This window comes from Solanum lycopersicum, chromosome 4 (assembly GCF_036512215.1).
Source record: "Solanum lycopersicum chromosome 4, SLM_r2.1".
NCBI classification, from domain to species: domain Eukaryota; kingdom Viridiplantae; phylum Streptophyta; class Magnoliopsida; order Solanales; family Solanaceae; genus Solanum; species Solanum lycopersicum.
The window spans coordinates 55,285,881-55,357,969 of record NC_090803.1 but is presented as its reverse complement, the minus strand read 5'-3'; the positions used below and the strand labels follow the sequence as shown (position 1 = coordinate 55,357,969).

The 72,089-nt window shown below is 33.7% G+C and overlaps 2 protein-coding genes across 4 annotated transcripts; one reads left to right on the top strand and one right to left on the bottom strand.

The window, feature by feature from the left end:
- The first annotated feature begins 42,252 nt into the window (after positions 1-42,252).
- LOC101257760 (ubiquitin carboxyl-terminal hydrolase 4) lies at positions 42,253-55,130 on the top strand. The gene is made up of 6 exons (XM_004237338.5): positions 42,253-42,560; positions 46,566-46,682; positions 48,520-48,618; positions 49,473-49,661; positions 54,121-54,302; positions 54,463-55,130. Exons 1-6 carry the CDS (start codon positions 42,444-42,446, stop codon positions 54,866-54,868), a joined length of 1,110 nt encoding a protein of 369 aa, XP_004237386.1. The 5' UTR covers positions 42,253-42,443; the 3' UTR covers positions 54,869-55,130.
- A 675-nt stretch (positions 55,131-55,805) lies between these two features.
- CDKC (cyclin dependent kinase C) lies at positions 55,806-68,187 on the bottom strand. 3 transcript variants are annotated; one of them, XM_026030432.2, is made up of 13 exons: positions 67,852-68,146; positions 63,826-63,982; positions 63,621-63,702; positions 63,393-63,483; positions 63,269-63,298; positions 63,060-63,175; positions 62,892-62,964; positions 62,672-62,792; positions 62,452-62,569; positions 61,797-61,936; positions 61,651-61,708; positions 56,799-56,869; positions 55,806-56,585 (listed from the first exon to the last, which is right to left on the bottom strand). In XM_026030432.2, exons 3-13 carry the CDS (start codon positions 63,690-63,692, stop codon positions 56,057-56,059), a joined length of 1,419 nt encoding a protein of 472 aa, XP_025886217.1. In that variant the 5' UTR covers positions 63,693-63,702; positions 63,826-63,982; positions 67,852-68,146; the 3' UTR covers positions 55,806-56,056. The 3 variants fall into 3 exon arrangements, with proteins under 3 accessions (XP_025886217.1, XP_010319695.1, NP_001234799.1); NM_001247870.1 differs by lacking the exon at positions 63,826-63,982 and having other exon boundaries at positions 55,856-56,585; positions 67,852-68,032; XM_010321393.4 differs by lacking the exon at positions 63,826-63,982 and having other exon boundaries at positions 63,060-63,298; positions 67,852-68,187.
- Positions 68,188-72,089: the final 3,902 nt, after the last annotated feature.

Sequence of the window (72,089 nt, the reverse complement as noted above, 5' to 3'; positions counted from 1 at the left end):
TAAAATCATAGAAAATAAATTCAATTACAAATAAAATATGTAGAAACTTAATTTTATTGATAAATGTTGCAGGTACAACTCGGTTCCTCCCTTGATTCTGCTCTCATAAGATTTATCCATAATTTAAGGGCTATTAGTGCCGTAGTTTCCAAACTTGGATGATTTGAACTTGATTTTGATATTTGAGGGTCATTAGTGGCGAATTTCTCATACTATGATGATTTAGACTTTATTTTCATAATTCGAAGGTCGTTAGTGACATATTTTTTGAATTAAGATGATTTTAATTTGATCTTTTTCTAAATAGTTGAGGAAAGGCTCAAAATAGTCCCTCATCTTTGGGTTAAGATTCAAAGTGATCCTTAAATTTTCACATGAAGCACTAATAGTCCCTCATGTTTGCAATATTGGTGCGCTTTTGGTCCTCTCCTAAAATTTTGCCTATTTTTTATCATTAATTTTGTCCAAAATTTTATACAAGGAATGTCCAATCGTCTTTTAATATATTTAATAGAAATAATAACTATATTTGAGAGAAAATGATAAGAAAAATACTTTTTTCTATTCACGAGAAATATTACTGCAGTGAAACTAAGAACGTTTTAACATATGAATTTGCAGGAAAAGAAAAAATTGAACTATTTCACGTGAAATTATTGTGAGGAACCTCTCGACTTTACCTGCAATACGATTTCTACTAAACAAAACAAAGTGTTTTTCTTCTCACATTCTTTGATATGGAGTTGTTATTTCTACTAAATATATAAAATGACTATTGAACATCCCATACATAGGTTATGGATGAAATCAATGCAAAAAAATACATAAAATTTTGAAGGGGGACCAAAAATGTACCAGTATTGCAAACAAGAGAGATTATTAGTGCTCTATGTGAAAACTCAAGTATCACTTTGAGCGTTAGCCCAAAGAAGAGGGACTCTTTTGATTCTTTCCCCCTAAATATTTCATAAATTTTAGGAATATTTAAGATGTCTTTTCAATGGAAAATAGTACCCTTTATATAGACATGAACTAGGATTTGGGGTTAACTAGTCTCTAAGAATTCTAATGGAAATGAACACACTTTTTAGAGTCCAACTAAAATTAAAGACGTCTTGTAGAGTCCCATAAAATTTAAATGTCTACCGACATATTCAAACAAAACTTGGATTATATGATACAATTAACATTTTGGATGAAGAGTTAAAAAAGCAAGAGCACTGGGGTGCTCTTCCAAAATTGTGATGTTCATCATATTCAACTAACCAAATGAGTTCATGTACTATAACTATGTCAATTCTAAGGGTGGTCAATATAATTAGAAAAATCTAATTAGAATTTTGGATTTTGGAATAAGGGAACCTAAGCCCTTTAATTAAGTATCCAATGCACCTTCCCCTCATCTAATCTTTCCTTAATTTAATTAATAGGTAAGATATGAATTACTAATACTTCTAGTTGATTTTTAAAAAAAGAATACACTGTGTAGTTGGCTTAGAATATATATCATACCAAATCAGATGACACATATGTAAGATGTTCTCCATTTCATACTAAAAAGAAACTCAATTTCGATTATTCATCAGTATTAGTTAAATGATTCGAGAAGATGATAAAAGTAGATCATGAATAATAATATAATATAAACAACAAATTATTTATAAAGGGGTAAAATTTATTTCTTAAGTAAAGTAGAGTGATTAGTCAAATCAACACCTTCTAATAACTTAGAATATACTTAACTTGAATTAGATATCTAGGGAAAATTAAAATCATAAATGGATTAGTCAAACCAAGGTGTTTGTGAGCTTTAAAACCACAAGTTATGAGTGATGCAACTATGACTTTTGATTGATTTTAGCTTATAAACATTTTTTAGGTTTACAAATGTTTAGATAATTAGTCAAAAAGTGTTTATAAGCTGTATTGACAAGTTTATAAGCTTAGCCAAATACATCCTCTAATTTGTTAGTTGTTATAAAAACTAGCTAATTACACTAACAAATATATTTTAGCGATAATTAATAGCTTAATCGTTACTAATATTTTTTTAGAGGCAATTACCTGTGACAATTCTATTTTAGCACTCTTAGTAAACGTCGCTAAAGTTTATAATGATATTAAATCTAATAACAATTAACTAATATCAGTAAAAATATAATATTTTTTATCATTATGTTTATTTATTAACGCTAATAATTTTCAGTGCAATTTCTTTTTAGTGGTCCATTATTCAATAGTAGCATGCAAATTTTCCTCAAAGTAGAAGAAAGACGATTCAAGTCCTATAAAAATAGTTATATACACATCCAACTATATGATGGGCTTTACAAAATATAGTACTAACTAATGGTAAAGGGGATAAAAGTCGTAGTAGAAATAAACTTTTGGAGATAATTGGTTAGTTCTTGTTTGACTTTTTTTGACAAGTTTGCCAACTACGTTGCCTATAGGCTCTCCAATTACATATTTTCTACCATCAGGAATAAAACTTGAAATACATATTATTGTTTTATGTCTTAGTTCTAGATACATATAATAAGGTAATGGTATAGGTATTATTGGACTCATTAAATTTTAATAAATAACCCTATTGAGAGGAAAAGGTCTGTATAATAGGCTTATTTATCTAACCCCTCTCCCAAAAGGACCTATATGATCTAAGGAAGTACAATTATAGTATGCAATATATGTAGGAGACAAATAACTATGTTAACTTAAGAATTTTACATGTGCTTTTTCATATAAAATGTATCACATAGTATGCCTGATCGACGTATTTTTTATGTTTTATTCTCCGTAACTCTTCTCCAATCCTGAGTAGAATAGCAGAGCAAGTATAAGTAGCATAACAAAAAAGTCTTCCTCGTCATTAGCTAATTTTAAATAGTCCTAGGACAATGGAACAAAGAAAGACCGAACCTACGTTTGTGACACGATATGGGGATGACTTGTGTCTAGCGGGTGAAAGGACAAGTATGATTGGACATAGCTGATTTTCCGTCTAATCAATTCTAGTAGAGCATATGATGTCCATGGCTAAAGGTAGGCACTCAATGGGCTTGGATTGCCTCATTTCGCCTTATCAACCTGGCCGGTGTAAATGAATAAATTAGTATTTTCTCTTTTAGTTATTATTTAGAGGAAAAAAGTCTAAATTGTTTTGATGCTCTCTTACTTATTATAAATAAAAAGAATTTTATAAGTGGGTTGAAAAGGACGCTCGAACGAAATGAAAGATATCTACAAGGAGTGAAATTTTTTGTTATTGGATTTTTGGCGTTAACAACAGCCATTCACCACATGTGTCGCGTTATTGAAGACACCCCTCTCTTTTATTGAGATTCGTGACATGTCAAGCCCTTATAAAATTCTCTACTTCGCATCAAATTAAATCACATGTTACATCGGTTTTGTGGAGCCCAATCAACTTCTTTGAATTTCATTTTTATGCGCATACTCTCAAATATTACTTTACGGTGTCATAGATTACCTTTCTATCTTTCTCAAACATGTCAGTGGATCAGCCAATATCCAAGATTTTGGATCATGACATTCTTCCATATATAGTATCCAAAACATCATGGTTAATAGTAAGATGCATCAAACATAAGGTTATTAACCTCGACATTAATGCAAAGGCTTTAATGCTAGGAATTGCAATGGGTTGTGCACGCCAAAATTTTCTATTGAGTTTAACTTTCATATTAGAATTGAACATATTTTTTGTACTATCGAATCACCTAAAAAACAATAATATGAAATAGTAGCTTGAAAATTAGATTGCTATACATATTTATTAAAATATATAGACAAGAAAATTTCTTTGCATAATTAATATCAGTGTATATATATCTATTAGTTAAATCCATTTTCTATAACCTTTTTCTTGATATTTGTTATAACCATAGATTGCTCAAGGAGGAAAGAAAAAAGTTATGCATATAGCGTTTAATTATGTTTCATAAAAGTGAAATAGACAAAAATTAAAGTAAATATTATATTTTTTAAAAAAAAGATATTTGAAAATTGTCCGAAGTTCAACTTTAAGAAAAACGAAATTTTTTTATGATCAAACACTCTTTCAAGTCGCTATAGAGTTGATAAATAAATGTAATTAACTAATTAAGGAACTAAACAAAGCTGAAAATGAGGAGGAAGAGACACGTATAAAATTTTACATAATTATATATGGTTTGTCTAGCAGTAAAATTAGTTGATAATCAAACCTACATATCGTTGATCCAAATTAATTCTAAGATATGTTCCCTAATTGAACAACACTATTTTCGATTTCTTCGTTATGATCAAGGGAAATATTAAAGAAAATTAAATTTAAGAACTAATTTTTAAGATAGTGACATATATATATATATATATATATATATATATATATGAAGCTGATGTTACTTATTTGACCTTAACTAAAAGGATCATGTTAGAGAGAAGTTGTTGTAGCAAACTCTTTGAAGAGAACATTTCTTTCACCTTAAGATAAAGTCTAATTCTTTTATGTTTTTTTATCCCATTTTTAATTCATTATTGTCTTGCATTGCATATACAAGAAAGAAAAATTAGGATTAGGATGTAGTACGGTAGATGACATTGTGTTTCTTTTAATTAACTAGAGATTTTAATTTCAAAATTCTGTGTATGAAATAATTTTTGATAGAAAATATTACCTCCAAATTAGACCCTACTCCAATATGGATACGAATACCGAACAGGAAACTAACCAAAAAAAGAAAGACATTCCCAATCCCTCGCTAGCTGGAAGATCTAGATTAATCTAGACAAACAATACTTTTTTTTAATATGCAGAATTATAACTTAAAAGACAAATCATTGTAAAGGAACCTAGCTACATGTTAATTATAAGGAAAAATGCTTAAATATGCCATTGAATTTTCAGAAAAAACTTATTAATGTTATTAGTTAAAAGTTTGGTTCATTTATGTCATTACTGTTAAAGAAAAAACCCATTCATGTAATTATTTTTTAACAGTGATTTTGCAAATCTATTTCTGATACGTGGCCAATTGTAATTCGACCACGTCATGAATTTTTTAATAAAAAAATAATAATTCTGAAAAAAATTGAATTTAATTTTTTTGACTTTTTTTAATTAAAAAAATTGATGACGTAGACGAATTATAATTGGCCACATCATCAATTTTTTTAATTAAAAAATTAAAATTCTGAATAAAATTGAATTAATTTTATTTTTTATTTTTTTAATTAAAAAGTTAATGACGCGCATTCTCGATAAACTTCGTTGAACATTAAAAAAATAACCCAAAATTTTGCTTGGCCAAGAGGGATGAAACAAAAATTGTGGGATATTTTCTTTAAAAGCTTAAACAATTAAAGAGAACGTTTTGAATTTTTTAAATTTGTCCGCATTGACACTGTTTGCTCACTTATTAGCCTAACTTATTTACTTTTTTGTACCCATAATGGTTGAAAGGGGTCAATACACTTCTCTTGAGAAAAATACATAATAATAATTTTTTATAATAATAAGTGATGGTAAATCTCAAACCTAAAACTTATATCAGCTCTGGTACCATAAAAGAATTTCAACAAAATAATTCATGTACATAAATAATTTGTATATAGCCATAAAATTATGTATAGTACTATAGTATAAAATTCTACATTCTAATCATTAAGTATATCAAACTAATCTACTACAAATATATAAATATTAGAAATCTAAATCTTAATCCTAAATTATATATGTTACTCTCTATCACCTATTAAATACATTCATAAACTTGTAGGCACAATAACTAATGTTATGAATATAGTACCTTAGCTTCCCCTGCTCCCAAAATCTAATTAAGTAACACTCGTACATATTGCGCCTAAGATCTATTTTATTTACATCGGTAAAAGAGTCAAACCAGTCCCAATATAATGTTCTCTATTGCTTCCTACTTGCCATAAAACCTTATAATATTGTTCACATTTGATATACTCAGTCCAAGATACGCGGGGGGGGGGGGGGGGGTTGGAGTCCCACGTCAAAGCATAGGTTAAAGATTATTTGGTCTTCTTATATTTTCTTCTTATAAACTAGTTTTTGAAATTAAGTTTGTAACACCTCGCAACTCTATTCTTAGAATTAGAAAATTTTCATCGTAAGCATATGAGCTTGAATTGGGTGATGTCCTACTTTTTTCTTATGTGTTAAGGGTCATTCCTTTGTGTGAGAAGTGTATTGGGTCAAAACAGACCTTTAGTACTTAGTCGAGCTTAAAACCTTATTATCGGCTAAATTTTTCACATTAGTTCATGCAAGAGTCAATTTATAATGATTACATCTATCACCACATAATTATAAGTGTCTATGACCTATACAATTAGAGGTCTATGATTTTCTTTCCAACTCTATAAAGTTTGCTTCATTTAGAGTTAGGTGAAAAAAGTTATGACTATTTTACCAAAGATGCCACAACAGTATGAACCTCATCTGTGGTCTATGGATCATATATTGAAGTACAACCTATACTATTCACTCATGGGAAAACTCTTGAAGTCATTTTTGGGTTCAATTTCGACCGACCCAGTTACGAGTCTTATAAGTATCTATGGGTCGTAGTTTGAATTTGTAGAATGAAGTTCTTAAATCTCAAAAAAATTTAGTCTAACATATATGTATGGGATCTACGGTCTATTGATCTAACCTTGGACTGTAGATGACCTCATGGAAGGTTTCTGATAGTTTTTTTAATGTGGTTTCTTTTTTCTTTATTCACTTCTTATCAGTATAAGGCACGACCTATCCTGAAAGGACTTTCACGCTCAAGACTTATTTCCTACACTCTTTGATTCCTCAAACTCATAAACCATTGTAAGCGAGGCAAAAGCTAGGGTTTTCAAGCATCTTCTTCAAGTTTATTTAAGAACTTTGTTCTTCCCAGTGTTTTGGACGGCGAAAGGCGCAAAAGGTGACAATGGTCTGCCTCGCCACTCGCCTTTTTGAAAAAAGGCATCAATTAAATACCAAAAATTAAAATTATTTAATTGCATATATAAATATCCAAAATCTCAATAGCAATAACATATATTAACAAATATTCAATTCAAAAACTAATAGTAGATAGTAAAAAGTCTAAAACTTAACGACCCAATAACTCAAAAGACAGTACTAGAACTCTAAAAGTCTATTCTTCTTCAAAATTATCCAACTCTTGAAGATCAACATCATCTACACCATTATATTTTCCCTCATATTCTTCCTCCTTGTATTCTTCATCAATAAGTGTTCGAGTCCTACTTGAAGTTGAACTTGTAGATGTAGTTTCTATTTCTTTGCCCTTGTCAAGTGCTCTTAATCTAGAAGAAATTCCTCTAAAATGATTGATACTCTCATCAGATCCATTTGTCATAGAAATACTATCTCAAGTAAGATCATCATCCTCATATACTAGCTCATCTTCTTAATCTTTAAGGCGTTCAACTAACCATTCATTTGAATCATCAATGTTATTCAAGCAAATTGGATCAATGAGATCATAGCATCATAACGACGTTTCAATGTTCTATTGTACTCAATGTACACTAAATCATTGAGACACGATAGTGCAAGTCTATTCATCTTTTTGGAACGAATTTGACATAATTTATTCATATTAACTAACAGATATTTATAATAATATAATATGGAAATTAGGATATAATTTTCTTACTTACGTATTTAAACACACTCTAATTTCGCTCACATCCGGATGACATAGAAGTTAGGCTTAATATTTTCATGACAAACTTTTGCAAGTTTGGTGTTTCACAATAGTGACCACCATGCAACTATAATAAAATAAATTAAAAGGTTAATAAGTGTAAATAAGTCAAATAATTTACGTTAGGGCTAAATCAACTCACTTACCCAGTGACCTTGTGTCTCTAGCTCTTTTAGTTGGATCACAATCAAATAGTTCATCCGCCATTTTATACTTAGAAAGTTGAGCGACTAGTAAATCTTGTATTGTTGTATCGGGGATCATCCTCATAAAAGATTCATAAAACTCAATCCACAGAGACTTTAGTAAAGTTCCTTCTTCTTGAGCTTTATAATACAATCCTGGGTTCAAAATACGGCTTGTAGCATGCAAAGGTCGATGGAGTTGGTCTGACCACCTTGCATCAATAATTTCAAATACTTTGTCATATTGCTTCTTAATTCAACGAAAACCCCATGCAATAGCTTCTTTGACTTTATCCATTGTTTCATAAATATAACCCATTTGTGGGTTTTTCTTTCCATCCTCCAAAAGAAGCATTTTTGTCAAAGGGCCACAAATTGTAAGATCGAACAACATCATCCCAAAAGTGGGCAGAAATAATAAGATTGACAACTTCTTTCCCCAAAGTTTCCTTTGCAAATCTACTTAAAGTCCATTCGGTTGAGAGGACTAAAGTTCTCAAGTTTTTTCTTTGATTGTGCATAGTTCTCAAAGTTAAGAAGGCCGTTGCAAATCTTGTTTTGGTCGGTTTCACCAAATTTCTTTCCTTGGTGAATTTTCTCATCAAGTTTAACAACAATGGACTTTGACTAATATAAGAATGCATTTTGATGGCCTTCTTAAAAACTGTTAAAGTAAGATTACAGTAATTAGTAGCTAATAAGTATTAAATATTGAATATAAAGAAAATTATAGGATAGGAGAGTGATATTATCGAAAGTATATGGCTTATCTTGAATATGTCACCAAACATCAGGTTGATGCAATGAGAAGCACATGGAGTCCAACAAATGTGTGGATACGCACCCATCATCATGTTTCCCATTTTAACATTCTCACTAGCATTATCAGTGACAATTTTAACAACATTTTCCAGTCCAATTCTTTTAATAGTGCTTTCAAACAACTTGTACATTTTGGTGGAATCGGTAGATTCATTATTAGCATCAACAGAACCAAGAAATACACTATCCGTTGGATAATTCACCAAAATATTTATGATCATTTTACCATTTCATGCCGTCCATTTGTCCACCATAATGGAACATCCAAACTTTGTCCATTGCACTTTATGCTCATCAACAATTTTATCCACTTTCTCCACCTCTATTTTTAGGTAAGTAACTCTAACTTCATGGAATGTAGGAGGCTTTATTCCGGGTTATGTTGTCCTACTGTCTCAATAAATTTATCAAATGATTTGTGATTGACACAATTAAAAAGGAGCCCGCATCATACATCTATGTGGCAAAAACACTTAGCGCACGTTCTCTTAGAATTTTCTTTGTTTCATCAATTCCTCCTTTTTACAAGCCTCCTTTTCCTGTTGAATTATACAGAAAATAGAGATTCATAGGGCCTTTCGTCCGCGCGGTGAATGATACATATCCATTAGAAGATATCTTTGGAGTTTTAGAGGGAGACATCATTTCCGCATATTCACTTATTACATCAATATCATCAATATTAATATATTCTTCTAGCTATCTCACTTGAAATTTGGGATTATTAGCGATTTTAGTTTGCATATAAACCCATACTTCTTCTCTAATCTCCTACGGACAAGCGGTAAATTGTTTAACATTTTTGAAACCACCCACTAAATGTTGCTTGTATCAAGTTATTTCACTATTAAAGTACTCCCACAAAAGTTACAATTAACCGAATCTTTTGTTGCTCCTTGAGTACCATAATTTCATCCAATATCCCTCTTTTTTCTAGCATCCACCATTGATTATTGAATTCAATCAATTCACTGTTTATGGACAAATGAATAAATAATTATGGAAGAATTATTTTTTAAAAAATTATAGATAAGAGCAATAAGCAGTGAACAGAGAAAAAAATTAGACTAGTGAAGGATCCTCTAGCAGTAAGCAAGAAAACAAACAGAGCAGTCAGCAGGCAGGACTGAAGGAAAAAAATAGAGCAGTTCCCGTATGGTGTATCTCAAGAAGAAGAAAAAAATCTGAAAAGATCAAAAAACGAACAAAAAAAAGTATACCTTAGTGCAGCTCGAAGATGATGGAGGAATCGACTGTCTAGGAGAAGAGACGCGATGCGAGGGAAGATGAGTCGGGGAGAAGAGATCGCGACTGGAGAAGCTAATTTTGAAAATAGAAAAAAAGGCGCCATCATTTTTGTCGCAATTAGCTCGTCATGGCTCTCCTCACCTCGCCTCGTCTCGCCTCTCACCTTTGGCGATTAGGCGCTCGACATTCACAAAAACGTTCCAGCCTTATGGTATGTAAGGTTATTGATAGTGATGGACTAAGTTCGTCCTTACACCCTACATCTAAATTCAGTCAACAAAGAGTTAAATCTATAGTTCTACCCACAGTCTCATTAAATTTTGAATTTGATTTGTAATCTTATTCTGAGTTCTTATTTTCTTAATTTTGAGATTATAATACTTTATGGATTGAGATCCTTGAGTTATTTTTCTTGCTTATATTATCACGTGAGCCCTAGTTGATGAGATTTAGTTAAAGCTTTTGTGTAATTATTTTCATTTGCTAATTCTAAAATTTAGTCCAAACATATTTATAAAGCATTATTGGGGAAGAGTTTAAAGAGACCATTAATGGTCCCAAATATATTATTTTGCATTAAGAAAGAAAGCACTATTCCAAAAAAGACTTTATATAGTTTTGAAAAGCATTTCAGTAAATTAAAGTTAAATCATTTATCCCTTAAAGAAGGTCTTTTGAGTATTAACTCAACCAATAACTATTATTTAATGAGCATTATTTCATATATTTTGGGAGTACTATTTAGCACCAATTAGGATAAGAGTTGAGACAACTCAAACCCATAACCTACGTCGTCAACGTAGATAGAATTGTGTCGAAATTCGGACGACTCCTCACCTACCTCAAGAAGGTTTTTAAGTAGATCCATAAATTGAGTTGTGTTCTATATATACCGCAGAAAAGCATAGGACGATTCTGGCAACATCGGCGAGACGTTGTATCATCACGAGGTTCATAAAGATGATTGTCGGTTAAGGAAACTCACACAAAAAGTGAAGTATATTATTTCATGTATTTGCTATCATCGCACGTTTATTCTAAAGTTTTTTTGTTGATTTTATTTATATTCACGGTTTACTTCAGTTAAGTTATCTTTAGTCTTTCATTCAATTTAATATTTGTATCCTTCAGCTTTATTACATACCGTACATTCCATGTGCTGACTTCATTTGATGTTGCATCATTTTATGATACAGATACATGAATTCAAGATCATCAACATGTGCTTCGTTGAGATTGCATCATCCACTCGTCAACTTCTAGTGAGGCACCTGTAAGAGCCCGAAAATGACTTAGGTGAACTAGATCCTAACATGTTGGTCTTGATGGTTTAAGGTCCCAAAAAAGGTCTACGGTGTGTTATTCAGTCAGTGTATAAGAGTTTAGGTGCACTGGAAGTCAAACGTCAAGGGATGACTAAGACGTTCGATGACTAAGTCATTTATGTGCCTCATATGTGATTTTATGTGTTTATGCGTGATTCATGAGGTTTTAAGGTCTTTAAATGATTTATTATTGCATATATAGGAATTTTTTCGAGTTTCGTGGAGTTTGCAGATCAAACGTCTAAGAACGTCCATGACGTTCGAAAGATGTGACTTGAAATGACCTTGTGTGTCTAAGCATGTTTCGTCGAGTCTTATGTGTTCGTTTTGGATGAAATTCATGTGAGGGGTGATAAACTCATATATTATCATGTTTGGGTTTTAAATGTCCGGGAAAACATCCCCAAGGACCATTCAAGGGTCCTTGATGAAGGACCCAAGTTAGTGGGAAAAACTGCCCAAGGTAGTCCCACCTACGTATGGCAAATGATGGCCAGTGGCCTGGTCGATGCCCCGTAGGTGGTGGGCGGCAATTGGTACTTATCCTTAGGAGATAATCTACCAATTACAACTCTCTGAACCAATCGACAAAGGACAAGACGGCCCGTCGATGGGCAAACCATCGATGGATCTGTGTTTTCCTGCGCAAGATACTGTTAAGTGAAGGGTGAAATGAGAATTTCACCCCACTTACAAATAAGAGTATTGGTGATTACTTAAGTGTCTTTTGGGTATTTTAAATGTGTATATAAGTCTTTAACACTTTGAATATTTCATTCTTCTAAATCAAAACCCCAAAATCCGTTAGAAATTCCTTAAGACTCCATTGAAGTCCAAAGTCAAGAAAGAGCTTGGTGTGACGAATTGAGTGGAGATTCTTCATCAAAGTGAAGAATTATCTTCATCAAGGTATGAATTTTCATCCTTGAAACTCTCTTCATCAAGGAGTCCAACTCTCAAGAAGTTTTCTCAAGTTTTCAAGTTGAATTGTCCAAATTTCATAATTCTACCATGGGTTCTTGCATTAATGATTTCTAAACATTCGATAGTGATTTAATTGATATTGTATTCATGATTTTAACCTAAATTACCTATGAACCCATGAATTGGATGAACCCTGGATTTTGACTATGTTGTGGGTTACTTGATATTGGCTTAATAATTATGAATTCTAGTGTAGATTTCTGTGGGTTATCTAATGATGTAAGAATTGTTAAATTGATATCTAGGTGGTATTAGATTGATGAATCTTTATTCAATTGAACTAGTTTCATTGATTTTCATAGTTTCTATATTGAATTATTGTTCATGGCCATTGGTAAGGGCATTATGGTATTAAATTGGAAGATTTAGCATCGAATTGAGGTGTTGAGGATGTTGTGGTGGTAAGATTCCCTATTTCCTTTATTTTGATGTTAATTAGACTTCAATGGTATTGTGATTAGTATGGTCCACTTATGGTAGCGGTGTTATGTGCTTTACTTGCAATTGATGTGGCCTTGTCGGCGTTACTTTATGTATTACGATGATCATGGCCTTGTCGGCAAACTAATTGAAGTAATGTGGCTATTTGTGTAGTTGATTATGCTAAGTATGATCATATCTACCTATATGTTAGTAATGTGAAAGTTTGATGTATATTAGGAGATCATGTTAGACTATGACTATGTGTTTATATGTGTAGTCTTAGAGTTGATACATGATTGTTCCTACTTGACTATATGAGTCTATCATGGTTATATTGATGATGTTGTAATAATGTATAGGGTGACATAAATATGATAAGGGTCATCCTAAGTGCTTTAAAGAATGATATGTTATATGTGATTAGGTAAAAGAATATTGTGTCTTGTTTGATAGACTTGTGTCCCTTACTTGATTATATGTATGAATTTTATGAGATTATGATACTTCTTGACTAGGTAGGCTTAGTGTATCCTTTTCATGTATGAATGAAAGATATGTGAGACCATAGAGTATGTTGAGAAGGTTGTGTACGTGGTAAAGGTTATGTTATGAATATTGAAGTCGAGATGTCGTAACGATATCCTTCATGTAAAGGAATGATGGACTTAAGTTTAATTGGATGGAATGACATCATATTAATCCTTAGGAAAGTCATAATAAGCTATCTTAGTCGCCATTGAAAGGTATCCCTAGTGGACCTCTTTGTTAGGGTGAATGTGATTGGGTTCTGAACTAGATACGGAACCTCTTCATGTGATCCTTTAATGTCAATTACTCTATGGAGACCCAAGCCTAGCACCGAGTGATTATGTTAATGGAAGTGGCTCTACTTGAAAATGAGACTAGAGTACAATGTACCTCTACTTGAGAATGAGACTAGAGTGCATAAAAGTCCATATTCCTTAACCATGTGCCTACATGGGATGTGTCCTAGTTCTACCCTTGACAAGTAGAACACCCTCATCGGAGTAGGTTAGAACTCCGGATTCCATGTCTAGCTATCATGGTATATGTCAGTTATTGCCTATTCTCATCATATGGAATACCTATTAGCATTTAAGAAGTTCTATGAAGTTTAGGTGGTGGTATGGGATGCTATCTAGACATTGCACAATAGGCTTTGAAGGTGTTATTGGGAGTTCCTATGTCTTGTCCAAAACCACTATTTGAATGTCCTTTATGTGATGTATGAGTCACAATGAACTAATGACTTATGTTATGAAGTATGTAAATGGAATAAGTACTTATTTAGAGTAGTTAAGGGTTTTCTAGTTAAGGTGTGAAGGGGGCATAGGAATGGTCACTTTGTATCTTACCTAGATGAGTCTTAAGAATGACTCTAGTTAGGGAAGATGTTGATTATGTGGACATGATCCAAACTTAGGAAGTCTTAATGATTATTTAGGTAGTCTTGAAGAAGTCAATCATGGACTACTTAAGTAAGTCTTTTGATTGCCTTTGATCAATCATGGACTACTTAAGTAAGTCTTTTGATTGCCTTTGATGAGAAAATGTCATATTATCTATTTGTTGATATGTTTGATGTTTTGAAGTGTATATGTGACTCATTATAAGTAGTCTTGAGTATCATTTAGGCATGCTTAGGGAGGTTGTATGGGTGGTCTCTCTTGGTGTTACTTAAGTGAGTCATAGGATAGCTTTAAGTGGGAAGATTACATACTAAGGGATGTCTAAGGTGAAGATAACCAACTTCACTGTACAGTACAGTGAAGGGAGTTAATGTAACATTACTCTAAAATTATGATGCTTGGTTTAAATATTAACTTATGTGTTTTTAAATTTTTAAATGTTGTTCTTGTGATTATAATATGATTTTTAAATGAAAAGATGCATATTTCAACTAAATGTTCGTTTTCATGATTTTTATGCATTATGTCATACTTAGTACATGTGGTTGTACTAATCCATGCTTTTATCTATCTCTAAGTTGTTGGTAGGTGAGGAGCTTTTGGGAAGTGAAGACTTGGACCATAGCATCGTTCAAGAGAAATCGAAGTATGTCCTCATTTGATTCGATATAGATGTCTTTTATGTTTCTATTTGAAGTATTGTAATAGACTAAGTATTTCTATATTCGCATTGTGTAGGGGCCGTGTCCCAAGTATCCTCGTGCCTTAAGTTTGATGAGATTGAGACTTAGTATTTCCCATGACTTTGTATGAAAGAGATTTTTAAAGACTGTGATATGTTTTGTGAAAAATTTTAATTCCACACTACTTTTTATTATGTACATGCGATGAATGATATGTAAAGGCTTGTACAAGACCTCCGAGAGGTCAAGTACGCCGGTTGCAATCCGAAATTGCCCCTAACTTCTAGGGTGTGATTTTTGGGATGTGACAGCACCATTGCTTTTGGAGGACTCCAATTTTATTGTTTAGTAGTTGTAGTACTTTGGGGTTGTCATGAGTCTTGACCCAATACCTATCTTTAGATAGTAGAGACTTCATAGATAAATAGAGTTAATTAGAGAGTCATTCGGCTTTGGTTTCCAAACGTTTGAATAAACTTTATTATCTATACTTATTAGTACTTTCAAACAATTATGAATTTCAATTCACTTCGTTAAATGCTCATCAGTTTTAAGCTCATGTATGTTTGTATAAGTCTTCCTCTAGGTAGTCATCTAGGTCAAGAATTCGCTTGGGGTCCAACAATGATTATTGAATGTCGGTCACGTCTAGGGTGTAGGCTTAGGGTGTGACGAAGTTAAACCCAATTATTCATTTCTTCATAAACGTACAATTGATCCATGCATGTATATCATTTGATGTTGATCTTTAATTTATTCATGAAAAATACTCAAATGAGGGATCTATCTTGTAAATATAGAAAATTCCAACATCTTACTTCATTAGCCCCATCTTTCAAACCTAAACTCAACTTATTAATTAAAGTATCACCATCAATCACCATCCCACATAGAGTCAAACTACTAACGACACCACCATTAACTTGTCAAAACAATCCATATATTTTTCTTTAATTTCCTTTTGCTGTCGGCACAAGTTTTACTCTTAAAAGAAACAAGAAGAATTTTTACCATAGCTTAACAAGAAAGTTAGTTAATAATTTTTTTTAATTTTCATCCACATAGAGATCTTGCTTCTTCAACAAAGGTTCCTTGTCTGGTGGACCACCTTAATAATGGAAAACCTATATATAAAAACAAAGAAAGAATAGTAATATGATGACATGAGGAGAATTTAGTAGTTGTTTATTCTCTCCGTCTTAATTGAAGTGTCTTAGTTTGATCGGATATGAAATTTATTAAAACAAAGGTAGATTTTCTAATCTTGTGATTTCGCTTCTATAAACAAACTAAGACTTTTTCTGCCGCGAATGAGTGAAAAAAATTTGTGCTACAAAACGTGATTTAATAAATAAAAAATTGCCATCGAAATAGTTTGAAGCATCCTAATTTATCCATGTGAAACAATTACTCCCTATTTCTCACTTTATATGACTTTATTTTTCTTTTTAGTTAGTCCAAAAAGAATGATATGTCTCTAAATTAAGTAAAGATTTGACTTTAAAATGTTCATTTTACCTTAATGAAATAATTTATAGTTACACAAATATTTTTTTTTCATTTTAGACTACAAGTTTCAAAAGTCTTTCATTTTTTCTTAAATTTCAAACCTAGTCAAACTAACTCATATAAAATGAGACCGAGAAAGTACTGTTTTTTTCTTCTTTACATTGATTCAATCAAAATATATGTAGTAATAACCATTAAATATTTTGCAATAGAAAACTCAATGGAAAAATAATGATTTTTAGTAGTGTTTTAATTAAGAACATTTATGTATGTAATTTTAAAAATCTTGTGATTGTTATAAGAAAAAAAGATATTTTTTTTAGGAAAAAAAGAAGTAAGAAACTTAAATGGTGTTTAAATATTGTTCAAGTAATCAGCTAAACAACTGGTTTGCTTGTTGGGTTGGGATTCCCACCCAACACTGCATCTAAACTATGACTTGCCATATGTTTATTATACCATGAAGATTCTATTTGGAGAACTTGAATAATATACAAAATTGTATTTATACAAATAGTATATACCACAATTGTTAGGCTAAGGTTCGAGAAGCATCTTATAATATGATGAGATTTTTTTGTAAAATATTAATGTCAAACTTTGTTATAGTAACAGTGTTTGTCTAGAAATTTTATGATTATCATTATAAGGTGTTATTATATATGTATATTACATTTAACTTTTCGATCAAATCTCTCTATAATGACTCAACTTTCAGCAAAATTTAACTAATTCACACTTTTCAAACACCCTAATAAATCATTTAATATGTACAATTCAATATCAATCAAAATTACTTTTCTCAAAATGCTTAATTCAAAAGGAATGCAACCAGTGAGATATTTCTTTAAGAACAAAATTTTCAACAATTTCAGAAGCATGTCATGTCATTTCCTTTGATTTTCTTCAGACTTTTCAATTTCGTGGCATTGTTTTGTGTTTTCTTTTTTGGATTATAGAGATAAATTTTTAAGTATCTAATTTGCTTAATTTCTCTTTTTATGTGTAATCTCAAAACTTCACATAACATATGTCATTATATAATTTATTGAAAAAACATGTATTTATTTATTACTATTATTTTATCATAGGTAAAATCATTTTAATCAGGTTATAAAATTATTATATTAACTACCTCATGTTAAATTACTTCAGTATATATTATATCAATTGTTGCTGACATTTTTAAATCCTCTCTCTTTGATTTAAATCATTAATCCATCATGTTTATTAATTACTTTGAAAAAAATTCTTTCTTTATTATACAAAATTGTTCTTCAAACTTTAAAAAATATTAAGATCAAAATCAAAAAAAAAATCATCCTTTTATTACTTTATAAAGAATGAGATGATTCATTATAATTTTCATCAGGCATATCCATATTTTTAATAAATATTATATTTTATTGTTATTTCCTGTCATGTTTATTTGAAATATCATAATAAATTTTCTTTTAAAAATCAATCAAATTTCTATTATAAGATTGTAATATTGGGATTGTAAACGGGCCTTTTATTATCTAGTATATACTAGATATCAAGTGCTCGCGCCAGCGCAGACCCAACGTATGTTAGTTTTTTTCTTTCAATTTATGTGACACAAATGAAATTTGAAAAAGTGAACTAAGTTTTTTATGTGTTTTTTTAAAGAATAATTGTTAATTTATATACCTTTTATATATGTCATTTTCGAATAATATATGTTACTCTATTTGTTTCATTTTATGTGATCAAGTGATTTTAGGAAAATCAACGAAATTTCGTATATAGTTCTCACATATTTTTATTGTCATTATACTATGATTCATAGTAGTTTTTTGTTCTTGCGTTTTTCAAATAATATATGCCATTTTTTTCGATAAAAAAAAGGGAGTCAATCAAATTTCATTATGTTAACTATGTTTTTTTCTAGAAATAGATAAAAGACATAAAATGACACTTGAAGTTGTCCTGAATTTTCAGCAAGACACCTAAACTATGCAAGCGCCCTATTACCCCCCTAAATAATTCTAAACTGATATTATTACATCATTTATTGTCCATCTGGCATGGAGAGCACTCTCTTAAAAAGCGTGAACAAACAAAAAAACAAATATAATTTTATTTTTGTAATTATTTTGCTATAAAATACATTTTCTTGTTTTTTTATTATTTTAATTTTTTCTCCTTATTATTTTTTTTATTTTTCTTTCTTCCTTTTTCTTCAAAAAATCATTTTCATCTTAATTGAAGATCCTCACTTTAAATGTCACTTTTTATCACAATATCATCTCCCTTTTTTACTACTATTAGTTTTACTAGCTCTTTAATTTAAAACTATACGTAAACAATATATTACATTCGAACAATTTGATAAGCACATTAGATTTCAAGATGATTAGTAGGTGTTATTTAGTTTTTTTAATCCAAATTTCAATTAAACTTTTTAAAATTTCGGAGAATTATGATTATTTCAAAATTATCATTTCTAGTTTTGAAATTATATGAAAATGAACTAAATTAATGAGATGTTTAGAGAATATCATATAGTTTTTGTTTTATCCGATTTCAATTAAGTTCTTTCAGTTTTGGAAATTAATTTATTCTTTTAAAATTATGATTCTATTTGGATTTATATGAAAATGAGTAGTTGATGATACTTCAAAATTTTAAATTATTTGGAAAAATAATTAATTTTATTATCAATAATTTAGTAAAGTATAATATTATGAATAGAATTTGACCGGAGAAGAAGAAGAAAAAGAAAAGAAAAGAAAAAAAATGGGAGTGAGATTCAAGTTGACATGGGGGGTGAGAGATGAAAAAAAATGAAGAAAGGTGGAAGATGAAATGAAATTTAAAATAAATCAAAATTAAAATCCAAAAGTAAGAGAGAGAGAAACAAAAAAAAAGATAAAGGAAAAACTTAAAATGAAAAAAAAATACATTTTTAATTTAAATTAACACGTGTCATGTATTGATTAGTGTGTGAAGACACTTGCTTCTTAAAATTTGGGGCTGATCGAGAAATGGTATAATAATACTGGTTCATAATTGTTTAGTAGGGTAATAGGTTAGTTACAAAGTTAAAAAGTCTTTTTAAAAATTCGAGACAACTTCAATGGTTATTTTACTTCTTTTCTCCTAGAAATATCTTAAGTTGTTACATTGTGTTTTTAAGCTTCTATTTTATGCAATTTTCAAATATGTAACAAATTAGAAATTAAAACGAAGAATTAAAGTTTTCAAATCATTATACTTCATTTTTAATATATGACTCCCTCCTTTTCGATTTATATGAAACTTATTTTTTAATTTCATTTCAAAAAGAAAATTAAGATCACAAATTAAAAAATATTTCAATACACAAATTTAAATATACATATAAATTTTAATTTTAATTTTGATTGATTTTACCTAATATTATACTTGATATATAATTAGTAAGACCTCAGTGTAATCATAGTTTATTTACTTTTATATTATAAATAGAGATCACAATAACTCATAAAAAATGAAGAAATAACAACATTGAGGTAATACTAATAAGAATATTTAAAGATGATTCTAGAACTATTTAATTTTCTTGTTATCATTCTTGGTAGATTTTTGTTTGCATGAAGTTACATTTTTACCTTTGATCATCATTCACTTCATATATAGAAAGATGTTTCTAGAATTATTTATTCTTTATAGATCTTTATTAGAATGAAATTACATTTTTATTTTTGGTCATCTTTAACACAAATATATCATCCTATTCATTTTTATTTGTAAAGTTACCTTTTAACATTTTTATTCTTTAATTTCAATTCAATATATATTATTAATTTTATCACACTTATTTATTTTCAAATATATTAATTAGAACAAAAATAAAGATGAAATTAATTAATTCGTGATAAGTTTTTATATAAAAAGTAAACATCTTTTATAAGCATAATAAATTGAAAAAAATATTAAGAATTAAATTAAAGTAATAGCAAAATAGAGTAATAATAAAATAGATATTACAATAACTCACAAAAGAAAAGAAAGTGAAGTAATAACAAAATAAGTTAATGGTAATAACAATAACTTAATATGTTTCTAGAACTATTTAATTTTCTTGTTATCATTCTTGATAGATTTTAATTAGTGTGAAATTACATTTTTATCTTTGAATATTATTCACTTTATATATGAAATGATATTTCTAAAATTATTTAATATTTTTCTTAATAGATTTTTATTATCATCGAATTACATTTTTATGCTTGATCGTACTCCACCTCACTCTTCTCTCTAATAAAAATATAATAAAGTTAATATATGTCAGATAATGAGACTTACATATACTAGTCTGGTCTAGAGGTTGTTTAGATATCTAATGTAGCGACCTGTTTAGTCGTTTTGAGCAGTAGATTTTATTTCTGGAAAAACAGACTGAGACGACGGAACCCACGACGGAACGTCATGGGCACGACGGACCGTCGAGGGTGTCTCGTCCCAAAACACTTAGAAATTCTGAAATTTGGGTGCTGAAATCGACTCTCTGAACTTTGTAACGAAATGGCAGGACGGACCGTCACAGGCCCTTGGTGGAAATTTGGGTCTCTGAACTTTGCGATGACTTGTAGGACGGACCGTCGCAGGCACGACGGCCTGTCACAGGTTGCGTAATCCCAGTCTGGGTCGGATTTCTTGATACGTTTTAAAGGACGTTTTTGACTATTCTTGCCTTAATTATAAAGTTAGTGGGTTAGTGTTAATAAGTCTAATTACTTGAGGGATAAAAGAGGTAACCTTAAGTTAATTAGTGGGGCATTATTGCCATCTTTTATTCTTAATTATATACTAATTAGGGTAAAAGAAAGAGGGTTGGAATAAGAAAAATAAGAAAGGACAAAGAGAGACAGAAAAAGAAAGAGAACGAGTAGAGAGAGAGAGAAACGAAGGGGATAGCAAGGATTTTGAGAAGATACCTTGTTGATCGCAATTCTTCGGTGGAGGTAGGTTATGGTTTTCATGCTTTCATAGTAAACTCTTAATAGAGAATGATATGTATTGGTAGTATTGTAAAACCCTGCTATGTGCTTCATTGTATGCATGCATGAACGTGATTATATAATTGTGATTATATTAAGCATGATAAAGTTATTGAATCCCAAATCTTGATAAAAATCTAATCTCTTTTTAATGATGATGCCTTGGTAAGGGAGAAGGCTTGATGAACTAAAGTAATGAGATGGACGATACCTTGGTAAGAAAGAAGACTTGATGAATTGATGGAAGGAGATTTAGGGGATCGGGGTGTCACGAACCGACACGTAGATTTAGGGGATCGGGTGTCACGAACCGACACATAGAATTAGGGGATCGGGTGTCACGAACCGACACGTAGAATTAGGGGATCGGGTGTCACGAACCGACACGTAGAATTAGGGGATCGGGTGTCACGAACCGACACGTAGAATTAGGGGATCCGGTGTCACGAACCGACACGTAGATTTAGGGGATCGGGTGTCACGAACCGACACGTAGACTTAGGGGATCGAAGTATCACGTACCGACACAAGAGGATTAATGAATATGAGGGATCGGAGTGTCACGTACCGACACAAGAGGATTAATGAATATGAGGGAGCGGAGTGTCACGTACCAACACAAGAGAAATAAAGATAATGAATCTTGAAAGATGTTAATATACTCAATCTAATGAACATAATTCCCAAAATGAGTATGGTATTGAGGCTTGAGTCCTCATGAGTGAACTTGACGGTAATTGTTAATGATATAGTACTTGTTGTTGCTACATGTTGTGTATCATGGCTGATTTTATGATATTACTTGGTATATATTGATTTCTATTTTGAGTTGGCCGATGATATCTACTTAGTACCCGTGTTTTGTACTGACCCCTACTTTTATGTTCTCTTCTTGTTTATTTGTGGAGTGCAGCAAACGTGCCATCGTCTTCAACTCAACAGTAATTCAAGCCAGTCTTACTACATCGGAAATTCAGGGTGAGCTAATGCTTCTAGCTTGGACTGGATCTTCTTCTTCAAGTCTTGATGTCTTGAACTTCCGGCATGGACTAGCTTCTTATGTATTTTTAGCTTTTAGAATACTCTTAGTTTAGTCGTTTGATCGTAGATGTTCTTGTGATGATAACTTCTAGGTTTTGGGGAATAATAGATGTTGAATTTTAGAAGTTAACGAATTGGTCTTTATTTAATGAGTTTAAGTCTTCCGCATTACTTTCTATTGATATTATATTGAAATGTTAAGGTTAGATTGGTTGGTTCGCTCACATAGGCCCGGATTTGGGTCGTGACAAACTTGGTATCAGAGCATTAGGTTCGTTGGTCTCATCACACAAGAACGAGTCTAGTAGAGTCTTAAGGAACGGTAGGGGGACGCCTATACTTTTCTTTGAGAGACTATAAGACTTTAGGAAAATTCCATTCTTTCTTTCTTTCTTTCGTGCTACTACTTGAATCCAATTGGTATCTAGGTGATACAAATTGGTATCTGACCATCTTCACTCTCTTTCGCAGATGGTTAGAACTAGAGCAACGACTACGCCAACACCAACACCAGCACCAGCAGGACAGGGTGCATCTGAGCCAGCCACTGGGGCTGTGGCTCGAGGAAGAGCAACGGCAAGAGGTCGTGGTAGGGATCGTGGGAGGACGTCCTCTAGAGGAAGAGGACGAGCACCTAACCCATCTGATACTAGGGCGGTGACTCCTCCACCGACTGAAGAAGTAGTAAGAGAAGGGGATGATGGGGAGAATGAACAAGTGCAGAATGAGGGATTGCCACCCCAACCTACCCCAGAGATGATCAATCAGGTTCTCACCTATCTCAGTGGGTTGTCTGATCAAGGTCAGGCACCTCTAGTGTTTTCTGCGCCAACACCTCTGGTTTCAAAAGTACAACATGCAGCCACTATGGCTCTTCGTATGGATGCCTCATTGGACATAGGCACATTTCCACGTCTGACTACTGGGCCTATAATGATAAATGATCAGCATGAACTTTTCAGTAAGTTCTTGAAATTGAAACCTCCGGTCTTCAAGGGTACTGAATCGGAGGATGCTTATGATTTTCTGGTTGACTGTCACGAGCTACTACACAAGATAGGTATAGTAGAACGGTTTGGTGTGGAGTTTGTGACTTATCAGTTTCAAGAGAACGCCAAAATGTGGTGGCGGTCACATATTGAGTGTCAACCAACAGAGGCACCACCTATGACTTGGGCCTCATTCTCTAGCTTGTTTATGGAGAAGTATATCCCCCGAACTTTGAGGGATAGGAAAAGGGATGAGTTCTTGAGCCTAGAGCAAGGTAGGATGTCGGTCAATGCATATGAGGCTAAGTTTCGTGCATTATCCCGGTATGCCACCCAACTATGTTTCAGTCCACAAGAGCGGATTCGCCGTTTTGTGAAGGGGTTGAGGTCAGAGTTGCGGATTTCAGCCTTACAGGTAGCGGCTACGGCAAAATCCTTCCAAGAGGTGGTAGACTTCGTGATAGAGGTGGAAGGAGTGAAGCCAGATGACTTCACCACGACATCGACATCAAAAAGGTTTCGAAAGGGAGGCGAGTTTAATGGTTCTTACTCTAGAGGACAAGGTTCCGGAGGTTACTCAGTTCGACCCATTCAGTCTTCACTACAGACTGTAGTTGGGGGTCCACCTTAGACCGTTCAACACTTCTCTGAGAGACCTATGCTTGACTCCAGAGAGTGTTATGGATGTGGGGAGACTGGACATATTAGGAGGAATTGTCCAAAACAGAGTTATAGACCCCCAATGGCTAGAGGTAGAGGTGGTCATGGTAGAGGCCGTCATTTTGGAGGACGTGGTGGTCGAGGTTATGGTGGTCACCAAAACGGCCGAGGTGATGGGCAAACTGGAGCCACTACATCACAACATGGTAGGGGCAACGGACAGATGAACGATAGGGCCCATTGTTACGCTTTCCCTGGGCGGTCTGAAGCGGAGGCATCTGATGCCGTCATCACAGGTAATCTTCTGGTTTGTGATTGCATGGCTGTTTGATCCTGGATCCACATTTTCTTATGTATCTTCCTCATTTGCTAATGGTATAAATTTACATTGTGAATTACTTGATATGCCTATTCGTGTTTCTACTCCGGTGGGTGAGTCTGTTGTAGTTGAAAAGGTATATAGGTCTTGTTTGGTGAAATTTGTGGGGAGAAACACTTATGTAGATTTGGTTATCTTAGAAATGGATGATTTTGATGTAATTTTGGGTATGACTTGGCTTTCTCCGCAATTTGCGATTTTGGATTCTAATGCTAAAATGGTGACGTTAGCCAAGCCTGGGACAGATCCGTTAGTTTGGGAGGGTGACTACACTTCCAATCCGGTGCGTATCATCTCCTTTCTTTGTGCTAAGAAAATAGTTAGTAAAGGGTGTTTAGCTTTCTTGGCACATCTCAAGGATGACACTACCCAAGTACCCTCGATTGAGTCGGTTTCGGTGGTCCGTGAGTTTCTGGATGTGTTCCCTGCAGATCTTCCTGGTATGCCACCAGATAGGGATATTGATTTTTGTATTGACCTTGAACCGGGTACTCGCCCCATTTCGATACCCCCTTATAGAATGGCCCCGCGGAGTTAAGAGAGTTAAAAGCCCAACTTCAAGAGTTGTTAAACAAAGGCTTTATTAGACCAAGTGCAACTCCTTGGGGTGCTCCGGTTTTGTTTGTAAAGAAGAAGGATAGGAGTTTTCGAATGTGTATAGACTACAGACAACTAAGCAAGGTAACCATAAAGAACAAGTATCCTCTTCCCCGCATTGATGACTTGTTCGATCAGTTACAAGGTGCTTGTGTCTTCTCTAAGATTGACTTGAGATCCGGTTATCATCAATTGAAAATACGGGCAACGGATGTGCCAAAGACTGCTTTTCGAACGAGGTATGGGCATTACGAATTTGTAGTGATGTCTTTTGGTCTAACGAATGCCCCTACTGCGTTCATAACCTTGATGAACGGGATTTTTAAGCCATATTTGGACCTCTTTGTGATCGTATTTATTGATGATATATTGGTATACTCAAAGAGCAAGAAGGAACATGAGGAGCATTTGAGAATGGTATTGGAAATGTTGAGGGAGAAAAAGCTTTATGCCAAGTTCTCTAAGTGTGAGTTTTGGCTAGATGCAGTATCCTTCTTGGGGCACGTGGTTTCTAAGGATGGAGTGATGGTGGATCCTTCTAAGATTGAGACAGTGAAGAATTGGGTAAGACCTACTAATGTGTCAGAAATAAGGAGCTTTGTTGGGTTAGCTAGCTACTACCGTCGATTTGTCAAGGGATTCTCTTCTATTGCTTCCCAATTGACGAACTTGACTAAGCAGAATGTTCCATTTGTATGGTCGGACGAATGTGAGGAAAGCTTTCAGAAGCTCAAGACTTTGTTGACTACCGCACCTATCCTTACCTTGCCAGTAGAGGGTAAGAACTTCATTGTTTATTGTGATGCATCCTATTCTTGTTTGGGTGCAGTACTAATGCAAGAGAAGAGTGTGATTGCTTATGCTTCAAGGCAACTAAAGGTGCATGAACGTAACTATCCAACCCACGATTTGGAATTGGCTGCGGTGGTGTTTGCATTAAAGCAATGGAGACACTATTTATATGGGGTTAAGTGTGAGATCTATACGGATCATCGTAGCCTACAGTATGTCTTTACTCAGAAAGATTTGAACTTGAGACAGAGGAGATGGATGGAACTACTGAAGGACTACGACATCACTATTTTGTATCATCCGGGGAAGGCGAATGTTGTAGCGGATGCTTTAAGTAGAAAGGTGGGAAGCATGGGAAGTCTAGCTCACTTGCAAGCTTCTTGACGCCCATTGGCTAGAGAGGTTCAGACTCTAGCTAATAACTTGATGAGATTAGAAGTAAATGAGAAGGGAGGATTGTTGGCTAGTGTGGAGTCAAGATCTTCTTTTCTTGACAAGATTAAGGGAAAACAGTTTGATGATGAGAAGCTAAGAAGAATCCAAGATAAGGTATTGCGAGGAGAGGCTAAGGAAGCACAAATCGATGAGGAAGGTGTTTTGAGAATCAAGGGAAGGGTATGTGTACCCCGCGTCAATGATTTGATCAACACTATTCTGACAGAGGCTCATAGTTCAAGGTATTCTATACATCCGGGTGCAACCAAGATGTATCGTGACCTAAAACAACACTTTTGGTGGAGTAGAATGAAGCGTGATATTGTTGACTTTATTGCCAAGTGTCCAAACTGTCAACAAGTAAAGTATGAACACCAAAGGCCCGGAGGAACACTTCAGAGAATGCTCATTCCGGAATGGAAGTGGAAAAGAATTGCAATGGACTTTGTGGTTGGTCTTCCAAGGACAATGGGTAAGTATGACTCCATTTGGGTGATTGTTGATAGGTTAACTAAATCTGCTCATTTCATTCCGGTAAAGGTGACTTACAATGCAGAGAAGTTAGCCAAGATCTATATCTCAGAAATCGTTCGATTGCATGGGGTTCCACTATCCATCATATCAGATAGAGGTACGCAGTTTACTTCTAAGTTTTGGAAAACATTGCATGCGGAATTGGGTACTAGGTTGGACCTTAGTACTGCGTTCCATCCTCAGATCGATGGCCAGTCTGAAAGGACGATTCAAGTGTTGGAGGATATGCTTCGTGCATGTGTGATAGAGTTTGGTGGCCATTGGGATAGCTTCCTACCCTTAGCGGAGTTTTCATACAATAATAGCTATCACTCAAGTATTGATATGGCCCCATTTGAAGCATTGTATGGGAGGAGATGTAGGTCTCCCATTGGTTGGTTTGATGCATTCGAGGTTAGACCTTGGGGTACTGACCTTTTGAGGGATTCGATAGAAAAAGTGAAGTCTATTCAAGAAAAACTTCTAGCGGCGCAAAGTACACAAAAAGAATATGCAGATCGAAAGGTTAGAGACTTAGAGTTCATGGAAGGTGAACAAGTCTTGTTGAAGGTTTCGCCAATGAAAGGGGTGATGCGATTTGGTAAGCGAGGTAAACTTAGCCCAAGGTATATTGGTCCATTTGAAGTATTAAGCGAGTAGGGGAGGTGGCTTATGAGTTAGCCTTGCCTCCAGGGCTGTCCGGAGTGCATCCGGTATTCCATGTGTCTATGTTGAAAAGATATCATGGGGATGGAAATTACATTATCCGTTGGGATTCAGTTTTGCTTGATGAGAATTTGTCTTATGAGGAGGAGCCTGTTGCTATTTTAGATAGAGAAATTCGCAAGTTGAGGTCAAGAGAAATTGCATCCATCAAGGTGCAATGGAAGAATCGACCGGTTGAAGAAGCCACTTGGGAGAAGGAGGCGGATATGCGAGAAAAATACCCACATTTGTTTACAGATTCAGGTACTCCTTTTCGCCCTTGTTTTCCTTCTTGTGATCGTTCGGGGACGAACGATGGGTAAATTGGTATCTAATGTAACGACCTTTTTAGTCGTTTTGAACAGCAGATTTTATTTCTGGAAAAATAGGCTGAGACGACGGAACCCACGACGGAACGCCATGGGCACGACGGACCGTCGAGGGTGTCTCGTCCCAAAACACTTAGAAATTCTGAAATTTGGGTGCTGAAATCGACTCTCTGAACTTTGTAACGAAATGGCAGGACGGACCGTCACAGGTGTGACGGACCGTCACAGGCCCTTGGTGGAAATTTGGGTCTCTGAACTTTGCGACGACCTGTAGGACGGACCGTCGCAGGCACGACGGCCCGTCACAGGTTGCGTAATCCCAGTCTGGGTCGGATTTCTTGATACGTTTTAAGGGACGTTTTTGACTATTCTTGCCTTAATTATAAAGTTAGTGGGTTAATGTTAATAAGTCTAATTACTTGAGGGATAAAAGAGGTAACCTTAAGTTAATTAGTGGGGCATTATTGCCATCTTTTATTCTTAATTATATACTAATTAGGGTAAAAGAAAGAGGGTTGGAATAAGAAAAATAAGAAAGGACAAAGAGAGACAGAAAAAGAAAGAGAACGAGTAGAGAGAGAGAGAAACGAAGGGGATAGCAAGGATTTTGAGAAGATAGCTTGTTGATCGCAATTCTTCGGTGGAGGTAGGTTATGGTTTTCATTCTTTCATAGTAAACTCTTAATAGAGAATGATATTTATTGGTAGTATTGTAAAACCCTGCTATGTGCTTAATTGTATGCATGCATGAACGTGATTATATAATTGTGATTATATTAAGCATGATGAAGTTATTGAATCCCAAATCTTGATAAAAATCTAATCTCTTTTTAATGATGATGCCTTGGTAAGGGAGAAGGCTTGATGAACTAAAGTAATGAGATTGACGATGCCTTGGTAAGAAAGAAGGCTTGATGAATTGATGGAAGGAGATTTAGGGGATCGGGTGTCACGAACCGACACGTAGATTTAGGGGATCGGGTGTCACGAACCGACACGTAGAATTAGGAGATCGGGTGTCACGAACCGACACGTAGAATTAGGGGATCGGGTGTCACGAACCGACACGTAGAATTAGGGGATCGGGTGTCACGAACCGACACGTAGAATTAGGGGATCCGGTGTCACGAACCGACACGTAGATTTAGGGGATCGGGTGTCACAAACCGACACGTAGACTTAGGGGATCGAAGTGTCACGTACCGACACAAGAGAATTAATGAATATGAGGGATCGGAGTGTCACGTACCGACACAAGAGGATTAATGAATATGAGTGAGCGGAGTGTCACGTACCAACACAAGAGAAATAAAGATAATGAATCTTGAAAGATGTTAATATACTCAATCTAATGAACATAATTCCCAAAATGAGTATGGTATTGAGGCTTGAGTCCTCATGCGTGAACTTGACGGTAATTGTTAATGATATAGTACTTGTTGTTGCTACATGTTGAGTATCATGGCTGACTTTATGATATTACTTGGTATATATTGATTTCTATTTTGAGTTGGCCGATGATATCTACTCAGTACCCGTGTTTTGTACTGACCCCTACTTTTATGTTCTCTTCTTGTTTATTTGTGGAGTGCAGCAAACGTGCCATCGTCTTCAACTCAACAGTAATTCAAGTCAGTCTTACTACATCGGAAATTCAGGGTGAGCTAATGCTTCTAGCTTGGACTGGATCTTCTTCTTCAAGTCTTGATGCCTTGAACTTCCGGCATGGACTAGCTTCTTATGTATTTTTAGCTTTTAGAATACTCTTAGTTTAGTCGTTTAATCGTAGATGTTCTTGTGATGATGACTTCCAGGTTTTGGGGAATAATAGATGTTGAATTTTAGAAGTTAACGAATTGGTCTTTATTTAATGAGTTTAAGTCTTCCGCATTACTTTCTATTGATATTATATTGAAATGTTAAGGTTAGATTGGTTGGTTCGCTCACATAGGAGGGTAAGTGTGGGTGGCAGTCGTGACCCGAATTTGGGTCGTGACACTAGAATATACATTTAACGTAATATGCATTAATTAATGAATGCAGACAGCAAATCTGAAATAATATATAGGTACAATATGTTGGCAATTATAAAGATACAAGTACGTATAATACAAGTGAAATGTTTATTTCGAAGAACAAATTATTAATTTTATTAAGTGAGGTCAAATAAAATCTATGCTAATTTCTATCATATCTTTACCATTTCATCAATAAAATAAGTGTAAAGAAAAGGAACATTCTCCCTTATAGAACTAAACTTTGGCACTTGTTTGCTAGCTGGTTAGGAGAAATATTATATTTTTCATAATTATGTTTAGTAGCTGGTTAGGATTATATATAAAATTAATATGGTATTTGATGTGTAATTTAATAATCTGTATAATTAATATATAAATAAATATATTTTTGTATATGTACGAAACAAATAATATATGAATAACTAAAAGCTGCGTAAAATAATATAGAAATTTCTTCCTAGTTAATTCATATATTATTAATATTAATTTTAATCCGTTGTCGAACAACTCATAATTGGTCTTTTCAAATTAATCATGACCTCATTGTTATTAACACAAAGGAGACATCTGCACTTAATTAACTCTTATTTATTAATTATTGTGGTATGACAAGACAATGCAGTCAATAATAAAATTTTTGACAAAAGAACTAATTAATACTCAAATCTTGTACGTTACTTTTCATTTCATATTAAAATACAACTCTTAATCTTGTTTTCCCAACCGTTATGTCCAGCATATATGGAGTAGAAATATTTTAGAAGCAAAATGTACTAATATTAATTGATGCATAGTTAATTAGAATATAGTTTGTGAATATTTATTTATGTTTTAGCATAATTAAAAAAAGGGATAATGTTCAAGTACCTCCTCAATCTATGCCCGAAATCTCAGAGACACACTTATACTATACTAAGGTCCTATTACCCCTTAACTTATTTTATTAATAATTTTTTACCCCTTTTTAATTTATGTGGCACTATCTTGTGGGCCCAATGATGGTTGACTTTTTTCCCGAACTAGTGCCACATAGGCTAAAAAGGGGTAGAAAATTACATATAAAATAAGTTCAGGGATAATAGAACCTTAGTATAGTATAAGTGTGTCTGGAATTTCGGGCATAAGTTGAGGGGGTACTTGGGTATTTTCCCCAAAAAAAATGTAATCTACATTGGCTGAATTTCTTTAAGCAGTGACATCATAATAATAGCTAATTGACATTGAAATATGGTGACTTTGACAGTCAATTAATTAATCACTACCTATATATTTTTATTTTTAAAGAGGACACGCAAACTTAATTACTATCAATTTAGTGGTTCTCATAAATATTTATATGGATATAAGTTCACGTCGTAATAGTTTAAATTTGGGCAAACAATTCAACTCTCACTGATTTATGAGTAATTATTTTCCTTTACATGAGCTTTCAATATACAAATCATATCAGAATTTAAAATTTCGAATATATATGCAATATAATAAAATTAATTTTTAATTTAGCGGTAATAAATATTGACATCAATAAAAATTGCTAAAGTCTTTATCGGCATTAGTTAAGTGTCATTAGAATCAGTATCGCTAAAAGTTTTAGGGACATGTACAAAGAGTGTTAGTTGTCGTTAATAATCATTTTTGATGTAGTGATGTTATTGGCGCGTCTAGGTACATGTATCTTAGATGCATAAGTTAAAATTAATTTGTTTGAGATACACTGAATCCAACTGGATTTGTATGTATTTTACTCTCTAGTTATTTTAAAAGGGAAAATGCACAAGTATCCCTTCAACCTATGTTCGAAATGCCAGAGACACGCTTATACTATACTAAGGTCCTATTACCCCCTAAACTTATTTTATAAGAAATTTTCCACTCCTTTTTGGCGTGGCACTAGCTTGAAAAAAAAAAGTCAACCAACGTTGGATCCATAAGATAGTGTCACGTAGGCCGAAAAGGTGTAGATTATTATTAATAAAATGACCTTAGTATAGTATAAGTGTGTCTCTGATATTTCTGGCATAGGTTGAGGGAATACTTGTGCATTATCCCATTTTAAAATATATTTTGAATGTATCTGATATCCCAGATACGTACATATATCTAGTGTAATTCGCATGTATCATGTTTACATAGACTATCTTGCTCGTCGGCCTCCTATTTTGCTTGCCTCTCTCTCCTTATCACACTTCTCTTTTATCGCACTCGTCTCCCTCGTATTTCACTTGTCACTCTTCTTATTGCACTCGTCTCTCTCCCTATTTCAGTTTATCTTGTAGCAAAATAAATTTATCTAGATGTATTTTATATAAAATTATTAATTAACGAGACAATATGTAATTATTTTAAACTATACACAAAAAAATTATTAAAAATATTAGGGATGTTTGTATGATTAGGTAACTTTTCCTTTCATCCTTACAATAGTTTATGGACACTTTAAATTATTCTATTTTCAGTGGAATATAAAATAAATATGGAGTAATTATATTTATTAAAAAAAATAAAACATAGAGGAAAAATGCAAAAGTATCCTTTTAATTTATGCCCGAAATCTCAGAGACACATTTATACTATATTAAGGTCCGATTACCTCCCCTGAACTTATTTTATGAGTAATTTTTGACCCCTTTTTGGTCTACGTGACACTAATTTGAAAAAAAAGTCAATCAGCGTTGGACCCACAAGATAGTGCCACGTAGACCAAAAAGGGGTAGAAAATTATTAATAAAATTAGTTCATGGGGTAATAGGGCCTTAATATAGTATAAATGTGTCTCTGAGATTTCGAATATAGATTGAGGAGGTACTTGTGTATTATCCCAAAACAAAAAAATATTACCTAATGCATTTGGTCTCTCTTGAGATTTCAAACTCTTGTTTTTCATAAATTTCATATATGTCATTGATCACAAGCTACACATAAAATGATAAAATTATACATGGGATATGATTATGTGACTATAATTTTATCACTAAATTACATAAATATTTTCTATAGAAATTGATAAAACTTTCATCTTACTAAAATAAATTGTTCAAAAGTTTAACCTTTCGTCGAGTTTTACATAATAGGGTTATGAAAAATTCACGAGAAGCGATTGGACATATTGTATGTGTCAATTGTCATTTAGATAATAAGTCCATAGAGATTGAGGTTCCACAAGTGGTTGTTCTGAAAAATTGTTTTTGAGGTAGTTGTTTAAATTTTTTAGGGAAAATGCACAAGTACCATATCAACCTATGTTCGAAATTTCAGAGACACACTTATATTATACTAAGGTCCTATTACCTCCCTGAACTTATTTTATAAGTAATTTTCTACCCCTTTTCAGCTTACTTGACACTAATTTGAAAAAAAAGTCAACCAGCGTTGGACCCACAAGATAGTGCCACGTAGGTCGAAATGAGATAGAAAATTATTAATAAAATAAGTTCAGGTGGTAATAGGATCATAGTATAATATAAGTGTGTCTATGAGATTTCGGACATAGGTTGATAGTGTACTTGTGCATTATCCCAATTTTTTATAATATGTGCAACTGAACATGGGAGCTTGTTTGTATTTTACCAGAGGGAGTTGAATTAACTCCTCCCAATCGTATCCCTCCCGAGAAGAAAGAAAAAATTGTCAATTTTTCTTTTAAGAGTTATCACCCCAATTAAAAAAAAGATCTTTTTACTCCATATTTCATCTTTTTTGCTTTTTATCTTAAAAGGACCAACTAGACTCGATCCAACATTTAAAAAGTGTAGATAATAAATATCAAAAAGACATTATAATGCGTGGGATAATCAGAAATTAGTAAAATTATTAGGAATTGAGTTTGTATTAGATTAAAATTTCATTTATATATATATATATATATATATATATATATATATATACACACACACACATACTATCACTCAACAAAATTTTCAGAAAATTATGATTTTTGTATTAATAGGTTATAATTTTGTTATTTTAAAACTTAATTATGAGATCTTAATTTGTTTATACGAAGAAAAAAAAAACTAAAATGAGATTTAGTTTGAACTTATTGGATTTCTTATTTAAACTTCTAGATTGTGGATTGATTTAAAATTGTTTTATTAAAAATTGAATTTCAAATTGAATATGAAACTTCATATTTCCAAGCGACTTGTAAAACGATCCACCCAAAATTGATTTCCTAATATTTTTTCAGTTTGAAAATAAGGTATTTATGTCTACCCATTAGACTAAGCTCCTATATAACTATATTTTACCATCATATTAGATCAACCAATATATTTTACAATATTAGGACTAGTCTCAAATATATACAATAAAATAATTAGTTTATAATAAATATTGTTATATCTTTATTTATATAAAAAAAATCAAAAATCCAGTAAATATGCAATGGTTATACAATATAGTTTGTCAAAAGGCATAAAAAGTATACACTTATTATACACCTCAACTTATCTATACATGATTAATACACTGATAATATAGGCATAATACATATGTTGGACTCTAAACTTAGCTTCAAATTTTAACTTTGACCTCTAACTTTCATAATGCACAAACAGACACTTTAACTATCCAACTTTTAAATAAATAAACATATGAGTCCTACATGGTAAAATACACGTAGGACACCACATAAAACAAAAAATGACATGTAGGACATGTGTGTCTATTTCTTCAATTTTATAAAAGTTTAAGTGTCTACTTGTGCACACTCAAAGTTGAAGGGCATAAGTGTGATTTGAAGTCAAATTAAAGGGCATATTTATGTATTATGCCGATAATATTTTATGATACATTCAAAAGGCTGAACGTAGACTATACATAATGTACACGTTGATTATACATGAAGTATACAATAGCGAGTTTAATCTTAATTAACTCTAAATTTAGATATGAAATCTTTTCGATATCTTGAGTCATTTGATATATAATTCGACTAAAAATAATTCACATTTTTAGTATGATAAGAATTAGATTAGTCTATTAGTTAAGTTTAGTATGCACTGTTCATTCACAGAATTAGTTAGTCACTGCCACTATTCATTCACAAAGTTAGTTAGTTAGTTAGTTAGTTGAAACACCAAGCTACTTAAAAAATTACACTTATTTACTACCCAAATTGCATTCTTCACCACCTATAACTGATGTTTTTGATCCACAACATTCCCTGACATCATTCATATCTTACCTTGATCATGTATGTTTCACTACACTATGTCTTGATAGCCAGTAGTTGATCAATAATGTTTCATATGAATTGAACCTTCCTCTTATGAAGGGGGCAATTTTAAATCCTGCTTGGCAAATGACAGTGACACAGGAATTTGATGCCTTGTATGCAAATGATACTTGGGAACTAGTTAGCTTGCCTAAAGGAAAGAATGTTGTTGGGTGCAAATGAGTGTACAAGGTTAAAGACATGACATATGGTAGTATAGAAAGATTCAAAGCTAGACTAGTGGTGAAAAGGTATATCAACAAACTGGAATAGATTACAATGAAACATTCTCACTTGTGGTAAAGATGACCACAGTCAAGACTCTGATTTCTTTAACAGTAAAAAAAGGTTGGAACTTGTACTACTTGGATGTCAATAATGCATTCCTCCATGGTGATTTAAATAAGGAGGTATACATAACATTACCACCAGGCCTGACAGCGGACAATAATAACATAGTTTGCAGACTAAAGAAGTCATTATATGGTTTAAAGTTAGCCAGCAGACAATGATATGATAAGCAGGACAATAACCTTTGCTCAAAAGGATACACTCATTCAGAAAGTGATTATTCACTGTCTTGTAAGAGAAATGACAACTCTCTAGTGTTGGTGGTTGTATATGTTGATGATATTATCTTAATTGGTACTGATATGAAAGAGATTGGTTTTTTGAAAGCTTTCCTACATGAGAAATTCAGGATAAAAGACTTAGGCAGGTTGTATTACTTCTATGGCCTGGAAATATGTACAAACAAAATAATGTACTCATCTCAGGAAGAAAATTCACTCTTGATCTCTTGAAGGAATTGACTCTATGCATTATAAATCCACCACTTCACCATTGGATTCCACTGAGAAACTGAAGCTCATAGAAGGCACATTATTGTCAGATCCTACTCACTACATAAAGCTAGTAAGCAAGCTTAATTTTCTTACTAACACAAGGATGGACATAGCTCACAATATCCAACACCTTAGTCAGTTTATGCGATCTCCTAGAGAACCTCATTTGAGGGCAGCCTATCATGTGCTCAGATATCTGTAACAGGACCTTACATTGAGAGCTTTTATCTCTAACAAATCTGATCTCACCATCAATGCTTATTGTGACTCAGATTGGGCCTCTTATCTTGATTCAAGGAAGTTTGTAAGTGGTTATTTGGTGCTCATGAGTGATAGTCCTATCAGTTGGAAATATAAGACACAAGTTATAGTCTCACTATCCTCAGCATAAGAAGCAGAGTACATGGCTGTGAGACATGTAGTGGGTGAAATAGTATGGCTGGAAAGATTACTTGATGAGCTCTGTGTGAAGTGCTCCTCACCTATACATGTCTTTTGTGATAGTCAAGCAGCAGTGCACATTGCAAAGAATCCATTTTTTTATGAGAGAACTAAGCATATAGAGGTAGATTGTCACTTTGTCAAAAGCAAACTACAGCAACGATAGATCACACTTCAATACATCCCCACAGATTCATAATTGATTGATGTTTATACTAAAGCTTTAACTGGAGTCAGACATACTAACTTTAGGGGGGGGGGGAGATAAAAATTAGATTAGTCCGTAATTAAGTTTAGTGTGCAATGTTCATTCACAAAATTAGTTAGTCACTGTTACTATTCATTCACAAAGTTAGTTAAGAGTCACATGTTTGTAATTTTAGCAAATAGTTAGTTGAGTTTGTTAGGTATCAGTGTGTATGTATACACATACATTGTATTGATTATAGTTTAGTTTTCATATTCTCAATAATATCTTTTCTCTCCTTCTTCTCCGAATGTTAATGAAAGCTCAACCTTCATTAATGGAGGCAGAACATTGTTTCACAGCTTGTGCTGTTGTTTTTATGATGGTACATTGAATCATTTTTAAAAAATAACAAAAAAGACGAAGAAGAATGAAGAAACAATCATTAATAACGAAATTGAAAGGAGTAAAAAGCAAATTGAAATAAAGTACAACAGTTAGGCCAAGTGGTATTCCTATTTTATTTCATATCTTTATTAGGAAAATTATAGTTGTTAAAGTAAGTATATACAATTTAATTAACTAACATAGTTTGTATTAATTACATTTCGAAACTTACATCTAGATATAATTACACTCTTCTCTTTTGTCTCTCGCCTCTCCCCCCCCCCCTCTCCTCTCTCTCTGGAATCTTACTCGCCTCTTTTCGCTTTTCAATCATCTCTCCCTCGCCTCTCCCAATCTCTCTCGTGAATTCTCTTCTGTCAATCTCTCTCTCTTTTTATATACAATACACAAATTATGCAAATGCAAATGTATAAATTGTGTTTGCATAAAGTGAGAAGAATGGATATAAAAATACATATTTTTTATCCTATACACTTATAGTTATACAAAAAAATCTTTCCCTGTCTAGTTCCTTTGTATTTTATATATATATATATATATATATATATATATATATATATATATCGCGCTTTACACAAACACAAATTATACAAATGCATTGTATAATTTGTGTTTATATAAAACAAAAGAGATTGGATACAAGTACAAATGTTTTAACTCGATTCAATTGTATGCGAATTTAAATTGTATGTAGATATAATAATACAGTCATTGATGCGTATACATAGCAGTTTCATATATACAGTTATATAACTGATATACATATACAATTATCCTCTCTCCTCCCTCTCTCGCTTGCCTCTCTCCTCCCTCTTCAATCTCTCTTGTCACTATCCTCCCTGTAACATGTACCTACGAATCGTAGTTAGCAATCTATAGCTATAAAGCATAATTAAACTATTTTTGAATGGTCATATGAAAAAAAATTCTTTTTTATTAGGCTATGTGCAGGGTCAGCTGAAGGCCCAAACCAGTCAACCATAGGCTTTAGGCCTTTTAACATTGAGGCCTCATTTTTCTTAACAAGATGGTTATAGTATAATGCAAAAATTAGAATGTATAAACAATTGAGGAAATCAGATCATGAATGTTTTCTTTATTATAATTAACTAAAGTATAAAAGTAAATGAACGATACAAGAACAATCAACTAGATTTTTTTCAAAAAAGAAAAGAAAAAGAAGAATATTCAAGTAAGCAAAGTAGTGGTATTGACTCTCCACCCAAAAAATAGTTAAAATTATGAGCTTGTATACTATCGATATTAAGCTAGCGTTTGGCCATAGATATTCAAATATTTTTGGCAAATATTATTTGGATGAAAATTTGGGTGAAATTTTACCATGTGTTTGGCCATAGAATTTGAGAAACATATTTCATTTTTTTAAGAAATATGATTTATACCCATAAGTTTTTAAAACTATCAAACTAACCATAAATTTGTATTACATAGCACAATAGAGATCTCACGTAACAAGATTTATGACTTCCGCAACAAATCAATAAGAATCATTACAGTAAATATTCGTATAGTGAAAAGGTCTTGGTACAAATCATGATAATGAAAATACAACTAATATAAATTCGGAAAAAAAAAAGAGAAGAAAACAAAAGGAAATAAATATTGCAATAACTAAAGAACCTATACTTTCTCATCTGAAAGAGTTCAACCTATTCTTTAATAAAATCTTCCCACATTTTATGAACAATCTCTTCTCGATGAGCTTGCATTTTCGAATCAGACGATCGAGAAGATAAAGGGATGTTGTTACCCTGAGCCAGTAGTTCGTCACTTTCATCAACAACCATATCATCATTTTCATATTCATTGAATTTTCCATCACTACTTTAGTGTTCACGTAAAAAATTATGCAATATAGCGCAAGCAATTACTATTTTCACTTACATGCCACATTCATAGTTGTTCATGCTTTGTCTTAGTATTCTGAATCTACTTTTCCACGCACCAAAAGTTCTTTCAATTACATTGCACAGAGAAGCATGTCTATAGTTAAATAGCTCTTTTCCATTCTTAGGCTCTCTTTCACTTCCTCGATAGTCCTGCAAATGATAGCGCATTCCAATGAATGAAGCTAAAAATCCTCTTGTGTTCCGTAGACCAACATCAACAACGTAATATTTATATACCAAAATAAAATAAATGCAATTCATGTTTTATTTAGTAGCTAGTTCATTAAGACTAACTGTAACAAAGGAATATAAGAAATCAAAAGAATGCATGTAGAAGGGAGCTAATTGAATTGGTTGGTGTCAATAAATATATAATTTTTGTAAAATAAAAAGTTAAGGGTAAAAATTGAATTTCTAAAACTTTCCAAATAATGAAATTTGGCCCAAATACTAGTTTTTTCTAGTATTTGGAAATTTGGAAAATTTAACTAAAAAATTTGCCAAATAATAAAATAATGTATGGACAAACAAAACTTGCCAAATTTTTCCCTTAGAATTTAGAAATGAACTTGTCGTCTCAAAATATTATTAAATGCTTCTCAAAATATTATTAAATGCTTCTACTTTTTTTTTCTTCTTACAAGTAGAATAACTTTTTTTTTAAGTATACTATAAACAATGTAAGGTGACATGAAAGACTTTATTCGTAGAACTATAAACGAAGCATTAAAATATCAAAGCAGCATGAAAATAATAATGTAATTTGGACATACTATGTCAATGTCCATTTTAAGCAATCATATTTTCTAAATGTATGGTGTTAATATAAAGATAAAAATATTAACGGTGATGCACTCAAGGATATTGCCTATTTAATAAAGTTTGTCTAGAATTATAAGATTTTAAGTTTAAATTCAATAGAAACAAAAATATTAACATGTTGTTTGGATGATTGTTGGTTTAAATGTTTTTTTAATTCTTATTTAAATTTTATTGTATGATATCGTTTTAATCTATGTAAGGTAACAACGAAAAGTTTTATTTTGTATAGCGATCGATTTGTTAAGATTACGTTGTTAATTTAATATTATTTTGATCATTTTTTCTTTACTTATTATTTAATAATTTAATTTTATCCTTCACTAACATTTTCATAATAGCTCTACCACTTATCCTAATTTTTTTTTTGAAAATAAATTTATCATTCAAATTGTTGATATGCGTCATTGTGTAACAACGAAATTCAAATAATATATACACTAAAATAATACAGTATGATATAATATGTAACAACCATCCAAATAAGATGTGTAATTTCTTCTACCTGAAAAGTTATCCAGACACCACAATAATTATATAAAAAAAAGTGGAGTTAATACCTCAGATGATCACTCAACTATGCACTCTTCTCTCAGAAAGTCACTTAACTTTCAATTTTCACTTAAAAGTCACTCAATTATTGCTTTCTTTCTCAGAAAGTCACCCAACTTTAAATTTTAACTCAAAAGTCACTCAACTATCCACACTTTCCTCAAAAAGTCACTCAATCTATTAAATTATTTTTTAATTAAATTTTTTTAATATTAATCATTTATATAACAAACCAAAAATTTTAAAAAATAAATTAAACCATTTAGTTATTCATCCACCTAACCAGACCCATTAAAAAATATGATATGACCCATTTTATTTTATTTTTAATCCTAAATTAATTCCTCTCTTTAAACCTTGAATTAGGATTAAGGACAAAATAAAATGGGTCATATCATATTTTTTAATGGGTCAGGTTAGGTGAGTGGATCACTAAATGGTTTAAATGGTATTTTTATTTTTTAAAAATTTTGATTTGATATATAAATAATTAATATGAATAAATTTTAATTAAAAAACAATTTAATAGATTGAGTGACTTTTTGAGGAAAGAGTGAATAGTTAAGCGATTTTTGAATTAAAATTCAAAGTTGAGTGATTTTCTGAGAAAGAAGTGCATAGTTGAGTAACTTTTGAGTGAAAATTGAAAGTTGAGTGATGAGAGAAGAGAGCATAGTTGAGTGACCATCTGAGATATTAACTCAAAAAAATGATAATAAATGTTCGAATTTTATTTTTGAAGATATTAAAGTATACTTCATGCATCACATCTTCTTGTCCATAAATGGAATTAATTGAAAACCATATTTACAGCTTGGCATCAACCATCAAGTAGTGGACCATAACTTTATTTTATTTTTATCCTTTTTCATTTCATTTAAATATAACAAAAGTAAATAAAAATAATTTATTTTAGGCTTAAGTCATCGATAGCCCCTTAAAGTTGTCCGCATAATTCATTTAGACACCTCAACTGAGACTCTTACCTATTAGACACTTTAATATTAATAAATATTTATCTATTGAACATAAAATAACAACTATCTTTACAAATATTGTGCGTGTAATGCACACTCTTTATCTTGACAAAAAGTACGAATAAAACTACGATACGTGGCACATGGATCCATTAATTTAATTTTAAAAAATAAAGAATATTTTCCTTCCTTTAATAATATATAAAAAATTAAATTAATTTTAAAAAAAATCTTTCCCCTCACCACCACCTAACCCCATCCCATCTAACTTAGTGCCCTTTTTTCTTCATCTTATTCTCTTCTTCTTCTCTTCTTCTTCTCTCTTGTTCCATAATCACCATTCCTCTTCATAACAAAAAAAAAAGCCTAACCCCATCTCATTTCGAATTCATCCACCAAATGTTTTTCTCTTTCATTTTCTTCATTATATGTTATTCCTTTGACGACTATTCCGATTTTATAATATAATCGACCTTGATAAATTATTTTAAAATTGACAACAAAGAGAAATTAAAATTATATCAAATATTTTATAGCATTTCTAATAAGTTTATGAATGGTGATAGTTGCTCAATTGGAGTTATTGAAAATAAAAAAGTACAGATATTGGTCAATTTTTAACTCCAAATGTTTCAGTTTTTCTTCTTCTTGAAAATGCAGCAGACGTTTTGTTTACAAAAAATGAAAAAAAAATCATAACAAAAGCAGAGAAATATGAAGTTTTTAAAATGATGGGTTGAAGGAAGATGAGTGTGGTTTTTTTTTGGTTTTTTTTTTATGATTTAAAAGATTTATGCTTAATTAAATTAATTTTTTTATATATATTTAGTCAATGCATTCCAAGTGTCAACAAAGTAGGTATAAATATTTAAAAAAATAAATAAAAAAATGCATTCACGCGCTCAGCAGCAGTGAGATACACTTACTTTGCCACATCAGCTTTTTGGGTTTAATAGGCACATTTCTTGATAATTTAGGTGTTCAATAGGTATAAGTCCTAATTCAGATGTCTAAATGAATAATCGAGACCAGTTTGAGTGGCCGCATATGACTTTGACCTTTATTTTATTACAATAATTTGTTTCTTTCATCATTCTTCTCCATCAGAAAAGAACAGAACAGAAAAGAAAAAAAAAGCCATCATTTTCCACCTCTTGTGATTCAGTTTTTTCATCAGTGTTTGTAAATCGTTGCTGAGAGAAGTTGAAGAAACCCTAATTCACCATTTTATCAAATTTGACGTTTGGAAGGAGATTTAGGAATGAACTGAGATGGGTGCAGCAGGTTCCAAACTCGAGAAAGCTCTGGGTGACCAGTTTCCTGAAGGAGAACGTTACTTTGGCCTTGAGAATTTCGGCAATACTTGCTATTGTAACAGCGTTCTTCAGGTTTTTTTTTGTTTACTGTTCATTTTGATTTGCATCATTTTCACGTTCTTTGCTTAGATTATTGGAACTTTACCAATTTGTGTTATTTGGAATTATGGGGGGAAATGACCCTTTTTAGGGGATTGTTTGTGGTTGTGCTTTAGGTATTGATTGATTGAACAAATAAGGTTTCATATAGGCATGCCTAACAAGTTTGGGATTGAGAGATATATGGTTTCTGCTAGGTGTTATAGTGGCAATTGTTAAGTAGATAGTTCTGTACTGGATTGCATTTTGCTTTGGCTGGTGATGCCAAAAAGCTACTGAAGAAAAAGGAGTATGATGTTTTTGAAAGACCAAGTGAATTCTGTTGGAAGCAAGCAAGTTGCCATCTTCAAAAGTTTTAACCAAGTCCATTTTCAATCTTTAGAAAGTTAAACCAATTTTCTCATATTTTAGAACCAACATATATGAGAATGAACTCAAAACTTTGTTTGTTTAAAGTCATAGCAAGGTTGCTCTCTTTTTTTAATGAACGTGGTGTTCGGGCTAAGTTATAGCCAGGTTGCTCTCTTTTTTTATGACAGTGGTGTTCCGGCAAGCTTTTGCGCACCTCGACTTATTCCATGGGATGCTTGCCACCTCCCACGAGCAAAGGTATCAGGTAAGTCTATCCACCAAGTTTAGGAAAGATGGAAAGAATCACCTAGTGCTTTTTGTCTCCGCTGAGTTTTGAACCTGAGACCTAAAGTTTCTCAACCATTTCATTGACCACTAGGCCACACCCTTCGGTGCGTCATAGCTCGGTTTCTCTTAAAATACAATGATGGGAAAAGCGCATAACATAAATGCTTCTCTTGAAAGGGAAATTACAAAATTTTGTATCCAAGTTCATGTAGCTAAAGAGGTGTATCAAGCATACATCTTTTTTGGTTTAAAAGGGAAGTACTACGCAAAAATGTCTATAGTTAAACAGAAGCAGATGAAAATAAGCTCTTATCATCTAAGGAAGCAAAAAGATTTAGGAAAAGGAATAATCAATGACAAGTTCCTTCCTAGCATGGTACGAGCCTCGGTCAAGACAGAGATGGAGTTTGTTTTGACTAATGTTGAAGCTGTTGATATCAAGTCCTACGGAGCAAGCAACATTGGTGGAATGTATGAGAGTGAAGTGACTAACGACTTTAACCAAAAAAAGTATCGCATCTCCTTAGCCCGCTAGCCCCCCCCCCCCCCCCCCCAAAAGAAAATCGTCTTCAACATCCAGCACAAAGTGCTTTTGTTTATTTGCACAACAATGGTTTGATATGATTCAACCTCCAATTAAAGAGATTGAGTACGATTTGGTTGCAATTTTTTTTGTGCAACACAACATGATCAGTATGTAGACTATAGAGAATATATGAATTGTATTATTCTGCTAAACGGAAAGTCAGGGCAGGAAAAGTAAGGAGGTTCACTCAAGCTCAATTTCATAAGCTCAAGAAAAGATCAGTATAGAGTAGGCCAATCAGCTAGTGTGATCTCTGATGTTGTCACAGCTCATTTGTACTCCATCGGCAGCTAGCGTATAGTCATGACTTTAAGGACTCCATATTTATTCTCTGTGTTAAAATGCTCATCTACACCTATCCACTAATTTTACATCAGTCTGACCCCCCTTTCTTCCCATAAAATCAAATCCCAGCATAAAAAAGCACATTCATGCCCCAACACTTGCAGAGAAGAAATCCATCCTCCATTATCTTAGTTTTTAACTGCGTTTGACAGTTAAATATAACTTGTTACAAATGTTCACCTGGTAGTACATGGATATAGTTAAGTTTGAGGATAGTTGAGGAATGTTTTTGGCAAAAGTTCAAAGGTTGCATACCATTCTTTTTAATAAAGATTGTGTCTAGGCCAGCTTGTCTACACCTAGACTAATACCACTCACTAGAACAATACCAGATTGCTTTGTCTATCCAGTCTTAAACAGATCGGGAAGGATCACCCTACGTCTTTTGCCTCTATTGGGATTTGAACTGTTTGTCTCCCATGGTTCATTCAACATAGTTAACCGTAATACTACATTCTTGGATTTAGAAGATGACTCATCATGACAATGGAAATGATCGTTCACCTTGGACAGTTCCGTAAGCTCCATCACTATTTGCAGAACTAGGAAAACAAGTTAGCAAATTGAGAGCCGTCTGTAACCAAAGAGTTTCAACCTGCAGAGTCAAATCTGAAGATAGGAGACAAAAAAAACTATTAAGAAGACGAGAAAAAGGTTAAAAGCTATTTATTGCGACGAAGACGAGAAGAAACAAAATCTAAGGGGAAAAGAACAAAGGAGAGAAAAAGCATAAGACAGCTGTATTGTCTTCAAAATATCAATATTCCCCTACAGTAAATGATTGGGATCCTCAAGATTATTTGAAGGCTCCTTCCAATTCGTGGTACAGTACATAGCGGGTGAGATAAATTTAAGATGATGAACAATGCCAGAGCAGTATTACACAAGTAGAATAATTGCATCACTGGACACTCCAAAGAAGGAAGATAACTTTGAGTTGATTGGTGAAATTATGAAAAAACAAATGAAGACAGCCCTGTTTTGTGTCATTGATAAATGTGTTATCTTTGTGAGTTTCTGGATATTTCTTTTACAGGCCATGGGATAGAAATAAATTTTCACTCACTGGTATTGAAAATGAATGGAAGTGAAGGGGATATAGGGATGAGAACACAATGATTGTTTGATAACCAAAATTGAAGGGGGGGAATAACTTAAAATGAAGATATTGACGGTCTCAATGAACTATGAAGGAAGAAACAAGGAGAATAATTATAGGTGAAAAGGAGTGAGATGAAGCAATTGATTGAGTGGAACGGGACGAGGGATTGAAAGTGAGAGGGATCTCTAAGATGAACATTTGTGTTCTATGACTACATAGGAGAGTAGAGACCTTGAGAAATAATATTAAATCTTTTGCTTATTGGGTACATTTGAGGTCTTCATAAATAGTAGGAGAGTCTCAAAGTGATGAGTGTCATGGAGAGAGAAACTTAAATCAAAATTTAAGTTGATGAAAATTATGTACTGGAAGACTTATCAAAAAAATTACATAGAGGAAGTTTGAGATGTTTTTGAAGTTGAATATGGTGAAGGTAAGTCATAAGGGTGGACTAAGCAATGTGAATTCTGATAAATTTCATAAGATATGACCCTCTCTCATATGAATTGAACTCGTTTCTTCTCATTTAATATTACATTACTTATCTTTGCACATTATTAATCCTTTATCAAGTCTACCTTTTTTCTATCCTGCATCTGTCAAATGTCAAACAAGATAAGGTGAAAGTAGTTTATGCTCTATTACTGAGTTGTCATCAGCTCATTTTAAAGATAAAATTGCTCGAGGGAACATTTTTATTTAGTGATTTATGCCTTCAACATGCCTCCTTGCGTGCAGACGAAATTCTTTTTAGTGTGCCAAGCAGGTAAATTTGTTTAATGAAGGGCAGGATGTAAGGCATTTTCTTTGGGCCTCTACCTACTCTAATACCTTATGAACTTTATGGCCACCTCTTTTAGAAACATAAAGGCATAACTAAGTAAAAGTGTGCCTTTTTGATGGTTAAGTTTTCAGATGAGGTGTTAAGACAATTCAGTAATTTAGATATGATAAAGTTCGACCGCCAGCACCCTATTTGCAATTTGCATACAGGTTGAAGCAAAATCAGGAAATATTCAAAAGATCGGTTTTGGTTGAGTTTTCAGAATGTTGAAAATGGCAAATTGCAGGTTTAAATGCATTGCATTCATCATTTTTGTGTGAAATGTATAAACTAATTGCTGTTAGCCCTATGATGTACTGTCTACTTCCTGAATTAACCAAAAAGAGACTGTTTGATCTCACCCTGCATGTATGCATGTTATATTATATACGAACCCCATGTTGATAACATTGTCGTATACGTGTTATATTATGTATGATCCTGAAGTTGATAGCATCATCTTGTTCTTTTTTCTTTCAACAGGCTCTATATTTCTGTGTTCCATTTCGAGAACAGCTACTGGATTATTATTCAAATAACAAGAGTCTTGCTGACGCAGATGAAAATCTCTTGACATGCCTTGCTGACCTGTTTATGCAGGTATTACGTGACTATTGTTGACATTATCTTTTCCTAATTGTTTTCCCTTGATCATTTAATTATGATGTTCTAGTAAACACAATCATGTGTTAAGCTGCTAATAAGAACCCACAGTTATGATGTCCATATCTGCAAGTAACAGCTATCTCGGAGCTGTCAGGAGAGATCTTTGGATTTATGTCCATCCTCTCTATTTAGAGAATTTGTTATCAACTGTTCATTAGAATTTACATGTACAAAACATTCACTGTCAGTGAAGAATTTCTTCTCTTTTTTTTTTCTTTTTTTCTTTTTATGGTTTGTCAGGAGATCACATTTCTATATGTTTTCAATAGAATTTCATTTTAAATGCATAATCAGCATGTTCAGGTTCAACAGAACTAAAATGTTGCTTTTTCTCTCTGTGGCTCATTATGTGGATCAGGTAACCAGAATCTTGTTGAGATGTCTTCTTAGGTTCCGTCCTTTGTTTTTTATACTTCTCACTTGCACAATGAAAAGGGAATGTTCTTCAGAGTGGAAAAGCCTCAATAGCCAGCTCCTGGGTGGGGCTAGGGTAGTTGTTTACAGGGTATGAATGTGGATGTGATCTTTCTGAAATTTTGTTTCCAGTCACTCTTTAATTGAAAAATTCAGATGATATGCAGATTTTGGTTTTATAGTTATGACTATCTGCTTGTGTTTTTGACCTGTGAGCTCAGTTTTAGAAAACACTTCCATGATCTAACCCTTTTGGGTTTTGTCATTGGTTCTGTGTTTTCAGTTTTACCCGAAAAGAATCATCAATTGGCTTAAGGCAGTTTTATTTTGTTTGTAGGGAAGACTTGGAATTTGTTGTTGTTTCTTGTTCTGTAAGGCTGAAAATAAAATAGAAGATGCGTTCCTAGAGAATGTGCATAAAGTAATTCTTGTGCTTGTTAATGGCCTGTCTAGCAGGCATTTTGCTCTCCATTATTAATTTATTTCTTAGTTTCTTGTCTTTAGTATGCATTGTCTGAGAGTTTGTCTTGAATTTATGTCATGTTCTTGTCATTGAATAGATTGTTCAATTATTAAATATTAGTTTATTCTCTTAGTTATTTTTGTTTCTGTAGAAAGTGTGAATACATTCATGATTTTTCTACTAATGCTTAGGCTCCAAATAAGCGACATGTTTAGTCCAATCCGGATAAATGTTGGCAATTGACAATTTGGGGACATAAATGTTTGTTCTGCCAATCTTTTGGGATCTTCAAACTGAACTTTCGATCAACTTCAGTAATGAATAATGATACTTCCTCTATCCCAATTTATGTGGAACTCTTCGTTTTCGAGATTCAAATTGCGTAAAGTTTGACCAACAATTAATATGTATTTTTTCATCATACTGACAGAGAAATGCAACTTATAGTACTTTCCATGTAATTTTTAAATATATAAATTTTAATTTTAAAATATTGAATTGATCTTATTCATTTTCCTTCAAGGGTTGTTCAATTGACTCTCTGGAGGAGGAAAGTGCTGCATAAATTAGGACTGAGGGAGTACATTGTTAGAAAATAAGAAGTTCAAGTAGTACATCGGCTTTCACTGTCTCACATATAAATAATGAGACCATCTTTATGACTTGGAGAAGGCTGTAATTAGCTAATCATATAAGATGATTTATTTCCTACCATCTGTTGTTTCTCTTTAAAAGGTTGTGCATTATTAGTTTGAATCAATAGTATCCCCCTCCTTTGTTTATAAATATTTGAAAGCACATTGTCAGAACTTGTATTCTTTTGCATTTTATGAGCCCATGATCAGTATTCTAAGTTATCATCGAAATAATGGGCTTATACTTGTGATTTTGTAGATAAGCTCGCAAAAGAAGAAAACTGGTGTCATTGCTCCCAAGCGCTTCGTACAGAGATTGAAGAAGCAGAATGAGATTTTCCGCAGTTATATGCATCAGGTTTCCTATGGTCACTTTTTTTAAGAAATGCTAGTTAGAAACTAATATTCCTTTATCCTATAAATATGGGGAAGATAGCCCCTAAGTTTGTCTGTACAGGTGTTAAAAACCCCTCTCCCTCCTTTTAATTGCATTTACTGAATTGTGTGCTTTACTCCCTTTTGGTGTTACTAGACTGATATAATGTGAGGTTGCTAGGAATCCTAAAAACTAAATGAGTTGCTTCCTATATTTGCCTCTTTTTTCTTTTTTATCCTTTTTCTTATATTCATGCTGCATTTTATAGTATTTTTCTTGGGCAAGTGTCATTGAGAAATGTAATTGTGTTGAACTGGAAATCTTGTTCCTAGGCCAGACAAATGATCAGATCAAATGAAAAAATCCTTGCTTGGAATTGATAGTCCTGCCTAAGGGACTTCTCTTTTTCATCTTTGAAGATATCCTTCTCTGCCTTTGTGTTGTTGGTCCAGACTAAACATTAGTTATTATCCTGCTAGTCTGCAAACATTCGTTTTAATGTTTTAGTGACTATGATGTTAAGCTCATTTAAAAGTGTTCTCTATATGGAGGGCATGCATGTGGTCATCAGATCCAGCTTTATCTAAAACTTGTTCCAAGAAATTTGTCCCAGAAATTGAAGACTTGCATTCTACTGATCCAGAGGGAGGAAGAGAGAGAGAGAGAGAGACTCACATTTCCAAATAATTGATAGCTAAATTAACTGTCATCATGATGCTTTGGCCTTTTATTCATCAGCTATTCTTCATTTCCCTTTATGTATATGGTGCTTATATTCTCTGATACTCCGATGTACTCTCCCGCCACTCATGTTTATTGATATCCTTCTTTGTTAGGACGCACACGAATTTTTAAACTATCTACTGAACGAACTGGTTGACATACTGGAGAAAGAAGCCAGTCCAACTAAAAGTGATCAAGAAACTTCTTCCCCAACAGAAAAAAATGCAAATGGACCAACCAGTGTTCATGATAATGGTGATAAAAAGGAGCCCCTGGTTACATGGGTGCACAAAAATTTCCAGGTAAAGCTTGCTAGTCTTGGCAGTTATCAGCTTATGCCATCATTGCTGGTTATACATCACCTGAAATGTCAGCAACTGTATTCCTCTTTCTCCTTTTTCTTTTTTAGGTTTATTTGTCAGAACTGTTTAAATTGGATTATCTGGTGCTCAACACTTTGGGATTGGGTCTTACATTCAGTCTTGCCATGTACATTGTTAAGTTTCTGGCTACAATTAGGAAGTAAAGTATATTTTGGGTGATAATAATAAACTGCCAGTGTACAAAAGGGATATGCTTTGGACTCATACTTGAAATGGTGCATGCTACTTGCAAATAATATTATGTTAGTTTTCAAAATTAATGGAGGAGTCTATCAAAATCTAGATGTGAAATCTAAAGTGATGGGTCTATTATCAAGTAATAACATATGCATGGTAAGCTTAGCCTCGATAAAAAGAATGAAAGCAAAGACGAGATTGTGTTCTCAACTCCAGAAAATTCAGATATTCTCGCTGAAAATTGATATATAAATACAATAAAATATAACACACAACAAAAAATAGGATTGCTAAATTGGAGGAGTGCTGCTAGAATGCAATTGGATGTGAAGATACCTTACAGGCCAACTATGTATATGATGGTTGAAATGGGAAATGCTACAGCAATGCTCTGTGATAGGAAGATACATAACAACAATGATAAGCACGTTCAATGGATAATCATGAAGACCAGCAACATCTTCTAGGTGTTAATATTTGACCTCTAAGACCTGATGTATCCACAAAATGAATGTCCTAGAAATTTATATGTATGTAAGATTGAGCAAGATTCAAAATTATCACTTCTGACATAGAGAGCGAGTAGCAGAGGTGGAGGATAATATGGCATTAGGCCTACTTAGATTTTTTATGCACCAGTCCGTAGATGCGGATGATTGAAGATATGAAAGCAAGGAAGTAGATTTAAAATCATAGGAGTCATGATAAAAGATATAAAATATTTGCTTCCATTGTTTCTAACCTTAATTAAGTCTGCATTTTTTCCCCCTTACAGATAAAAAACTAATGAGGACTTGAGATAAGTTAGAAACAACGGAAGCAAAAAATTCCTACAGGCCATATCAACTAATTAGGTCTACTCAATATAAGGTGAGGTCCTTGTGGTATAGGCAATTTGCTGACACTATTGTACTAACCGAAGAAATCAATTAGGTGTTAACCATAAGCTTGGACTATGGAGAAGTACTCTAGAGAGTAAGACTTACGATAAGTAGAAGCAGATTGAATATATGTATTGCAAAATATGATAGCATAAAAAAAGTGAAGTTGAGGTGAGATAGGTGACATTGTGTTATAACTCCTTAGTTATCCAATAGTTACCGCAGTAATTTATTTTTAGTAGTAGTTAGTTTTCTGTAATAGTACAGTTATTTTCATGTAATAGTGCAGTTTTTCATTTCAGTTAAGTTAAAAAGTCAGGTCCTAGTTTCTAGCGGTAGTTATTTCTTAAGTGTTGTATTTAAACTATGAGTGTCTGAGGAAATGAAAGCGGAACATTACTAAGTCTTTGAGTACTTCAAACTCAATAGATTGCAGGTTCTCTCTAGCGAACCAGCGTCCTAGGTCGTAGGAAGAAAACGTTCGGTTTCACAGTACAGCGCCCCATAACCAGATCAATAACCGAGGCCATAACAACTTGGTTTCAGAGCCAGGTGTTATGGGACATCAAATTCAACATCAATTGGCACAATTGATAAACTTATTTCAAGAAGAACGTGCACCCAATATAGCGAGGCAGGAAGCAATAAATGCTCGCTTAGATGCACTCACAACGGATCTAGCGAATTCGAAGGTTGATTCTGAATCAACTAAACATACCAGTCAGAATCAGGGTTGGAAGGGTAAAACTGGAGTGGCAAGAGGGTCAATATCAGATGCAGGAGGAAATAGGAATTTCCATCATTCCTAGGTATACAAACTTGGATTTTCCATGGTTTACTGGACAAGGGGGCACTTTGGGATGGCTGAATAGATGTGACCACTTCTTTCGACACCAACAGACTCCAAATGAAGAAAAGGTTGGACTTGCTTCTTTTCATTTGGAGGGAATGCACAACTTTGGTTTCTTCAATTAGAGACAGATATGCCTGAACTGTCTTGGGATGAGTTCAAACGTTATTGTAACCGTCGTTTCGGGCCACCAATCAAAAGTCGGAAATTGGGAGAATTGGCTAGCTATGCCAGATCGGTTCTGCGGCAAATTACCAAGAAAAGTTTGAGCAGTTAGTTTCGCGGGTTGGTACATTCACTCAATTGCAAAAAATTGAACTTTTATCAGTGGTCTTGCTGATTATATAGCAATTGAGGTTGAGTTGCATAATCCTCCAGATTTGGCTACGACAATGAATTTATCCCGACTTTATGAACGCAAGGAACAATCTGTTTGTTCGCAAGTGTTAGATGCTTGCAAATCCAAGACAACAGATTTTTCACCTCAACGACATGCCAGATTTGTGAAGAAACTAACTAGATCTGAAATGGAGGAAAGACGACTTAAGGGACTTTGTTTTAATTGTGATGAACCATTCACCCGAGGTCATCAATGCAAGAAATTATTCTGGATTGACTTTATAGATGATGAGGAAGAGTTTGCTGGAAAGTTGGGAATTACTAATTTCCGCACTTAGCGCTTGAGGACAAGCGCAATTTGATGGAGGAGAGTAATGTTATCACTCCTTAGTTATCCAATAGTTACAGCAGTAATTTCTTTTTAATAGTAGTTAGTTTTCTGTAATAGTACAATTATTTTCATGTAATACTGCAGTTTTTCGTTTCAGTTAAGTTAGGAAGTCAGGTCCTAGTTTCTAGGGGTAGTTATTTCTCAACTGCTGTATTTAAACTATTGTGTGTCTGAGGAAATGAAAGCAGAAAATTACTAAGTCTTTGAGTACTTCAAACTCAAGAGATTGCAGGTTCTCTGTAACGAACCAGCGCCATAGGTCGTAGGAAGAAAACATTCAGTTTCACAGTACAGTGCCCCATAACCAGATCAATAGCCGGGACATAACACGTTGAGGTACCAAAATGCAATCAATTCAGATACCTACGCTCACTTCGAGATTGGAGTGAGACTGGAGAATGGAATGATAGATGCAGATGTTACACATTCAGCAATAATTGAATGGATGAAACGAAGAAGTGTTTTCGGGATGTTATGTAGAATCTGCCTACCATAGTCAAAGTTAAGTTCTTCAGAACAATTATAAGATGAACGATGTTATATGGAAGAAGTTAATATTGAGCTGCTAAAGTCCAACACGTTTACAAGATGGGTGTCAGAGATGTTAATAATAATATGGATATACAGTCATAAAATTAGACAATATTTAAAAAGATCACATAGCACCAAAAGGTATATTGAGGATAAAATAAGAGAAAGTCTATTGAAATGGTTTGTTCATGTCCTATGTCGACCATTAGATGCAATGGTTTATAGGAGTAGAATTATGGTGAGAAGTAGGTGTTGAAAAGGAACAAGGTAGATCTAAAATTTCATAGAATGAAGTAGTCTCTCTCTTTTCTTTTCTTTTTTTTGAAAATGGTAGTATTGAAGAATGAAGTTGTCTCTAAGGCCCTACAATCAGTTGGAATCAATGTAGACTTAGCAGTAGATAGAACACAATAGAGGAGAAAGCTCTATATAGACTATACCAATCAATTGGACATATGTTTGAATCACGTTAGTTAGCTTGAATTTTCTAGGTATCTTCTAGTCATATCAGAGATTTGTATACCACTAGGAAATGAGAGAAGTGCTAATACTTGCTTTTATTTTTATTGTATATAATATTGGCCAGAGATGAGTTTAAATGGAGATCCCAACTTGTTTCAGACTTGGGCATAGTGGTTGTTGATGGTGTTTAATTGCTACTACATTTATGTTAGGTCTCTCGAGAGCTGCTTTTTTTTTTCAAGAAAAAGGAGATTTACAGAACTTCTAGTTTTAAAGAATTTTCTAATTTATTTAAATGACAATTATTTAGTATTGGAATGAAATAAGCCGAATACAATGGAACTGAAGGATTCTTATGGTCGATCCAACTATTCGGCGATCAAGGCATAGTTGATTGATTTTTCAGGGATCGGTCTGCTTTTCTTGTAGATTCTCCACGGACTTGGCAAGTCAGAATAAGTGCCTGATATTGCATCCTTATACTGCTTCTGGTGTCTGACATCTCTAGTCAAAATTAAAAGAAAGGAAGGAAAAAGAAAGAAGAGTTCAGAAGTATAACTAAGGTTTTTTAACATCATTTCTTTGACAGTATGACGAAGAAAAAGAGTATTTTATCTGGTCTTGAGATGTCTCTGTTAAACCAGTACTCTCTACACTCTATAATTGAAACCAGTACTCTATACACGTTTCAATTGAAACGAGTACTTTCTAGACTCTTTAATTGATCTTAACAGTATTTACTTCCAGGGTATACTCACAAATGAAACGAAGTGCTTGCGTTGTGAGACTGTAACTGCAAGAGATGAGACATTTCTTGATTTGAGCCTTGACATTGAACAGAACAGTTCAATAACTAGCTGCCTGAAGAACTTTAGTTCCACAGAGACTTTGAATGCAGAGGATAAATTCTTCTGTGACAAGTGTTGCAGGTATAATGTGTTTTTTGCTTTCTTGTTGGATAATTACAAAGAGCACTCCTTTAAGGCATATGTCTCTTTGACGTAGCTGCAGCAAACTAACGTGATTTGTCTTTTTGCTGTTCTCTCTGTAGCAAATAAACAACTAATTCACCATTTTTTGAGAACTTAGCTTGCAGGAAGCTCAGAAGAGGATGAAGATTAAAAAGCCCCCTCACATCCTAGTCATCCATTTGAAGCGTTTTAAGTACATTGAACAGCTTGGTCGGTATAAGAAGCTCTCGTACCGTGTTGTCTTCCCACTTGAGCTGAAGCTGAGTAATACAGTTGAGGATGCAGACGCCGAGTATTCCTTATTCGCTGTGGTAGTCCATGTTGGGAGTGGACCAAACCATGGACACTACGTCAGCCTTGTGAAGAGTCACAACCACTGGTTGTTCTTTGATGATGAAAATGTTGAGATGATTGATGAGTCAGCTGTTCAAACATTTTTTGGGTCCGCTCAAGAGTATTCCAGCAATACAGACCACGGGTACATCTTATTTTACGAGAGAGTCCCCAATGGAAGCACTAGTTAGTAGCTTAATGAGTTTAGCTTATTTTGTTTCCAATTTTGAACTCAATTTCTACCTTTAGTGGTCAATTTTATTATTTACTACATTCCTTGTAGTTTATTCAGAAATTTTCTAGTGAGTTGACATGAAATGTGAAGAATACATATCTAGGTTGGTGCCTTGTACAGTAGATGGTAAAAGCTTTACCATCTATATTTCCAACAATAAAAAGGGAAAAGGATATGTAGTGTATGTGATGCTTGAGTTTAGGAGGCTTTGTTCTTCAGTTTATGGAGTGCTAATCTACTTTTGTGATCCATAATCTAATTTAGAGTACTGACCTTTTCTTTCTAATGCACAGTATGGTGAAGTCAAAAAAGCTTACAGTTTGCGGGTTTCAACTCTCTATCAAAAGATGAAACTGGAAACAACCATTTCTAGCTTAGTGTGCATCGGACTATTCTTATCAAAAGAGACTTTAACATATACTTTTACAAACTTTACATCACTCCACAAATGAATTTCTTAGGATTTTTTGGTCCTAAAACCAGTGCTCAAGTGTCGACACAAACAACAAGGGTGGATGCATTTACTTTGCATGCAAGTTTTCGATGACCCTCTACCAAGCTGTGGTTGAAATATGAAACCATTCCTAATATTTCCTTCAAATGAGTTTAATCTATTTTGGAAACAGTTAATACGTTTCTCAAAGGTTAGAGATGTCACAGTTACTGTGTTTTTGTCTTTGACCTATCAATTGACGAGTGCATTTTATCATATATGTGGTGCATAAGTAGCACACGCTTGAATTGGGGCTCCCCTGAAATTTAGGTTGGGATGTTGGACCCTCAGGTCGCTGAGACTAAGGATTCAAAGACCAAGTTAAAGACAAAGCAACTCTCAACAAGGACGTTGAGACTCTGCCAAACATCATGACTACATGCATAACAAAATTTCAAAATTTATAGTCTAAAACAATAAATTGCTATTTAAATGAATCAGGGAGCAGAATTAGACACAAATTTGTATACCTAAGCCAAGAAATATCTACCGCACCATTTCCTTCACAAAAAGCACGCCTTCAGATGTACATTACAGCTCTCTAAGATATGCAAAATATGTTGAATAAACCCACAAATTTCTTACAATTGATATTGGTTTTCTTTGATGCCGTCTAGCCAGATTTTCTATAATGCATACATAGGTCAGACTCTATTGCTGCCAACCATATTGCTGGTTACGGTTTCCACTCATCTGGTTAGAACCTCTCCCTGCACCAGAACCTCCATATTGACCACTTTGGGAGTAATTAGGTGGACCACCATATCCACCACTCGGTCCCCGGGGACCACTGGGAGCCAACCCACTGCCGGGAAAAGGAGGGGCTCGTCCCTGAGGTGGATATGCCCCACTACTGTAACCTCCGCCCTGTGCCCCACGATCTTGATAATAGCCCCCACCAGGGTTTCCACCTGGAGGATATCGATTTGATCCTCCAGTACCACGAGGCTTTCCAAACTGATGATGACCAGCCCCAGCAGATATTGCAGGCTGGGAATTGCTCATTTGATGAGTAGATCCACCCCAGTGCTGGGAATGACCAGGCTGTTGGATAGGAGGGAGGCGCGAATGTTGCTGTGGGTGCTGCAGCTTGTGCCTTTTGGCCATTTCTTCATTCTGTCTCTGCTGTTGCCTCTTTTTCTTAGTCTGGAACTCATGTGATGATTCGTATTTAGGTAGGCTGTTCAATACAGTGCGAAACAGGTTATTAGGTTAAGAGACATATACATGCATACATATCATATTATATCTCAGGATATGCTTTCATTGATGCTTATAAATCTATAAAAATCTCAAGTTAGCTGAAACAGGTGGTTGGTTAGCTGTAGTTCCAGATCCATTGCAGGGAAGCACAAACAGCACTGAGAAACGTTGATGTAAATAAGGTTCACACCTTCTAGGATCACAAGGTAAGGGGTCGGTCCAGAAATATTCACCATCTAGAGCATCCTTTGCACATATTCTCTGCCAAAAAGAGGTGTCAATTAAAACCAGAATTAGTAAAGAAGCAGAAACATGCTTTACTAGTTACAACCAAGCTTTATGCAGTCAAAATAGCTTATTATAAAACTTAGGGGTCGTTTGGTAGAGTGTATAAGCAAAAATAATGCATGCATTAGCTTTGTGAATTAGTAGTCCCTTATTAGACATACTTTTTCATGCTATGTATAACTAAACACTCTATTGTGTATTGAGGAGTGTAGTACTAATACCATGGATTTCTAAGTATTAGTAATTGCAAAGGGATTTAATACATGCATTAGCATGGTTAAGACTCCACTACCCCTCAAAAGCACTTTTACATCTTTTCTATCATAATTGTGAAGGCTATTTAGTAAATGTTTTTATACAATACATATTATTTTTAATACACCAAATCAATGCAACCATTACTAACAGTCTAATGTGCATTATTTTTATACAACCCCTTAAAGTAGAGTTCAGATGCCTTTGTAAGAATGGAGATATCCACACTGGGGTTACACGAGATGGTAAAATTGTCAAAAATCTGTAGTCCTTTTGAATAATATGGATAAATAAAACCGATAGATCTCCAATTAGGTTTGCTCAGGAAAAAGCATTATCTAAATTTTGGTGGCCCTGTTGGTGCATACCACACTGGGTCTTCAACCTAAACATTTTTCTTACTGTAGCATAGGCTTTCGTCCCTTCGCCTATAGATGGTGGCTTGGCTTCGCTATCGCTCAACCTAAATCCAAAATAGCTGGTGCCCCTATGAATCTTTTGATCCCGTTTTGTTCTATTCTATGTATGCATTGGTCATGACGGAGATGTAGGTTTTCTAGATACCTTCCCTCAAGGTTATCATATCCTTTTTTCTAATCATATCTTAATCGTCATATTGGAGCATTTAAGGAGAGAAGTTTGTGTAGAACATGGCCAAACCATGTCGAGCAACCTTTCTTTTTAACTTTATGTGTGCCACGTGCACCACGTGTAAACGTCTGCTTTTTTACAATATTTGATCTAGTGGATTACGTGTTAGAATCCCAATATTCACAAAAACATAACATCACTAGTCTCACACTCATAGTAAAGAACTACTCTTTCACTACAACAATCTTCCTAGCACTTAACGCACCATGTAACGTTATTCCACTTCATAAGCTCTCAATTAGGGGAGTCAAAATGAACCTAAATATGTGCAATCCACCAAGAACTTAATAGGTTGGGCTCAAGATAATTTGGATTGGGATACAAGCATTAACCAATTTTAAGTGAATCCTCAATTAAGCCCAATTTAATCTCCAATTTCAACCCATTTTAAGACTCTTTATTTGTATTGATGTATGTTTCTATATAAAAAGTATGAATTACTATCTATTTTATATATTCTAGGATTTATCTATCCACTCGTAACTTTTTATTTTTTTTTATTTTTTTTTATTTTTTTTCTATTTTTTTGAGTTGGAAACTCAAATTGTGGCTATAAAAATTAAATAACAATATGTAAAAAGTACTGAGATTAACGAGGTCGGATTGGGAAGATCATGAAACAACCCGATTTTTAGCCCATTTGAGCCCAACCCATTTGAGCCCAAAATAATCTTGGTGGGATCAGAACCTAACCCAATTTCTATTTCAATCCATTTTAATATCTCCAATTTCAACTCAATCCACCCATTTGACACCTCTACTCCCAATGCATGTGATCGATACTTCCACTAGCTAAGCTATATCACACTTGAATTTGTGCCATTAGAGAAAACTAAAAACCATCTATGATCTCTTTCTATAAGCTTATTTCGAAAACATAATTGTATTATAACTATAGCACTAAGGAAGTGTTGCAATATTGGCAGGCGAGCAAAACCCAACAGAAGAATCCTTTCCTTTTTGAGACTTGCAGGGATTCTAAGAGGCTAATTTTTGCTTCATTTACAGATTCCTCATCAAGAAACAGAATACAGCTAAACTTGAGTTGTTGGACCAAATTAGCTGTGTCTTCAAAACATCAATTGTTTGTTTCCTTCCAAACAATCTATCATACGGATGCCGAGGTGATATTACACCATAGTGACCTCTTTCTGCCTCTAACAACCTGTGGTAGTTCTCGGCTATTTTGCTTGGACTCTCCAATATTGTTGTCAAACATGTGCCAAGTTCTCTTAAATGCACTACTTTTGCAGTATCCGACATGCACCCATCGACATTTTAGAAGAGTTTGAGCAACATAGATTTACAGTATTCCCCATTCTATGCCTACTATGTTTTGGTATGTGCCATGCCTTTGTGGTCACTCTACAATGAATGAAAGATGGTTAATACTTTCTACTTCTTCCCGCAAAAGTGGCACATACTGCATAATAGATGTCCCTTTTTCCGAAGATTCGGGTCCATTAACTAAGATATGCAAGGCACTTCGAATGAGATTACTGAATCCAGATCAGAGACCACGTCACTGACCCTGCTAAAGGCTTGTAACAAGAGTTTAACAATGAAGACATTTGACACTGTTGAGTCTCCCACATAGGCCAAGGGGTGTCGGATCCACACCTCTTGAGTTAGCTTTTGGAGAGTTAGGCCATGATTCATTTCCTTACACGATATCAGAGTCGGCCTCATCCAAATTCTTTGTTTCGAAACATCTATAATTCCTTTCATACCCACAGGACTCCACGTATGCAAGCTGGCACTATTTTCCTCAAATTATTCAATGCTTTTCTGATGACGACAGGCCTAGCCAGTCAACAAATCCTTCACCGTGTATTGCATTACAAAAGGCATAATGAACAAATCAAAAACAGGTTCTAAATCTGTCTAGCAACAGTGCAATGCAATAAAATATAATGCAGTTCTCCCTTCTACAAATAACTTCGCATATCAACATCCCCTTCCCTATATAGATTGCATGGGGTGAGGCATACACATCATCTGAAACCAACCGTGTCAAGCAGGCGACCTTATAAGAGGCCTTAGATTTCCAATTCTCCCATGGCCAACTGAAAAGGCTGCCTAACTCTTTGTTTAATCTCCTTGTGACAATCTTCATCCAAAAAAATCATCTCCTTATAACATGAACCTAAAAAGAATATTTCATTTGTTGCCTCTTCCATATGATACAATCAGCTTCTTCTGCATTTAGAGCCACATGCTCCTAGTCTTTTAGCAATAAGCATCATTCATGGTACTTCCCAATCAAAGTAGAGTCTTCTATAGTTTGTGCACCAGCTACCACAATGTCAACAATCGGACAACTTCCTACATTGGTTGTGAAATTATAATGGTCATCGTACAAAATCAAAAGTGGTGTATGTTCTCTCCAAACAGAACCTTCTATTCCTGCCATGACTAACCTTAATCTCTATACTGGTTCTAAAAGCTGGTGCCTGGTCTTAAGCTGCTCATATGCTTCCATAAAAGCCACGGGGTGTCTGAACAATACCAATATATCAAAGACTTTGTTCTCCATATTTAGCAACAATTTTATACTTTTTGAATAAAATGATAAAATCTCCATAGACATTTCACTATTATACTACTATTATATTCTTTCATGTTTCACGTTCCAACTCACCACCTCCCACTTCACCTACTGAAAAGTCTTCTTTTTTGTTTACATTATACCAAGTTCCTCCTAACCTTATCCAATGTTTTCTTCATACAGACTGGATAAGTCGAAAGAGAGTGAGTACACTGCTAATGAGTATGATCCTAGCCCGAGAGAAATGTACAGCCTTTTCAGGTTGTAGATCTCTTTTCAGTTTTCAAACCTCTTCTCTATCTTTTCCAACACTGTTTTTGCCTTGTATAGCTGGTACCTAAAGAGGCATGCCCAGGTAATTTGAGGGAAGCTCTTAATTGACAGCCCAAAGTATCCCCCAACCTTGGTAAATCATGCACTTCATCAACCCGCATGCCCTAATTATGGAAAGGGTATGCCAACACTATAAATTGCACAGCTTAAAACACCAACTCACCATTCATTCATTTCAATCTTATAGATGATCAACCTGCCCATTTCATTTTCCAATTTTTTTAACTCTTAGAGGTCTTAGCGTATATCAAAGTAGGAAAAAAATAATAGCAAATGCCGACTCCCTCCCCGACCCAATCTATGTGGCACCCTTTAACTTGACACAAACTTTAAGACAAAAAGGAGAACTTATGAAATTTGTGGTCTAAAACAAACCTTAGACATTCATGTGGCTACAAATCATTTCATTAAGGGTTAAGAGAAATTTGAAAGTTAAGTTGTCTCTAATTATAGAAAGGTGACATTCTTTTTGGGACAAGCTAAAAAGGAAAGGGTACCACATAAATTGGGATGTTCATGCATTTGGTCCGATCAAAATGCATCACATCATATGAGTAGGAATAAGAACATTGGTTAAAGTAAGGCGACTGTTTTACTATTATGTTCTACTCTAATCATTACGGGAACCAACAAACATACCACCAATGTCCCTTTACAAATTCTGATAACACAAGACAAAAGCAAATCAATTGAAAATACAAATTGCAGAAGTAATAAACAATCTACATACTAAGAATAGTCACACACTAATGTACCAAGTGAGTGCCTTTGGACAGAAAGGAACTCCTAAGGAGAGTACATATTGCCTTCATAAATACATTCAGATGCCAGTAAAACCTATATTCTTGAGGCAAAAGAGAGTTTGATCCTCGTCTGTTTTTTGTACTCAAAAAGACTTCTGATTGTGGAACAAAGGAAAACTTTGCACTTCGAGATTTAGTTACTAAAACCACATTAAGAGGAATACCTGAGATGGGTCAAGATTCAGCATTTTGTCTAATAAATCCAAAGCATGGCGATCAAAACTGCACAGTGAATAAAAATCAAGTATGTTAACCATTAAACAAAACAAGTAGTTCAAACTAATCATATTTCAAATGGAGAGCCCTTAACTGCCTAAAGACCTCTCTAACTCGTCTTTTCATTGGCCTTGCTGGCTTGAACTTGCTGTACCAAGGAATCTTTGATACACCAGGCCAGTTAATCTCATCAGGTGTTCCACAAAGCTCAAATATTTTGTTCAATTGTTCAGGCTGTAATCGGAAAAGATTAAGAGAGGTAAAGCCAACAGAAATTATAAAATTGTACTAAAAATAGAGCATAAAGATGAAGCAGAAGCAAAAACACAGAAAAAACAATAGTAGAGACAGCTCACATCAAAAGGAACACACTAAGAGCATGTTTGACTAAGCTCTTGTAAAATTTTGCTTGTCATCATATAATGGAGATTATTAGTCACGAACCTAGCTAACAAGATCAAATAAAAGAAACTAAGAAAATCTTTCCTATTCAGATCATTCAGTCAATTGTTAGATCAGGTTCGAATAAGTTGTTTTCTAATCCAAAAGCTTCATTGTTATCAGCATATCAGACAGAAAAATGGTATAGCAAACTATCTAACATAAGTATAAGATACTCTCAAGAAATAGAGGCAATAGCACATTAGCAGAGACTCCTTAGGGCATTAGCAGCAGGTATACTTGTAAAGCGAAGCTACTGACACCTACAGCACCTAGAGAAGCAAGAAAAAGGTTTAAAAGGATATTACCTCATTTTTCCCAGGTAAGATTGGCTTTCCAAATAAAAGTTCAGCAAATATACAACCAACGGACCACATGTCAACAGCGGGTCCATACTTTGTGGCTCCAAGCAACAATTCCGGAGGTCTGTCCAAGATTATCGGATATTTAGTCTAGAAAGAGCAGAAAAACCTCAGAGTGAAACAAGCAAAGTAATAAGAAGAATGCTTAAACATGCTTTAGATTTACCTGTACCACAGTGTAATAACACGATTTGTCAGATTAGCATTATGATCACCAGAAAATGAGCGGGCTAAACCAAAATCAGCAAGCTTCAGATTTCCTTCATTATCTATCAGAAGATTAGAGCCTGCTAACATAAAAATTTAAAAAAAAAAAGTGTCATGAGCTTCCAGGAACACTTGCAAATATCAACATGTTACGTACAAAAAATTAAGTACAAAGTAACCTTTAATATCTCTGTGAAGAACTTGATTAATATGGCAGTAATGAAGACCAGTAAGCAGTTGCTTCATGTAGCACTGGAAAAGGAGTATCGTCAATAAATGAGCAGCGAATAGATGGTCATCACAATAAGAAAAGACATAATCTTTTCTTCTAGTTAGGCTTACGATACTTTAATCTGCGGAATTGTGAATCTTAACCCTGGTCGATCAGCAAGGCCAGTCAAGTCATGATCCATGTATTCAAAAACCATGTAGATGTTTCCCTTGTACTTGTTACTATCTATTCCTGTAAGAAAATCGAAATTCATGGATGTTAATTTCTGCAAACATTGGGAAAGGAACTTCACTACCAATAAGAACATTTTCTTAGCTGGAATACCTAGCTTCTCTGGTTCATCCTCTTCAGGACCTAGATGAGAAATTCATGTCAGAACTGACAATAAAAGTTCAAACTTACCCAAAGTTCCAAAAATATAGCATCTAAGAATTAAGAAACAAAGTACCTTGAGAGGTTACTATCTCTAACAGCTTAATGACATTTTCATGCTGCAATTTCTTTAGAATTTTAATCTCACGGATGGCTGTTATAGGGAACTGCAGAAGTAAGTATAGAGTATAAGGTAATCAATTTTAGCTCAGGAATGCAATAGTCAAAATAAGCTCCAATATTTAAATTAAATGGTATAGATACAAATCTAAAACAGCATGATGATTGGGGAAAAGAACAGTACCCCCTCCTTTTCATTGTCCATACGTATCTTTTTCAAAGCAACAATCTCCCCAGTTTGTTTATCTCTGGCCATGTACACTTGCCTGGAAAAGAGCAACAGAGTCAATCATGCTAAGCATACAAACAATAGCAATACTATTGAAATATCAACAAATGAAAAGTTGTTTGAGTCATCTCTATATTGAATCAATGTCATCTATAGTCACCAATTACGATAGTTGAAATCTGAATCCCAAGTGATAGTGTCAATTGCATCCTTATTCCATGACTTTGGCCCGTTCTTAATCCGTCAGTTATATTTTTATCAACAAAAAGCAGCTAAGCACCAAAGCTAGTGTTGGACATTACAAATTGAGAGGCCCCCTACACAAAAACTAAAAAAAATTGCTCACCGATACAAAAAGTACTACTGCAGTAATTCGATAAATTTATCATGCAATTTTCCATCAGTGCTAGCAAGCCTAAACATCTGTATATTATTATCTGAGTTGAGTGAGTTCTGCCCTCAGAACACCTTAAGTTCTTCTCTATCGATCGTACCCAACAGACACACTCGGATACTCCTATACATAATAAGAGATCTCCCTTCCCCCAACTATCCAAAAATTGTCTGATCGACTGTCGCACTATCCAATGCTGCCCAAAAATGTTAATGAACAGGTCCCACAACTGCCTTGCAGGAGCTAGGCCAGGAAAAATCAACTTTACACTTGTAAAGTTCACCAGAATTCAACAACTATGGTTGGTACGCAAGGATTGATTCTTGGATTATTCCAAGGAAAACCTTCAACTGGGAGCTTCATTAAATAAACAAGGAAACCTCCAACAAGTATTTTGGGACGCGAGAGGCGACAAAAAGCGACGAGGCCTCCTTCACTGAGGCGAGTAGAGAACAACAACAACAAACCCAGCTGGGGAGGGTAAAATGAGGCGAGAAGTGAAGTGTCAATAAATACAAACAAATTAAAATAATAAATCTGTATATATAAATAACTAAAAACTCAATAAAATATCAAACAAAACTAATTAGGTTATTAACTATAATGCAACTAAAACTGTGAAGAAAAAAGCTGAGTAAAAAACAGCAGAAACAGTGGACAAACAAAGAAAGAAAAAAGCTGCTGGAAAACAGAGGAGAAAGAAGAAAGAAGTAGAAGAAGAAGAGGAAAATAGAAAAAGTACATGAACTCTAGCTTCAACTCACCTCGTCTGACCGGAAAACAGAGAAAGAACAAGAGAGAAGTTGTGCAGGGGTAGTCTGACTTTGACCAAAAACTCCTAGTTCTCAAGTTGCGATTAAAAGCTATGCGTTGATTCGCCGCCTCATCTGCCCTTTTCGGACTGCTCCACGCCCCAGAGAAAAAAAGGTGATAATTCTCTGCTTCGCCTCGCCTCAACAAACTAAATTCGTATAAATCTAATGTTGTTCGTTCTTAGACTCTTAACCTATTATTATCCATATTAAAGCCTCGAAGAATATTTCTAGGAATTGAAATGGTATGTTTTCTCTTCAAAACAAAAATAGTGCAAGTTCTTCAGACAAAGACAATTATTTATTTGTTCATTGTTACAACGTCAACATTAATTTCCTAAAACCAAATTCAGACAGGAAAAAGTCAAAAACCAAAGCAGAAGTAGAACATTTCTAAACCAAATGGCATCATTACAGAGGGCTGTGTAGATAATTAAAGATGTGAGTACGGTCTCCCCACCCCCCACCCAACAAGTTTGTCTTCATGAAGGGTAACATGGGATGTAGCTTCCAAAAAGGAAACCTGTCATTCTTTTGGGACAAACAAAAAAGAAAAGTGAGTTATGAAATTGGAATACTTATTTCTACTTATCATTACTGGTGTAGAGAGAGTAGATCATTTCTATGAAGCGAAGCGAGGGTTCAGTGCTTCAGCTGGCACGAAATATGGGGAAAAAAGTTAGTGAGACCAATAAGACAATAATTGTATGTCTGTTTTCTGACAAAACAACTAAAGGGGGACCTTTTTTAGTTTTTAATATGATTTTTTTTGCTTATATTTTTTCTGTGTTTATTTATGTCTTTTTTCTTTTAAACTGTGCTTCGCTTCAATGAAGCGAGCGCTTCGCTTAAAGCATGAAACAGGACCTTGTCGCTTTTTACTGCTCTGCATTCCCCTAAACACTGCTCTTAGCCTCAATTAAAGTGGAACTATCACCACCACATCTTTAGAATAGGATTTCGGTACTTTGCAACATTTGACCTACATGTCATAAAACACCAAAACATAAAACGGGCCAGAGCGAGTAATAACTGACAATATCCTCGAAGATCTAATGTGAAATATCATAAACAATAAAAAGAATCAAAAAAATGGGAAACAACCAAGTATAATGGCAAAACATTTCTAAAGGGCTAAATCCGGCTCAACAAGAATGTGCACTGAAAGTTTCATACCTACTCTACATTCCAAAGTATACTCATACATCAGATCCTTCCAGAATATATCAATGGCCACACATACAACTCTAACCAGTGTTATCAAAGGCGAAAAGCGCAAAAAAAGCTCTAAGGTTCGTGGGAGGCTGGGAGCTTTAAGCGCAAAGCACAAATAAAGCGTGGGCTTTAATAAAAAAGGCGCAAAGGGAGAAAAGAATACAAATGTATATGTTTAGTCAAAGACTAAATTATAAACATGAATGACAAATATATGACCAAAGAAATTGTATTTTTTTTATGATAAAGAGAAGTATCAATTATTTAGTTTCATTTCTTAATAAGAGGCTCATTGGCAAGGAAATGTTTATCTTAGAACCTTGATGACGACACTGAAGCGCACATAAAGCGAGGCGAAGCGCTCAACACGTTTTGAGCCTCGCTTCAGGGCTTAAGCGCGCTTAAAGCGCGCCTTTGATAACACTGACTCTAACTATTTAGCAATGTATCGAAAGTCTATTGCTTCCCACATGAAATAGATCATTCTTGATTCCGAACCCCAGGAATAACCAACTTGTACTGGAATTACAAGGAGGTGATCAACTATCACCAGAATGCAGATCAAAGTTCTTCATGTAAACAGCAGCTAATTTTTCACTAGAGATGGAAACTTTTCCAGCCTTCCAATATTGAGGCTTCCAAATGCATTATCAAAATTTACAAAGAGCTTTTGGCTGAATCTCAGAATTAATTTAATCAGATATTAATAGACTATAGTTAGAAAATAACTCTACATGCACCACCTATCCGTGCTCCCAACATCTCCTTCATCAATCCAATAAAACTAGTTACATTGGAAATATAATCCTTGTCAATATTACACTAACTGGAATATGAGCACGCGCTTGCCTACAACATACCCAGTGTATCCCACAAATGGGGTCTGAGGATGGGTAGGGTGTATGCAAACCTTACATCTACCACCTACCAGATTTGCCTATAGAGCCAACATAAACTATTGATACAATGGCAGTCTTCTCTTCATTTATTTTTATTACATGCAAATTACCAATATTCATCTTCTTCTATTTGACTCGATTGTGCAACAACAACAGACCAAGTGTAGTCCCACAAGTGAGGTCTGGAGGATAAAGTATAAACACCTTACCCCTACCTCATAGGGATAGAGGCTGTTTTCGACAGACCCCGACACAAGTAAAGCATCTCAAATCAGTTAAATTTGACTCAATTGTGCAAGCAAAGCACCTCAAAGCAGTTAAATTTATTTCAAATGTGCGAGCGAGAGAAACTACAACCAAAAAGATCCTTCTTCAAAACCCAAAATCATGCCAGTGTAAGAACTGAATCAACTAAATTGATTGTCATAATGGTAAGAATGATAGACAACATCTCAAAAGAACAAAACGCAATCCTAAATAGTAATACTTTTAAGTCAAAATTACAAAGGTCTATCCCCAATGGCTTTTTCTCAATGGCCTCAGAGTATCAGTTCCAAAAAAAAAAAAAATAGGCCTCACATAGACTTCTCCGAAACTCAATAACATCAGATCATGAAGTAATGGCATTACAGCTACAAACTAAAAATAAAATATCCCCCAACCCCACCCGGGTCCTACATCCAAGCTCTCAATTACCCAGAAATAGTACAACAGCAAAATACAAAAACTAAAATCAACAACACAAATGTACCAAAAGCTGCTATTTTGCTATTATTAGACCAAGGGAACCCATCTTAACTATCCAAATAAGAGGCAAAATAGAGGATAAAAGGAATTTGACTGTCTGGGGAGGAAAAAAAACTGACCCATAAGTTCCTTCACCGATTTGTTCAAGCTTTTCAAAGCATTCGATACTTCGGGAACCCCACAGTGGCGATTCATCAAGATTCAACTGACCAAAAGCAGCCACCGCCATGTTTATACCTATCTATCTTCCTCTGTGTGAAGAAGAACGATTGATGTAGGGTTGTATAAAGTTGATAGAGAGAACTCAAAAACCACAAGAGATGAACACTGTGATTGTAATGGAGGCGGCTTCGGATTACTTTGTATGGAGTTATGGCCTATGGGTTTTTCCACTAAACAAATGGCCTTGTTTGTGCCTAATACAACTTACCAAGGCCTTTTTTTCTGTTTCTTTTTGTAAACATTACAAGTTATTTCATAATGTATTATATTATTATCGTATTATATCATGTTTTATTATTTTGATCAATATAATAATTAAAGGGATAAGACTATTCAAATTTAATATTTGTGGAGAGAGAATTGTAATAATGTAAAGGAGATGTAAGATATTCATCATTATGAAATGTCACACATCGGTAATTTAAAGAATTTTGATTGTTGTATAATATCACACATTAATAATTTGAAGGATAAACATACCAGCAGTGTTGAGTACGTGATAATAACAAGTAAATACAAAATGAGAAGAAAAAAATAAGATAATAATGTGATCACACCAACTCAATCATTAATTTAAGGCTAAATGATCTTGTGGACCGTTGTACTTGTATCGATTTATATTATAGACCCTTCTATTCACTTCTTTGTCATCTGAACCCTTCAATTTAATAAAACTCAATTTATCAAATCCCTCTACCATTGACCAAATTTATGTGACTTTAAGATAATTGAGTTGACGAAACTGTCACACACCTTAAGGCGAGTGAGTGCTATATTTCAGTTTTAAAAATATAAATAAAAGAAAAAAATAAAATAAAATTAAAAACTTAATTAAAAATCTTTCATCTTCTTCACCCGCTCCACTTTCATTTGCAGCTATTTCCATTTCTAACCTTTTTCTTTTCATACTCTTGTCATCATCTTTAAGAAATTCTTGGCATTAAAACCTCTTGAGTTCATTGATTCGCCAGCAGATTGTGAGGTCGATGGTGGTGGTGCTCGTCGTAAACAACGAATTTGATGTAAAGTGAGAGAGACGGTGCTAGTAAGTGGAGGGGAGAATGAGGCGGGTGAGGATTAGAGGATCTACTTACGATAACGAAGAGATTTTCTACTGGATCTGGTGGGTGCGGCAGAGATTAACCCAGATGAAAGGAAAAGAAGAAATGCAGCAAGAAAAATAATTTTGGGGAAAGTCATAAAGACCAAACAATCCAACAATTATCAACAAAAAATAAAGGAAGTAATCCAAATTTGAAGATTCAATCATCAAGTGAAATGTCTTTTGACTGTTTAAGGTTGGGATTGGGGGAGAAGATGTAGGAATTTCAAAATTTTATTTTAAGGAATAAATATAAATTTTATTGTTTTGATTTTTATTAAATAATTTTGGTTAAATATTTTTTTAAAAAAAATAGTTAATAAAGATAATAATGACATGGCATTGATATAGATGACATGGATTTGACCTGTCATCAGTTTAAGTGAGAGTGTACTAAACACATGATGAAAGGGGTTTAAAAGTCTTATTTGACTTGAGTTTAAGGGTTCATATAACAAAGAGGTAAGTAGAAAGATCCATAATACAAACCAATACAAGTAGAAGAATCCACAAGACCATTTCGCCTTGATATAATTTAAACTAACTTCATATAATATAATGGATAATAACCATCTAAATGAAGTGTTAGAGTATGCGTCTAAATTCACTAGTACAATTTTATTTGTAAATGACATGAATATTGAAGTATTAAACAATATCAATATAGCATTTGCAAGTGAAAAATATATATATAAGAAAAAAGTATTAAATATTGTCTTATTTGCTTAACCACCTTATTAATTTACTATTAAATTAATTATAGAATTATTAAAGAGAGAGAAATCAAACTACAATTATCATAAAAATTATAGAATTATTAAAGAGAGAGAAATCAAACTACAATTATCATAAAATATTATGTCATGTATGATAAGATTTAAATGTAAGCATGTACGATTATATATATGTGTGCGTTCCATGAAAATCTTTATTTAATAAAGAAAGAGCAAGCATCGAAAGACATAAATGATCAAAGAGAAGCCCCAATTGACGCTAATAAAGTCATATTCATATAGCATAATTTTTGCTTTTCCACCGCCCACTCTTTTCAATACCACTTTGTTCATCAGCATCTCTATTTATTTTGTCGTTTAAATCAAATTTCTTATTTGAAATCTCTCTTCCTTATTTAGAATCTCTTTTTCCCTTTTTTTTCACAAGAAATCGATTCATATATCAATCTACGCGTCTTCCCTCGTAAAGAAAGTAGTTATGGAATACTTTGTCCCTAAAGGCAACGACCAGGTTGGGGTCTCTAGGATAATAATATGATATTATCTCCCTCCAAAGCAATAATGCATTGAATCCTCAAAAATATGTTTGTTGAAAAAATGTATTAAGCAGAAATCACATCTTTGACAATAGAGTTTTTATCGCAATCTTAATTGTATAATACTACAATTTAATTTTTCTCTCTAATTCTATCAGTATAATTAAAGAATAATTATATATTCAACAATGAATTCTACTTTAATTTAAAAATTAGAATACTAACAAAACTATACTAATGAAAAAAATATATTGAAAAATAGATAATACGAAAAAATTGCATTTGGAATCTCACAAAGTAAAGATTGATAATGAGAAGGAAATGAAATATAAATAATATAAAACAAAAAAAATACTTTTAGAAAATATTAGAATAGTAAAAAATTACAATATAAAAATAATAAATAAACTATAACAAAAAAAAAACTAAAAGGTTGAAATTAAAAAATAACAACTTGTAATTACCAACAATTCAACATCTCCCTCTAAACTTGTATATGTTGATTTCAATAATAAATGTTAATGTAACACACCAAAGTTTTGTAACCTTAAATTCCAACCATTTTTTATTGGTGTATAAAGTCGTATCGGCTGATTTTTAAATTGTTTTTAGGTGTCAAAGTCAATTATTTTGTGTGGGAATGGATTTGTATCTGAATTAAGGTCACCAGAAACCCCTAGTACAAAGATGAGTTGAAAACTTTCTTACCGATTAAGTCTTGATATAAAAGATTCTACTTAGATCAACATAATGAATGAGGTGATCCATGACCTATCAAATCAAAGGTGTGTGAGTCCTCTTTTCAACGTTATCAAATTTGCCTCTTTTCGAGTTCGAAGTAAAACGTTATGACTGTTTTCCCAGAGATTGTCACATTTGAATTTTCAGTGTCAATTGAGAAAGAGGTACGACCCGTACTGGTTACTTATAAAAAAAATGAAAGTCAACTTTTAGGTTCAATTCTCAGGAACTCGTCTACCGATCGTATAAACTTCTATGGATCGAAGTTTAAGCCTACAAAATAAACTTCTTAGCATTAAAATATCAATATGAATTTCACGAATTTGATCTACGGTCTATAGATCAAAACACAAACCTTAGATGGCTCTGTGGAAGGTTTTTGACAACTTCTTAATTGGGTTTTTTTTTTATCTTTTCCCACTTTTTCTAAGCCCAATCCATGACGTTTCAACTTCAATTGGAGAAATATATTTCACTAAGTACTCAATTTTCTTTTAATTCTACGCTCTCAACTCCCCCAACTCAAAAAGAAAATTGCAAAGAAGACAAAATGTAGGGTTTCAAGGCTTTCAATCAAGCTTTTCTTGAAACATCTTCACTACTTTGTTCTTCCAGGTTTGTAAGGTTTCAAAGAGAATATTCCTTACACTCTCATGTCTAAAGTATTTTGATTATATGATGAATTATGTTTAAATTTACGATTTTACTTCAGACTTCTTCAAGAACTTTGCTTCTCCGGATATGTAAGACTTCAATAAGAGTATTCTTTTACTCTCATGCCTAAAGTATTTTGATTATATGATGAATTATGTATAAATTTAGCGTTCTTCCCAATCTTCTTCAAGCTATGATTTTATGCATATGCTAGATCAATCATGCATATCAATGAATTATTGTGAACTACATGTTTTATTATATGATTTTGATTCTATATGCATGTGTCAAAATTATTTATTAAATCTACTTTGGAGTATTACATATTCGACATGATTTCAAGTAAATTGTTGTCACGAACCAAATCG

What these genes read in the sequence shown, in the direction of transcription:
- CDKC (XM_010321393.4), bottom strand. Translation starts at nt 67,961, where the DNA reads ATGGCGGTGGCTGCTTTTGGTCAGTTGAATCTTGATGAATCGCCACTG. An exon ending in TCTTACCTGGGAAAAATGAG is followed by an intron (nt 61,937 to 62,451) that starts GTAATATCCTTT and finishes TTCCGATTACAG; the next exon opens with CCTGAACAATTGAACAAAAT. An exon ending in TTACCTTGTGATCCTAGAAG is followed by an intron (nt 56,586 to 56,798) that starts GTGTGAACCTTA and finishes TGTATTGAACAG; the next exon opens with CCTACCTAAATACGAATCAT.
- LOC101257760 (XM_004237338.5), top strand. Translation starts at nt 42,444, where the DNA reads ATGGGTGCAGCAGGTTCCAAACTCGAGAAAGCTCTGGGTGACCAGTTT. An exon ending in TTGCTGACCTGTTTATGCAG is followed by an intron (nt 46,683 to 48,519) that starts GTATTACGTGAC and finishes GTGATTTTGTAG; the next exon opens with ATAAGCTCGCAAAAGAAGAA. An exon ending in TTCTGTGACAAGTGTTGCAG is followed by an intron (nt 54,303 to 54,462) that starts GTATAATGTGTT and finishes TTGAGAACTTAG; the next exon opens with CTTGCAGGAAGCTCAGAAGA.